Source organism: Vicia villosa, unplaced genomic scaffold (assembly GCF_029867415.1).
Source record: "Vicia villosa cultivar HV-30 ecotype Madison, WI unplaced genomic scaffold, Vvil1.0 ctg.002149F_1_1, whole genome shotgun sequence".
In the NCBI taxonomy this organism is placed as follows: domain Eukaryota; kingdom Viridiplantae; phylum Streptophyta; class Magnoliopsida; order Fabales; family Fabaceae; genus Vicia; species Vicia villosa.
This window is the reverse complement of record NW_026705853.1, coordinates 301,893-373,981: the sequence shown is the minus strand read 5'-3', so window position 1 is coordinate 373,981 and position 72,089 is coordinate 301,893. Positions and strand designations below refer to the sequence as shown.

The 72,089-nt window shown below is 32.5% G+C and overlaps 4 protein-coding genes across 4 annotated transcripts; 2 read left to right on the top strand and 2 right to left on the bottom strand.

Annotated features, from left to right (window-relative positions):
* Positions 1-32,299: 32,299 nt before the first annotated feature.
* Positions 32,300-34,901, bottom strand: LOC131638029 (uncharacterized). Its single transcript, XM_058908589.1, has 2 exons — positions 34,589-34,901; positions 32,300-34,005 (listed from the first exon to the last, which is right to left on the bottom strand). The coding sequence occupies exon 2, from the start codon at positions 33,929-33,931 to the stop codon at positions 32,495-32,497; it is 1,437 nt and encodes a 478-aa protein (XP_058764572.1). The 5' UTR covers positions 33,932-34,005; positions 34,589-34,901; the 3' UTR covers positions 32,300-32,494.
* Positions 34,902-41,028: 6,127 nt separating this feature from the next.
* Positions 41,029-41,538, top strand: LOC131638037 (uncharacterized mitochondrial protein AtMg00810-like). The gene has a single exon (XM_058908597.1). It carries the CDS (start codon positions 41,029-41,031, stop codon positions 41,536-41,538), a length of 510 nt encoding a protein of 169 aa, XP_058764580.1.
* Positions 41,539-42,852: 1,314 nt separating this feature from the next.
* On the bottom strand, positions 42,853-48,876 carry LOC131638046 (alpha-soluble NSF attachment protein 2-like). The gene is made up of 9 exons (XM_058908607.1): positions 48,548-48,876; positions 48,231-48,280; positions 48,068-48,140; positions 46,723-46,802; positions 46,381-46,532; positions 45,765-45,924; positions 45,628-45,675; positions 45,417-45,497; positions 42,853-43,149 (listed from the first exon to the last, which is right to left on the bottom strand). The coding sequence occupies exons 1-9, from the start codon at positions 48,690-48,692 to the stop codon at positions 43,069-43,071; spliced, it is 870 nt and encodes a 289-aa protein (XP_058764590.1). The 5' UTR covers positions 48,693-48,876; the 3' UTR covers positions 42,853-43,068.
* A 16,638-nt stretch (positions 48,877-65,514) lies between these two features.
* LOC131638038 (amino acid transporter AVT6C-like) lies at positions 65,515-68,283 on the top strand. Its single transcript, XM_058908598.1, has 5 exons — positions 65,515-65,928; positions 66,831-66,983; positions 67,087-67,290; positions 67,389-67,854; positions 67,945-68,283. Exons 1-5 carry the CDS (start codon positions 65,568-65,570, stop codon positions 68,057-68,059), a joined length of 1,299 nt encoding a protein of 432 aa, XP_058764581.1. The 5' UTR covers positions 65,515-65,567; the 3' UTR covers positions 68,060-68,283.
* Positions 68,284-72,089: the final 3,806 nt, after the last annotated feature.

Here is a 72,089-nt window from a genome sequence, read left to right as displayed (position 1 = left end):
AAACAAATGAACACACTAAAATGACAAAATCAAAAAAAAAAAAAAAAAACACATTAGATATATGTTAAAATCACTTATTTAACTATTAGAGAAACAATAATGATTTGGAGGAATAATTTTGGATCAAAATCGATTTTAAATTACCCCTCTCTATGAAATAAAATAAAAAGAAAATTATAAATTAAAAAATATATGAATACACTTATTTAAATAATTAAAAAGAGGATCAAAGAAAAAGTAAAAATAACTTAAAAACCAGTCACCTTCGATTAATAATAAAGAAATAGAAAGTTGACCTAAATAGTGGACCGGCTATAAAAGTAGAAGATGACAAGTTCGCTTTCCAGTCGGTGCCATTTCTGAAAAACACACGTAAGCCAGGCATGCACGAGCTAATATTTTTCCACCTCCCCTTTGAGAAATGGATTCTGACATTGAAACAACCTGCGTTTTGATGACTTTACGTTTTTTATGAGACAAGAGTGAGAGAAATTGGAAATAAGAGAGAGAGAGCCAATGCAAGATTGCAGCAGGTCTTCTGGCCCAAATTGAGAACATCCCTGCCACTCTCACTTGGCTTTCTTTGCATATGTAAATCCAACTTGCTACTCATTTCTTATAATTGATTTTCTTTATCTATATTACAACAACACTGCTCTTCATTTTTTACTATTAATTTTCTTAATCTATATATCATACTAAAACCGTCTTAAATCATAGTACTTATTGTTCTATTATAAATGAAAAAATTTATTTTTTAATTTATTGAATAATCATTGTATCTGATCTATAAAGAGTTTAAATATATTAATTATTTAATAAATTTAAAAATTACTTTTTTTTATAAATAAAATGAGAGGGAGTAAATCAGTTAAGAATAATTATCTTAAAATATAAGTATTTTACAAGATTAATAAAGTTTTATATACATTTTAATATAATTTGTTGTTCATAGTTTTTGGATGCTTCTGATGCATATACATAGGAATAAGAGAAGGTGAGATAACAAAGTATATTTATTAATTTGGAAATTAAAAAATATAATCGTGGAGAGTTTATTGGTGTGAAATTTAAAAATATTAAACTTTACTAAATAATCAATTTTAAATGTTAATATGATAATTAAAACAATTTTATTATTTTGATGTTGTATTCATAAAAATAATAAATCTTATTTTTAATTTTAATATAACAAATTTCATTTCAAAAGGATATCTATAACTCAATATATTACTACAAAAAATAATTAATTTGACTAACAAATTGCACACCTAACAATTGATATACTTTATTATTACAAAGGCAACTGAGAGGTTTGGTTTGGAGGAAACTGAGGAAAAAATATTAATTTTAATATTTTTTAGAAGAACGATTTTATATAAAATAATAAATGAACATTTAATATATTATTAATATTTAAATAATTATAGCAAAATAGATTGAATTTGAATAATTTATCAAAAATTTATAAAATCGTCCACCAATTCAAGAGATTTTGAATATTGTATAGAAAAAGAATTTTGGATGGTTTGAAAAGATTTAATAAATTTAAAGGTTATTTTTATAATACTCTTAAAATAAAAAATTTATTTTGAGTTTCTCCTTAATATTTCTATTTCTCCAAACTCACAAACAAAATTTTAAACAATAGAGTTGTAGATATTTTTTAACTTCTTTCAAATGATAAATATAACATTTTACAATACAACTCAAAATATAATATTTTATTTCAGAAATTATTTAACATAATGTGATATTTCGCATAAAATTTAGAAAAAATTTTAGATATAATTTTTACTATTTTTCAATAAAAATATAAGTGTATAATTTATGAAATTTTCTTTTATTTTTACTACTTAAATAATATTTATCATATTTTCATTGAAAAATATAGTAAAAATCATATTTAAAAAATTGTATATAAGTTTTTCCTAAAACTTATCTAATTGATTTTTACTTTCAATATTATTAGAATTATATTTTTGATATCTTCATGATACTTTTAGCTATGACTATTGTTTTTTAAATGGTGATTGTTTTATTTTTAAAAAAAACTTGTAACTCAAAATATAATCGAATCTTTACTCTATTTTCAAAAGCATCTAGAATATCTTTATTCTTATTTCTCAGTCAATTTTATTTTATATAAAATAAAAAGAGAAAAGGGGTGATGCACTGACAGTGTAAAATATTTTTACACTGTCAACCAATCACCACCTATGTATCCAATTAAACCATTTTTTTATTAAAAAAAAACTTAATGACATGGCACATTTAAGATTTTCTATTGGATGACAGTGTAAAATTATTTTACACTGTCAGTGCACTACCTTTTAACTCAAATAAAAAATAGTAATTAATTAAAACGAGTGGAACTATTATGTGTAATACCCTTCTTTATATTTTGCCTATTTGTTAATTACTAAGTAGTTAAATTTTTCTCAGTTAAATAGCAGATAAACTTCTATGAATCTATTTGATTTATGTAGCTCGTGAATCTTAATTTATGCAACTGAATTATTATTATTATTATTATTATTATTATTATTATTATTATTATTATTATTATTATTATTATTATTATTATTATTCAGCTATCTTTGGGTGTAATATTTTTCATCTTTTTAAGAAATTATGAAATAATTTAGACTTTGTTTGAAAGTTTTGTAGGAAAAAAGAGAGGAGAATTTTGTAAAAAAGAAATGAATTGAATGAAAAGAATAAAAGAATAAAAGAATTGAAGATTTTTCAAATACTTATTTTTATTCATAATTTTTTTTTTTAATTTGAGAAAACTTAAAAATTGTATTGCAGAAAGAATTTGAAGGTTTTTGAAGGCTTACACAATTTGTTCAAATATAATATATGTTGTTATACTATTTCCAAAATTAAAAATATGTTAATGATAAAATATTATTTTATCATTTTATACAAAATCTTTTTTTTAAATGTTCTCTATATTTTTTTAAAATTCTTTTTTCGAAGCCCTCATTTCATCTCTCCTCCAAACTCCCAAACAAAACATTAGAGTATAAATCACTTCTGAAAAAAAGCTTTTGTATTCCTTACACGTGATAATTATATATTAGATGATTGCTTAGGAATATCGAATCATCGACTCGATATAAAAAATCACCGCTGAAAAAAAGCTTTTGTATCCTTGTACAAGAAGAAGAAGAAGAAGAAGAAGTAAGCTCTATTATAGGCTTAGGAAAAGTAAGCTCATTAGCCACATTGTCCATCTACATCAAATTTATTCCTTGTTAAGAAACTCTAACTCTAATTCAACTTGCCCTACATTCCCTATCTCGCTAGGCACACCACCCATATTCGACTACGGCATAAACCCTTCCTTCACCATGAAGTAACTTAGTTTTTCAGTCATGAATCGCCTTGTGCTAGGCCCACTTTTGCATTAGGATTAAAGAGAATGATTGCTTAACTTTGAAGTTACTTAGCCATGAGTCTTTTTGACTGCATGTGCTCACTAAACACGGCTATGATCTTTGCTTAGCGAGCCTTGCTTGTAAACATGTGTCTTGGCATGGTCTTTGTGGGTTGCTTGATGGTTTTTCAGTCTCTTTCACATATTTTTGGTTAATCTGCTATTAAAAAGTCCAAATAGGTGTTTTTATCACTTTCCGTTGATAAATTAGGATTTTTATATTGATTACTTGTAAAATAAGTTAATAAGTGCCTATATATTTTATATTATTTTCGCACTTATTTAATATGCTCACTTGAAAATCCCACCGATAAGTCTTTATAAGGATGGAGAATTTCAAGATCCAATTGCATCCTTTCAATTGCTTCCCAATACACAACATCGACCGAGCTCCCTGGATCGATGAGAACTCTTTTGAAATCTCATTCATGTAATATCACACTAATGACTATTGGGCCATATTCATGAGCTAATTTTCTGGCAACATCTCGGTGTGAAAAAACAATCTCAAGCAGAGAGGTAACCTTCAATTCCTATAATGACTCAGGTATATGCATAACTTGGTGATTATATATCCTCCGAGAAGAAATTGATTCTCCTCCTCCTACAAACCCTCTAGAGGTGGTATTTAGCGTGTGGCGATTCTGCTCGATATCTTCTAAGTCTATATTCCTTCTTGCTTAGGGAATTCTATGTTGACTTCTCTTGAGTTAGGGCAACCTTTCCCCTACATTAAGTGGAACTCCTTACATGTATCTCCTTAACTTGCCTTTTTGAATTAGACGCCCAATATCTCTCTTCAACTAGTGGCAATCATTTGTATGATGCCTTTTAACTTTATGATACTTGCACCATATGTCACTGTCATTATTTATCACCTCTTTTCTTGGCATTTGAATTAGTGGAATGGCTCTAGTATGATATACTTCTTGTAGTATTTGACCTCTCTGAGTGTTTAGAGGTGTGAAGTTATCTATCGACCTCTATTATGGTTTGAGTGTGTTCTTATCTCATACAAGCAAGACGATCGGATTCTTTCAAGCTTTTGATGACTTGGGTCTCCCAGTATTCCACTCATTTGCATTTCTTGCTCTTTCCTTAGTGTTACTCTTATTTTTTTACATGACATTCTTCTCTTTCAATGACCTCCTCTGTTGATTCTATTAGTTTATGTGCAAGTGATATATTAAATTGTCCGCCTTGAGGCCATTCTGCAAAGCCTCAACGAATATTTCTTGATTAGCGTAAAATACCTTAATAGTTTCTTCTATAAACCTATCCAATTATTCTCTTAAGGATTCACCATTTTCTTGGTGAACAAATAAACTATTTATCGAGACCCTTAGATGCTCGCCCGCCGAAAACTAATGAATCAGTTTCCTGATGAGATCTGATAGCAAGTTCATGCCAAGAGTTTGCATTTGAGAGAATCTGCTCCATCAATTATGATCATCCTGGTATTGAGGGTCGTGATATGTTCCTCGGGATCAATTTTACCATCAGAAGGTGATAATAGAGGCGGGTCAAAACCTTCAATGGCAGAAGCATTCCAAACTTCATCCGGAAGAGGCTAAGGATCATGAAATCCTTCCTTTTCCTTTACTACAACTAGTGGTTGTTGTATAGCCGTAAATTTCACACATCGTCGTGCAAAACCTCATTTTGTTATAGTAATTCTTCCATTGCATCCAATATTTCTTGTGTGGCACGTCAATCATCGTTTTTAGTGCATGTAGTATTTCTCACCATTGAAGAATAATGAGCTTGTTACGGAATTTTATAGGGTGTGGTCCAATAAAATTTTATCGGGCCCTACAGTGAGCATCAAATGTACTAGAAAAGTATACACCTTTGTAACTTAATTGATCGTATAGCTAGCTACACCTCTAAAATTCAAAGTACAAATGACAATATAATAATAATAAATTTATTCATATTTATTTAAATACGTTGGCTAGATAAGTTTAAAAGATTTTTTCATGGCACGAAATCCAACATTTTTAATTAAATAGGCTTTTGAAAAAACCTAGATATTTTCAATTTCAAAAAAATATGAGCTGATTTAAATCTATGTAGGCTAAGCCTGGTCCAGTCCCATTCTTAGTCACTACTAATTAACATCTTTTATTATGCTTAAAAAAAAAAGTTAGATTGAAATATAAGTTCATTATTTTAGTAATTCAATTTTTCACTTATATGTATATTTTTAATATATTCTATAATAAAAGTTGATCCAAACAAAATATTTAATCTAATCTCTTTAGCGGATCTTGGATATGTTTAGTTTGATAGAACATAACGAAGCAGAGTAGAATAAGATATAAGTATAATAGAGATGAATATAGGGGTGGTAAAATAGATCCGGCTAGTTGAATATGTCCATTTTAACTATATTTTTTTACGAGACAGACTAAGATTTTAGGCCTGCAACCTCAAATAAGCCTGTTTTGTCTCGTCATATTTTTTTACGTGCTTTTACAGGCATGAACATTTACATAAATTTTACATTTTTTTGAGGCTTTTACGGGATAAAATAGAGCGGAATAAAATACTGATATCACTCCATTGTTTAATTATTTTATTAAAAATGTCTCATTCCATCGCATACACACGAAATTGAATGAAAAAAAATCAAGAATTAAATGGAATAGAATAAAATGGATTTCTATCATGTTTCTTTTCATTTCACCCATTATTTACAAATTCAAAAATCTCATTATTTATCATTCCATTTCTTTTCATTCTATTCTATTCCATTCCATTTCATTTCATTCCATACCACAATGCAACGATACCCTTAACTTTTTATTCTTGTTGACTTGATAATTTACTCTAAATTATTAGATGATAAGTAATTTTATAATCTTGATGATTTATTTTAAATTGAAAAAAATAGGCCTAGCTACTAGCTAGTCACCCCATTATTGACACCTGTCTCTATCTGATATTGGACTACAATCTCCATAGCACTACTCCAATTATTAATAATTGAATAATGTACATGCGTGTGTGGTCATATGTTGGGTTGTGATGGATGTTTAAGCACCAAATAAGCACTACCCTAGATGAAACACTCCACTCTCCCATACCAAAAATAAAATTGTTGTTTTCATCTATGCAAATTGATCATAGCAATTCCATATACCATACTGGACACAGCTCATTAATTATATGATATTGCTATCTATGTCAGTACTATTGTCTCTATTTTGTCACATACTATATGTTTGGGAATGATTGGCTTCAGTGGAATCCTCTCTGTTTTTTTAATCTTCCTTAAAACTCAATCTTCTTTTTTACTTTATGTCCTTAGATATTTGATGGTATTAGCTATTTATTAATACTCATGTTTGAATATAATCTTTTCTGATGCAAATGTTAAGATATAACAGATATATCGATTCCATTAGGATTTCTAAACAAATAAAAATAATTTATTTTAAAAAGTTTAAAAAGGTTACTTTTTATCAAACATATATTTTATACTATTAAAATAGATACATACTACAATGAAAAAACAATAAATAAATCCATATACTACCTCACCCTTTAACCTAGTTGAGATGGGATTCAAACACATTTGATAGTATTCAATCAAATTCCAACATGCATTTTTATTTTATTATACAACTTGAGAGTTGAGACTATTAGGTTGAGGTATGTGGGGCTGGACCTTTTGTACCCAATGTTTCTTCTCAACAGTAAAAGACTAAAATCAAATAACAAGACAAGAATTTGTTAATGATGAGGTGCAACAAGTTGTCTACAGACTTCAGTCTTTGGAGCACTGCAGCCACTACTTTGTGATATCTAATTGAATTAGGTTATAACCTGCATTGCACGGGTTCGAATGCGTACCCAGTATCCGATACGAGTATGAATACGGAATATGATATTTTTAGAAAAATTAAAGTACGCCACTATATATTTATTAAAATATAATTATAAAAACAAAATAAAATAATTGCATTGTTAAAAAATAGGGTTAAATATGTCTTTAGTCCCTATAAATATGTGACCCTGCATTTTTAGTCCCTATAAAATTTTCTTTCAATAAACGATCTTTCTAAAATTTTTATGCATGCAATTTCAGTCCCTGCTATTTTCTAAAATTTTAAAAACTGTTTAATTACCCTTTAATTTTTAAATTTTTGAATAATTTTTTTATATATGTATAGAATATTGTAAAATATTTATTTACCAAGTTTTAGAATTTTTTAAAAAGAGAAAAATTAAATATGAATTTTTTAAATTTCAAAAAATAATGATAAAAGTAATGAAAATCTCAATTTCGAAATTAAATTTTGAGTTTTTTTTTTTCAGAAACTTTTTAAAACATTATGAACATGTCTGCAAAATAATCATTCTAAAATACACATTGATTTGACAGTAGGGACTGAAATTATGTGCATAATAATTTTATAAGGACCATTCATTGAAGGAAAATTTTATAGGGACTAAAAATGCAGGGTCGCATATTTATAGGGACTAAAAACGTATTTAACCCTAAAAAATAATATGGAGATATATTATTGAAATGATAACAAAATATTAAAACTAAAAATAATTTGTTCGAAAAGGTCAAGATCAATATCATATAATAAATCACGTTATTAATAATTCATAAAATTAAAGGCTAAATTTTGAAAGTTGATAACAGCGGCACATTTAGACAAAAGTGTAAGAATATATATATATTTCATTTTTTACCTCTCATTTTATGAATAAAATTAAATTTTAAATTTGACTCACTAAATTAATTTGAAATTATATGTACAAAAAAAATTATGTTTTTTGTGGAAATTTTTTTTTAATAACCAAGTTAAAAAAAATACCAAACTAACTAATATTTCAAAACAATTATCCCACTAGGCATGTTTGAAGGTGTTTTTCACCTAAGGGCCGCCCCACATGACGTCTCCTTTTTTAAAAAAAAAAAAATCAATTACATATAGATTTATTTGCGAAAAATTCTAATGTTTAGTCTCCAAGTAAATTCGTAAGTAAATCTGCAACTGATTTAATTAAAAAAAAAATTTAAAAACTAGGAGGCATCATGTGCTGTCCCAAACATTATCATTTGGGTAATTCTTTTGAAATACTATTTTCTTTTTTTGTATTTTCTTTTAAATTTGGTTATTAAATTTTTTTTGGGTACATATACCTGTCATGTACCAACACGTGTATCAAACACGAAATAAAAAAAATACGGTTTTGGTACGCATCATAGGTGTACCGTACATGTAGTGGTACTCGGTGTTGAAATTTTGCCTAAAACAATTTACCCGTGCTTCACCAGGTTATAACTCATGATACCACGTCTATATACAATATATTCTAATTCAATAATACAAATATCAATTCAACTTATCTACTATAACATAAAATAAAAAATTATTTAGATTTAAACCATTAACAATTTTATTGTTAGGTGAATAGAATTGATGAATTTATAATTAGAATGTATTAGATCCATCATGGATATTGGATAAGTATAACCAATTTTGTTGTAGATCACATTAGAGGACTTATTCCTTCAATTCCCATGCATAGGAAACTTTTAAGAGGTGCATATCCAATCTTGAACTATGCAGAATATCGCATGGACGCCTAAAGCTGCTAACATTTGGCTTTGAGTGTAACACGTACGTGCATACTACTTCCACAATGCTTTTAAGATGCTGAGAAAGCATGCATACAGCATACGTACGTGATTCACACTTGTCGTTCATTGAGGTTCTCTGCAAATTCCACCTTTAATAATTTAATTTTTCTTTGCTTTGGTGTTTTTTAGTTAGGAGTCATATCCTTCAGCTTTGGATTGATCACATAATGTGTCGGTATTAAAACAATATCGCACTAAGACCATCTCCAGCGGTGGGTTTGTCACCTTGTTCGCCAGCATGGCATATGGATTTAACATTGAAAAAGGGAAAAAATCCTGCCAACTGGTGAACCGTTGCTTAATGAAGCAACGTTGCATTGAACCATTTGTCTTTAAAATATGTATATATTGTGGGATCGAGTATGAAATAAAACTGAATATTGTGTGAAATATATATCTAAATATGATATAATATTAATATGTAAAATAAAATTGTAGGGCCCAATATGAGTTATTTAGAGTTGTACATAAAAAATTGAATGAATTACTTTAATATGATGTGGCTTAATGGGTCCCAGAAAGAACCAAAAAATGAGTATCACCATTGGAGATGCTCTAAGTGTGCTAATAAAAATTATAATATGACAAATAAAATTATCGTAACCGATGGTGTGTAGAGTTGAATATCTCTATATGTGTTTTATTTTAGAGAATATTTCAATCTATCTCTGAATAATCTTAGGTACCTAGCAAAATTTCATGTATACTCTTTGATTATAAAGATACACACTAGAAATTACTTCTTCTTTTTTTTTGTAAAACTTTGATTTCCGAAGCTACATATACGGAAGCATTTTAAAGTAAATGTTGGGACAAACTTCAAATTAATTCAATTCAGGGGCTTTTCCGTAGCTCTATCTACGGAACGTTTTAGCGCTAGAATATTTCGTTGGTGTAGCTCCGGAACTATCTTATATACTTTGAACCAGCATGAGTACTCCCCCATTATTGGTTTTCTTCTTCAACACTCACCTCCACCAACCTAAAAATCCTACATCATCAATATCATTTTTCACTCCAAAACTCCAACTTTTTGGTACAACAAATCAAAGGGAGCAAGAGAATACTGAATTTTAGACAAAGATTCAACTTTGTCCATTATGTTGCTCACATTATGCATCAAATTTCTGTAAAAAAATGTAACATTGTTTTCGTAGGTACAACTCTGGACGTGTTGTTATTGTTTGCAAATAGGTATGGTACACCCCAATAATATCTCAAAAGAATTAGTTTCTAAAACGATGTTTCTCCGAATGTTAAAGGGGTTGTCGTAAAGGCGGTAGATGTCGGTGGTGACTTTAATAACAAGGAAGAGTTTGATGATTGTGATAGCATGCTCACATGGCTTCGTAGGAGTGCAACTAACATTGGTTTTGGTGTGGTAAAAGGAAGATCGAATAATGGTTCGGAAAGAAGAAACGCTTTCATAATAGTGTTGTGCGAAAGAAGCGGGAAATACCATACTCCTCTACAGAAGTTTAAAAGAGACGACATGGGTAGTAGAAAATGTGAGTGTCCATTTAAAATTCGTGGTTATATGTTGGCTAGAAAGAAGTGGAAATTTAGTGTTATTTCTGGTTTGCATAACCATGAATTGTGCTCAAAGTTTCAAGGTCATCCTAGTGTATGTCAGCTCAAACCGGAAGAGAAGACACGTATTAGTGACATGTCCTTGAATATTGTCCAACCTAAATATATACTTGCCACATTGAAACGGAAGGAACTCAAAAACGTATCAACTATAATGCAAGTGTATAACATCCGGTACCGCAATAATAATGCGATTAGGGGAGATAGAAGTGAGATGCAATAATTGTTGGATGATAACAATTACGTGTCGCGGTACATAACTTGCAAAGATAGAGTTATGATCCGAGATAGTTATTGGACTCATCTGGATTCGATAAAATTGGTCAACACGTTATCCACAATGCTCATTCTCGATTCTACCTACAAGACCAACTGTTGAAACAAATTCTGAGTTTTGAGGACAACATACTATTATTCTAACTTCTCTAACAAGTGTCCTTGCAAGTCCTCATGATGTTAGATATTATATATTTTGTTTTAGCGTTAACATGATCTTATCAATACATTGGCAAAAGCACTCAGTACAAATGATAGCAGATTACATCATTTCAAAATAAACCAACGTACATATATTCAAATGATAATGTTCATCTACTCAAAGTACTAGTCTCTGATCTCCTCAAAGTACACTGCCAGCTAAGACAGATTATTCATCTACTCAAAGGAGTAATCTCTGGTCTCCTCAAAGTACACATCCAGCAAAGAATGATATTTTATTCTCATGCAAGTACAAACGGTCATATGCTCCAAAGCATCTATATAACCAGTACCTCTTGCCAAGAATAAATAACTTTGACATTGAAGCTTAATCTCATATTGAATCAAAGTCCAAAATCTCATACACTAGAAGAGAAAGTAAACTCATCACTGCCAAATAGTGAATCATCTTTAAATCATCCATTCAATACTTTTGTATATCCTCAAGAGATATAAAATCTTGTTTGTAACAAGTGTGAAAGAAAGGTCTAGAGTAATACCTTAAGTGTGTGTAAGAGCCTTTTGAGGTTGTGTAAAGTGTAACATTTTTATCCCTTGTTTAAAGGATAAAAGTGTAAGATATAAGAAATTCTCACTGTGTGTGAGGACTGGACTAACCCTTTTGGTGAACCAGTATAAACTTCTGTGTGTTCTTTATTACCAGTCATTTATTTCTTTATATCCTCTTTAACACACTTAAACTAAAATTTTAAAGAGGTCACTATTCAAAACCCCCTTTCTAGTGACATTTATTTGCAACAATTGGTATCAGAGCTCGGGCTCTGAAAAATTACACTTAACCGTGTTAGAGTAAAACGATCACAACATTCTAAAGAATGGCAGAACAAACAAAATTCATTGCTGAAGGAGGTTCATCCCACCGACCTCCACTATTCAACGGAAATGACTACTACTATTGGAAAGGTAAAATGAGACTCTTTCTCTTATCTCAAGATATAAATATGTGGTCCATCATTGAAACAGGAAACTTCACTCCAATGACTGTCGCCACTGACGCTGCTCCTGCTGCTCCAAAACCTCAAGCGTTGTGGACTCCTGAAGAAAAAAATCAGGTACTCTTAAACTCAAAAGCTCAATTTATTTTATCATGTGCTCTTAGCAGAGAAGAATACGATAGAATTGAAGAATGTAACACTGCCAAAGAAATCTGGGACAAACTTGAAATTCATCATGAAGGAACAAGCCATGTCAAAGAAGAAAGAATAGATATGGGAGTAAAAAAATTTGAAACTTTTGAAATGAAAGAAGATGAAACCATAGATGAAATGTTCTCCATATTTACTATTATTATTAATGAATTGAGATCTCTTGGAAAAACTTACTCTCCTCACGAGAGGATAAGAAAATTACTCAGATGTCTTCCTAAAGTATGGAGACCAATGGTCACTGCCATTACTCAAGCTAAGGATCTAACAAGTCTACCAGTTGAGGAACTTGTTGGTTCTCTTCGTGCACATAAATGTCTCATTCTAGAAGATAAACCACTTAAGAAAGGAAAATCAATTGCTCTCAAGGCCGTTCAAAACTCAAAAGAAAAAATTGAGGAGTCAAATGAATCACCTTCTGAAGATGAGAATGATTTAGCACTCATATCCAAACGCATTCAGCAAATGGTATTTCGAAGAGGACAACACAAACGACCATTTCGAAGAGATCCTCCTAAGGTTGAGATAGACAAAAGCAGAATCACATGTTATGGATGTAACAAAGTTGGACACTTCAAAACCAAATGTCCTCAAAGGTTCGTCAAAGGAACACTCTTCAAAAAGAAGTCAATGATGGCTTCATGGGATGGCTCTGAAAACTCAAACTCAGACACTGATGAAGAAGAAGCAAATTTATGCCTTATGACTACATCTGAAACCGAAGTAAGTTCTCTTATCTCCTGTGATACTTGTCATGAAATGAATATTATGTTTGACAATCTGCTTGAGGATTCAAACCTCTTAACTCAAAAATGTTTTTTCCAAAAAGAACAAATTTCAAACTTAATCAAAGAAAAGGAAGAGTTAAAGAAAACCATTGATAAACAATCTGTCACAATTACAAATTTATACAATGCTCACTCTTCTCTCTCCTCTAAACAAAAATTACTAATTGATAATACAAATCTTCCAAAAATAAAGACTTTAGAAAATAAGATAGAAAATCTAACTCAGGATATCACAAAATTTATTAAGTCTACTGAAACATTTCAAAACATAATGGGATCTCAATCAGGCATTTTTGACAAAGCAGGAATAGGGTTCAAATCCTCAAAAAATAAAAAAATGTATGAAACGTTTTTTACACCTCATATTAAAAATACAAACTCAGGTAACATCACTTTAGTACAAAAAAATGCTGCTACTGCAAAAAAACAAATCACGAGGAGTCAAAATGTTTTTTTAAAAAACCATTTAAACAAAACCATGTCAAAAATCAACACAATATATTTCCTACTTGGAAAGAGAAATCTCTCTCCAAACCCATAAAATTTGTACCAGCTTCCAAACTTATATTATCTAAAGATAAACCTAACCCTAAAGGACCCACTCAAATTTAGGTACCTAAGAAAATGCTAACATCTTCTACAGGAATGTCTTCTCTCAATAAAGAAAAAAGTTTGGTACCTGGACAGCGGTTGCTCTCGTCACATGACTGGAGATAAAGACTGCTTCATATCTCTAGAAGATAAGGATGGAGGATCAGTCACATTTGGCAACAATGAAAAAGCCAAAATAAAAGGTATATGAACCATTGGTAAGAATGGTTCCGCTGTAATTAAAGATGTTCAATTTGTAGATGGATTAAAACATAATTTGTTAAGTATAAGTCACCTATGTGATAATGGTTATGAAGTTGTATTCAAACAAAATACTTGCATCGTAAAACATCCTCTCACAAACGAAACTCTTTTTTGTGGAACCAGACACAAAAACTTATATACTCTTTTCTTAGATGAAATCTCATCTGAAACATGCTTTGCATCTCATGAAAATGAAAAATGGATTTGGCACAAACGTTGTGGCCACACCAACATGAGAACTATCTCAAACCTAATGAAACTTGAACTAGTAAGAGGGATTCCCAAAATAAAATTCAATAAAGACGTTGTATGTGAAGCTTGCATCAAAGGTAAACATGCAAAAAGTAGCTTCAAATCAAAAAATATTGTGTCCTCAAATAAACCTTTAGAACTCATTCATGTGGACTTGTTTGGTCCTATCAAAACTGCAAGTCTTAGTGGAAAAAGATACGGATTTGTAATTTTAGATGATTACTCTAGATTCACTTGGGTTCTATTCCTCAAACACAAAGATGACTCTTTTGAGGCTTTCAAAAATTTCTGCACAAAAGTTCAAAATGAAAAAAGTTCTAAAATTATTTCAGTAAGAAGTGATCACGGAGTAGAATTTGAAAACTCTTTCTTTAAACAATTCTTTGAAGAAAATGGCATTTCTCACAACTTTTCATGTCCTAGGACTCCTCAACAAAATGGTGTGGTTGAAAGAAAAAATAGAAGCCTTCAAGAAATGGCTAGAACTATGATAAATGAATCAAATGTAGAAAAATATTTTTGGGCTGAAGCAGTTAATACATCCTGTTACATTCTAAACAGAGTCACCATTAGAAAATTATTAAACAAAACTCCTTATGAGTTATGGAAAAATAGAACTCCAAACATTTCGTACTTTCGTGTTTTTGGATGTTATTGTTACATCTTAAATAACAAAGATAATCTAGGAAAATTTGACTCTAAATCTGACAAAGGAATATTTGTTGGATACTCTCAAACTTCAAAGCATATAGAATTTACAATCTCAAAAATCAATGTGTAGAAGAAAGCATGCATGTTATTTTTAATGAAACTAATACCATTGAAAGTCTTGATGATGAATTAGATGAACAGATGGAAATCCTCAACAAAGAAATCCATGTAGACGCTATGGAAGAATTCCTTCCACCTCCCCCAAAAGGATGGAAAACCGTACCACATCATCCTCATGATGTAATTATTGGTGAAACCTCTGACCAAGTACGTACAAGACAATTCTTCAAAGACAAAAACAACAACCTAGCAATGATATCCCAAATTGAACCTAAACACATAAACGATGTAATACAAGATGTTTCATGGATCCAAGCCATGACTGAAGAACTTGCACAATTTGAAAAGAATCAGGTATGGAAACTCGTTCCAAATCCTCTTGATAAAACTATTATTGGAACCAGATGGATTTTCAGAAATAAACTAGATGAAGATGGAAACATTATAAGAAATAAAGCTAGACTGGTTGCTCAAGGGTATAATCAACAAGAAGGAATTGATTATGATGAAACTTACGCTCCAGTAGCTAGACTTGAGGCTATACTTGGACTTTGTGCCAGATTCCAAACAGATCCCAAGGAATCACATCTTACTGCTGTAAAGCGTATTCTCAGATATCTTATAGGTACAACTAACATTGGTCTTTGGTACCAAAGAAATTCAGAATTTGACTTAAAAGCGTATTGTGATGCTGACTATGCTGGAGACAAAGTAGAAAGAAAAAGTACTAGTGGCGCATGTCAAATCCTAGGAGATGCTCTTACAACTTGGTCATGTAAAAAACAAAGTACCATTGCACTATCCACAACTGAAGCTGAATATGTGTCAGCAGCTAATTGTTGCTCACAGATCATTTGGATAAAAAATCAATTGGAAGACTATTCTCTAAACTACTCCAAGGTACCAATTTATTGTGATAACACTAGTGCTATAAATTTATCAAAAAATCCTATACAACATTCCAGGTCTAAACACATTGAAATAAAACATCATTTTATCAGAGACCATGTTCAAAAAGAAGAAGTAGAATTAATTTTTGTACAGACTCAAAATCAACTAGCTGATATCTTTACCAAACCATTGATAGAAGATAGATTCAATTTTTTGAAACAAAAGTTAAAAATTATTTCTTATCCCATTAAATCCTCAAACTAAAAGGGCGTAAAAAATATTATATATTCTTTATTTATTTTAGAGCCTCGTTTTTGTTGGGAGGGGGGAATAAAAGAAAAAGTATAAGTTCTGTCTGAATTATCAAAAGTGACACATATGCAAAAATATCCCATTTTTTTTATTCCCATATGTATTACATTTATGTCTAATCATTTTTTCAAAAAAGGGGGAAAAAGGATATCCTTGCATTTAATGGGTGAAATCTTTTTTCCATTTTTGTACATCTCCATGTAAGCTACCTCTACCTACTTCACGATCTCCCATCCCTTTTTGCACTGCTTCCAACACTCAAATAGTAACCATGCATCATTACCTGTACCTTTCATCTTCCACCACGCCGACCACTTCCCTTTATCATCCACAAATTTTCATTCATCACTTCATCCTTTTCGTTTTCCAACAACCATCATCTTCAATACTTCTGCGTTTATCAAAAATGTCTTCTTCAAACACAAACCCTAAACCAGTCATCAACCCTAAACCACAACCATCCATGTCTTCTTCTGAAATCCACCAAGACACCCTCAACAAAAAACCACTCTCCTTCATCCTTCCAGAAAACCCCAAATCACATGCAAACACCGCTAAGACTTCTGGAATCCGCAAGTCTTCTCGCCTTCAAAAAACAAAACCAGTGAAATCCACCATTGAAATCTCCGATGACTCGGATGAAGAAACTTGCCTAGATGACGCTGAACTTGACTCACATCAAGACGTCATTTTTTCTTCCAAACGTGTTCTGGACCTTTTCAACTCAAAATGGAGGAACCGAAGTGTAATCTATGGCAAACCCATGGATTTTGAGAGCTTCACTGTCCGTGGATACAACATCGAAGAACTTGTAATCGTTCAAGGCTGGCAAAAGATGCTAACCCTAGAAATTGAAACCTACCCAAAACTAGTTCGTAGTTTCTATGCTGCAATCCACCCAGAAACCAACGATGTGTCTCTCAAATCCATTATCAAAGGTATTACCATAACCCTAACTCCATCTCTAATCTGTGAAATCCTTAACATCTCTGATTCTGGCATCCATCTCTTTTCACAAGAATGGGTTAGGTCGTACAACACCACCATGGAAAATGTTTATCGTGAACTTCTGGTTGATACCACAAAACCCCTAGTGTCTTCAAATCTGAATCCCGTCCCTCGCATTCTACACAAAATGTCCATCCATAATGTCATCCCTAGAGCAGGCAGTCTAGAGAAACTTTCCAAGTATGACATTCTAGTGATCTTTCATCTTCTAAAGCGTCATCCCCTCCACTTAGGATACCTTATCCTAAACTTCATGAAACATACTTGCAGAAAAGGAAGAAGTGCTCCTTATGGAAGGTTCTTATCACTCGTGTTTAAACACTTCAAAATCCCCACTGATGATGCCACATCCTTCATGGGTGCTGGAGCCATTCATGGTTGTCGCCTCTCAAAGATGAACCTCCCTGTACTTCAAATACCTGTGCTTCAAAAACGAAAGCGGTTGGTCAAAACTGCTGATGTTAAGAAAAAGGTGAAAACTTTCACCACAAAAGACCAAGCTAAACCAGAAATAGGTGATTTCATGTCCAAACCAACCAGTGCTGAAGCCTCCAAAGCTCACTCTCCACAAATTGAAAAAACTGAATCCCCCAAGGAACCGATCTCGCCCTCACATCAAACCACTGAACCAAATATCACTGAAGAGATCCATTCACCAATTCCCTCCGTCACAACTCCACCTGATCAATCTTTGTCCTCTGAAAACATTGTGTTTGCCTCACCTCCAAAAACTGCTGCTGAAGATACTGTTGTCCAAACTTCTGAGTCTCTAGCCTCTCCAATCATCCAAACCCCAGTCTTTGATCACTCTCCCATTCACTCACCGGTAATTGACCTCAACATTGCCTCCAACATCACTTCTCCCATCAATGATGATCTTGATGCCTTGCTTTTTCAGCATCAAATTCTCAATCAATCTCAGGACTTAACTTTCTCTGGTGGCTTTGATCCAATTGCTGAAACTCTCTATTCTATCATTCCACCTATTCCTCAAAGCACCATCTCAACCATCCCTACTGCTGTGCCCAACAATGTGTCTGATTTCACTGAAAATCCGTTTGCTCCTGCCTCATCCCCGCAACCTAACAATCCACCCTCAGAAAGCAACCTCAATGACTTTTTTAGCCAAGCTCCAATTTATGATTCTTATGATTCTCCACCTCAGTTTGCTCAACAAGAAACAACTGCTCAAGAACACTTTGGCTCTCTAAACCTATCGTGGTTTAATACCACCTCTGCTGATCCTGCTCCAAATTCTTTCAAAGCTTTCAAAGAGGATCACCTTGCTAACTCAAGCTCATCTCAGGATGACTTGTCTGCTCTTCAAAAAGCAGTGGTTAGTCTTGGCAGACAGAATCAAGCCTTCTTTGAATGGAATTCCAAAGTGTTTCTTCCAAAAGCATTCCCACACATTCCTCCTCCAGTCATTCCTGACTTTGATTTCCCGTTCCTTCAGGCTCCTCCTCCCGGTCCTACTGATAATATGTAACTGCTAGCTTCATGACTATTTTGGCATTCCAAGGTGCAACCCCCTTCTTTTTGTGGCTGTCCAAAGGGGGGGAATATTTATGTAGTTTATTTTGTTTACCTTGGATATTTTATGTTTTGAATTTATGTTTTGAATTATGTCTGCCTATGCATTATCAAACATCTGGAAAATTAGTAGCAGCAAAAGTTTAGCTCTACTAATTTTAAAGTTGTATGCTTCATGCTTTTATTAGGGCTTTTATTAAAGATCCACTTTTGGTAAAAATTTATGAACTTGTCTGGATCTCTCTTATATCTTTAAGTATGTTTGATAAATATCCCATGCATGATCCCTTAAAGAAAAATGATAAAACTTATGTTTTAGATTATGCTAAAAAGATATATGTTATTACTATGATCTGGTCCAAAATGTTACAAAATATGTGCCACAAATATTTCAACCAGACTTTTACAAAAAATAGTCAACATATATTCAGGGGGAGCAATAATCTAAAGACATCATTCTCTAAAACAAAAATAAGCTAATATGTTCGCAGGGGGAGCTCAAACTAAAACAAAATCTATAGCAAGTTGGTCATCCTCAAAAAGGGGGAGAATGTTGAAACAAATTCTGAGTTTTGAGGACAACATACTATTATTCTAACTTCTCTAACAAGTGTCCTTGCAGGTCCTCATGATGTTAGATATTATATATTTTGTTTTAGCGTTAACATGATCTTATCAATACATTGACAAAAACACTCAGTACAAATGATAGCAAATTACATCATTTCAAAATAAACCAACGTACATATATTCAAATGATAATGCTCATCTACTCAAAGTACTAGTCTCTGATCTCCTCAAAGTACACTGCCAGCTAAGACAGATTATTCATCTACTCAAAGGACTAATCTCTGGTCTCCTCAAAGTACACATCCAGCAAAGAATGATATTTTATTCTCATGCAAGTACAAACGGTCATATGCTCCAAAGCATCTATATAACCAGTACCTCTTGCCAAGAATAAATAACTTTGACATTGAAGCTTAATCTCATATTGAATCAAAGTCCAAAATCTCATACACTAGAAGAGAAAGTAAACTCATCACTGCCAAATAGTGAATCATCTTTAAATCATCCATTCAATACTTTTGTATATCCTCAAGAGATATAAAATCTTGTTTGTAACAAGTGTGAAAGAAAGGTCTAGAGTAATACCTTAAGTGTGTGTAAGAGCCTTTTGAGGTTGTGTAAAGTGTAACATTTTTATCCCTCGTTTAAAGGATAAAAGTGTAAGATATAAGAAATTCTCACTGTGTGTGAGGACTGGACTAACCCTTTTGGTGAACCAGTATAAACTTCTCTGTGTTCTTTATTACCAGTCATTTATTTCTTTATATCCTCTTTAACACACTTAAACTAAAATTTTAAAGAGGTCACTATTCAAACCCCCCTTTCTAGTGACATTTATTTGCAACACCAACAAGTATAGACTTCTATTATTTGATATGGTTGGTGTTACATATATCGAGAAGACACACGTTGTTGGTTTTGCTTTATTGGAGTGTGAAAAAAAGGACAATTTTAGAAGGGCATTAGAGGTGTGTCGGTCAATTTTGAAGGAACAAGTTGAGATTCCTAAGGAAATAGTTACGAATATTGCATTGATGAATGCGGTGGCAAGGGTATTTCCTTCTTCTAATGCATTACTTTGTCGATATCACATAACATGTAACGTGAGAAGTAAGGTTAAACCCGCGGTAAGGACGAAACAAGTAGAGACCGAAGGTGGAAAATTGGTGAAGCCCGATGTGACTGTTGAACAAATAATAGATGCATGGAATTGTATTATAAATTCTTCGACAAAAGAATTATATGTCGATTTCGTCATTCAATTTCCGAAAGTGTGTGAAAAGTATCATGATTTATTGAAATATGTTGAAAGCACCATTCTTGATAAGGTGAAGGAGAAGTTTTTCTTTGCATGGAATGATAATGTCAGACATCTTGGGAATACAACCACCAATAGAGTAGAGTCTCACATGTTAGTTTGAAAATTTGGTTGGTTAATAACAAGGGCGACTTGTGTCGAGATTGGGACACCGTAAATCTCATGATTAAAAACCAACATAAAGAGATACAAACCACATTTGGTCAAAGCATTACGGTGTTGGAACATCGATTTAAGGACAACATTCTTTATTCCCAATTGATAGGCAATATGTCTCGGCCCGAGTTAAACTATATTTTTCACGAGGTGAAACTGTAGGTTCCGATAGCACAAAATAAGGTTGCACTATTACTAAAACATATGGTCTCCTGTGTGCTTGTGTTATTGCTAAAAAATATAAAACTAGGTGAGCCAATACGAAAGGACGAAGTTATCCGTCATTGGAAAAGACTTAGTTTTGATGATGATGGTTGCATTAAAGGAGAAAGATCGAATATCTCTATTTCTACCGAATTGGAAGCGATACGAGAGAGGTTTTCGAAGGCCGATGACAAAATAAAACTCCACATCAAAGAACAATTGCGGAAGATTGGGTATCCCAAAACAACCACATGAAACCACCTTCTCAACCAGTAAAGACAAAGGGTGCTTCAAAGAAATTGAAGTCTACATCGATTAAAAACTCGTCTACACGAGCTCCTTCTTATTGTGAGCATATTGATAAACTTTTTCCCGACTCACCGACTCCTATATCTCAAAAATCTCAAAAAATTTCAATCAAAGATGCTCGCATAAGCTAACCGCCTCCGACACCTATTCCACCGAAAATTCCATTCATCGAAGAGATGTCAGTTTTTATGCACAAATACATTGAGCGGATCGTCAATGTTGAGGGGGGCGGTAATTGCGGTTATCGAGTCGTCTCGACTTTTCTTGGTAATGAAGAGGATAGCCATACGCTTGTTTGTCATCAACTTATTCAAGAGTTGAAGACACATAAAGACTCGTACATGTGTTTATATGGAGAGCAAGATAAATTTGAAGCGGTTTACGAAGCTCTTGTTCCATGGTTGAATGATTGCGCCCTGGTGTCAAAATGGATGAAATTCCCGAAAATAGGACATCTTATTGCATGTGCATATGATAGGGTGTGCATTGACTTGATGCAATACAGGTTTTCAGAAACCTTTTTCCCGCTCCGCACTGCACCACCTATAAATCTAAATGATCGCATCATGTGTATTGGATGACTTGCAAAATCGAGTCATTTTGTACAAGTTTACTTGAAACCGGGATGCCTCATCCCACTTACGTCACTGAAATGGACGCTTCATTCTACCGCAAAAGTTGATACGTGGCCGAATCTTTTTGGTGATAGGATGCATGAATTCGAAAGATTGAACAACATCAGTATTTGGTGACAGTTCTTTTTATTTGTTTGCATTTTGAAAATGTAATATAAGCATTATTTAACATTGCAATATAATCATTTTTTGTCAATAATAAATTCTAATGGAAGGTTAAGTAGCTTAAAAACTATTTTGTTCTGCAATATTAGCATATTCTACTAAAAAAACTAACACTGAAAGTTCTGTAGCATTATTTAACTCTGGGTTTTTTCCGTAGATATACCTACGGAGACAAAATATCTAAGTTTTTTTGTGGATATACCTACGGAAAGTTTTGTGAAAGAAAATGAGTGATCCATATTCACCTAGGTTTTCAATAAATATGGGGTTTCTTATGTTGTATTTCACACAAACACAAAAATGTCTCAATATGATATTAACATTTGTTGGTATGTCGCAAGTGTCTCCTACTCCGACAGCAGAACACCCGGGAGGACGTTCAAACTCAACGGTTACAACTCGCTCGACGATATCATTGACGAAATCCACTATCGCCTACCTTACGGTGACAAACGAGAGGTTGTGAATCTCGATTATCGTTCACCTTCAGTTGACAACAAGGGGAACTTCGTTTACAGCAACTTTGAGCTCAAGAACCGAGAAGATATTTTGGCGATGTGGCGATCGTATTACAATTTCAAAGAGAAAATTCCACTCGAGTTCATAGCAACGGTACAAAGAACGATAGAGAAAATCTTTGAGATTTGCAAGCGTCCATCGGGCTATTGAAATGTAATATTTAAGTTTCTATTGAAATCATCAACGTAATTCCGATTTTAATCGATGAATGTTGTTTTTATTGTTGCAGTGTTGATTTTTGGTTTTCTGTATCTGGTTTATTCCGTAGATAGATATATTTCGTAGATGCTTATACGGAACGTTTTCACGCTCAGCAAAAAAGTGTGTCCGGAGATACACCTCCAGAAGCAAAGGGGTAATTTTGGAAGCATACATGATGCCTAAGAACCCCAGGGAATGTAATAAGAGTTTCTCTTATTTTACGACATAATTTTATAACCACTATGTTTTAATTATGATATATTACAAACTTGCAACCTCTTAGATATTTGGAGTATCCAATTAAAAAGTAACTTGCATTGTTTGAAGCAACCTCCCAAATATTTGGAATCTTCAATCCAACAGACAAAGGTTTTATAACGCATAAATAAGAAGATTATTTTACAAAACAAAGTTTTACAATTTTGCAACCTCCTAGATACTTAAAGTATCCAAACACAAAGCAATCTGCTTCGTAAGAAGCAACCTCCCATATATTAGGAGTTTCCAATTGCAATTGACGAATGTTGTATAGCACGTAAAAGTAGACTAATGGTTGAGACTATTACTTCTGTAATGTAAACAATCATTACAACCTATATTTTTTAAATCGGATATGCAAATCTTCGTGGTAGGTCTCAATTTCAATATAAATATATTCTCTCAATTTCATATATGGAAGAAAACATTAAACTCAAATAAAATTATAAAATTATCAAACAAAGATCATGAAGATTTACATATATTACATGTTTAGGGTAGAATCATCTAAATAAAACTTAATCTTAGATAACTAGTCACTCATCCTTAAGGAATTTGTGGTTTTAACTAAGGGTGGAAAAAGGGGTCAAGTCCGTTGAACATGTCTGTTTTTCCAGCACTTAAGTGCGGAAAGGGCCAAGGGTTTAGGCTCATACTCTCTAATATGTCTGCTATGTCCCGTCTCATTTTTTGCGGGCTTTTGCGGATACGGACATTAACATAATTTTTTATTTTTAGGCTTAAAAGGTGCAATGCATGCAGGCCCGCCATCACTTTTTGTAGAGTTGACCTAATTTTAAGGTCCTCATATTCAACTATGTTTGTTCCGCCCTGCCCCATTTTTTCAATAATTTTTACGGGACATGCCTAAATAGGGTGGGGCATGTCTGTTTTCCACTCCTAATTTTAACATTAAAAAGACAAAAATAAAGCCTTACAATAATTAGGAATGATCTCTTACCGCCTTTTTTGTTTTTCCCTCTCCTTGATAGAGATATGTGTCTTAAACTCTCAAAAAATTAGAACACAATTAACTAAACACATTTTTCAATTTATTGAAAAAATTCTAAAATCGTAGGGTTACATCTCTCACCTATACTTAATCGCGCCGCGATTTGACGTTTATTTTGTTTTAAAATTCTAGAAGATTGTTTGGGTTACGTAGTTTATCTTGTGAACATGCCTTCTTGGTCGTTTTGAAGCTAATATCGCCATTATGCTTGAAGGTGTGTCTTTATTAGTTCTTCATTTTGTCTTGGTTTGATCTTTTCTACGGATCTTCAAAATCTTCCTAATATTTAAATTAGAGGAAAATTCTTAGGTGGACATGGATGTAAGAAATAGTTTTACACACAACCAATCACATAATTTTAATTAATTAAAAAACAAATACAAAATTTTCTTTCTCCTTGATAATCTCAACCACCCTATGAATTCAATTAAAAACAAAATTAAAATTAAAATAAATTAAAAAAATTACCCTCTTCTTATTGGTTGTTCCAAAGAATATATATTTAGGATCGTGTCCTTGCAAGAATTTCTCTAATTCAAATTACTTTAAACATGAGAGTGAAATGTTAAAGGGGTAAAAGCTTTAATTTAATTTTTAAATAATATTGAAACTCATTTAATAGTTTAATACTGAATCAAAGTCCAACATACATTTTTATTTTAGGATAAAACTAACATGTGTCCCAAGGGCACGTGTTAAAAAATTTAAAAGTAGAAAATTTATATTAAAAAACATAATAAACATATTAATTATCAACTTTTAATTAAAATAATGCACAAACTTCAAAAAAAAAATCCATATTTAACTCTTAACATGTGCCCTAAGGGCACATGTTAGCATTACCCTTTATTTTGTTATACAACTTGAGAGTTGAGACTACTAGGTTGAGGTATGTGGGGACCTTTTGTACCCAATGTTTCTTCTCAACAGTAAAAGACTATAATCAAATAAGGGTTAATACTACTTTACCCCCCTGCCATATAAGCGAGATTCGGTTTACCCCCCTCTAAAAAAAAACTTATTGGACAAACCTTGCAAAATAAAGATTCCATCAAATTTGACCCTGATCAGTTTTTTTGGCCAAGATTCTTAGAATCTTGCCTACGTGGCATTTTTGGTAGTGCTGACTGTACAGCACATTGCTTATGTGGCACAGTCAGCACTGCCACGTGGAATTTATTTATTTTTAAAATTTTTTTTTTGAAAAATTTTTTTATTATTTTTTTTTTAATAAAAATTTAATATTTTTTAAATTTTTTTTATTAATTTTGTTGATTTTTTTAATTTTCTTTTTTTTTAAAAAAATTAATATTTTTTTACGTTTTTATTATATATAAATTATAAAAAAATTGAAAAAGAATTATAAAAAATTGGAAAAATTAAAAAAAATTTACGTTTTTACGTTTTTATTAATTTTTTTTAAAATTTTTTTCCAAAATTGTTTTACTGTTTTTTTTATTATTTTTAAAATTTATTTTTATTATATATAAATTCGCAGGTATTTTCAAATCCGTAGGTAAATCCACAGGTATTGTCAAATTCGCAGGTAAATCCGCATGTATTTTTAAAGGTAAATCCGCAGGTAATTTTAAATTCGTAGTTAAATCCGCAGGTATTGTCAAATCCGTAGGTAAATCCGCAGGTATTTTTAAATCCGTAGGTAAATCCGCAGGTATTGTCAAATTCGTAGGTAAATCCGCAGGTAAATTCGCAGGTAAATCCGCAGGTAAATTCGCATGTAAATTCGCAGGTAAATCCCCAGGTATTGTCAAATTCGTAGGTAAATCCGCAGGTATTGTCAAATCCGTTGGTGAATCCGCAGGTATTTTTAAATCCATACGTAAATCCGCAGGTACTGTCAAATATTTTTTAAAAACGTAAAAAAATATTAAATTTTTTTTTAAAAAAAATATTAATTTTTTTAAAAAAAATAATATTAATTTTAAAAAAAAATTAATTTTTTAAAAAAAAAATTATTTTTTTTAAAAAAAAATATTAATTTTAAAAAAAAAATTAAAAAATAAATAAATTCCACGTGGCAGTGCTGACTGTGCCACATTGCTTATGTGTTGTACAGTCAACACTACCAAAAATGCCACGTAGGCAAGATTCCAAGAATCTTGGCCAAAAAAACTGATCAGGGTCAATATTGATGGAATCTTTATTTTGCAAGGTTTGTCCAATAAATTTTTTTTTTAGAGGGGGGTAAACCGAATCTCGCTTATATGGCAGGAGGGTAAAGTAGTATTAACCCATCAAATAACAAGACAAGGAATTGTCAATGATGAGGGGCAACAACTTGTCTACAGACTTCAGTCATACGAGCACTACAGCCACTACTTTCTGATTTCTAATTGAATTAGGGTTACAACTCAATTATACCATGTTTATATACAAAATAAATTCTAATTCAATAATACAAATATTCAATTCAATTTATCCACTATAGCATAACATCAAAAATGATTTATATTTAAACTATTAACAATTTTATAATCGATGGATTTATAATTGTAGTATATTTAGACTATGTATAATGGTTTATGGATTCAACACTATAATAATGATTTTTGTTTAATAAAATTCAACACTCTACCTTACCACTTTTATTTCATATTCATATTTTCTTTTATATTCTTTATTGTGATTATATATTAATAATAATTATCACTTGGAATTAAATTAAAATAATTAATAGTTAAATAATATTTTTTCTAATTTAATAACTTAATTGAATTTTATTTTTCTAATTTTATATTTTAGTAGAATTTTGGGTGTTAATAGGTTATTATTGGAATCTATTTTACTAAAAAGATTGTTAGTGCTACAAACAAGATTTTACTTAAGGCTAAATAGAAAAATTAAAAAGAAAAATCTCAATTTTTTTCCGTGTTCAAATCTAATAAACCAAGTCTCTATTTATAGAAAAAACATAATAAATTTTGATGAAAATAAAAAAAAAAATTGACTTAAAATAAAAAAATTAATTTCAAACAATTAAAGTGAGATAAAAATCTAAACAATTACAACAACCAATAAGATTTTGCAAAGTATATAGTGACCTCCACTTCCTCTCCATTTAACACGTTGAACAAAGATTAATCCACATCATTTTCAATACTTGCAACTATTCAACTATTGAATAATTTTTTCAACACCTCCATTATACCTAGTCTTAGATTTAGATCCATCATGGGATGCTTTGAGTTTTACATGTGCATACTACTTCCACGATCTCTTAAGATGCTGAGACAGCATGCATTAATGGTTAGCACTTGTCCATTGAGGTTCTCTGGAAATTCCACTTGAATAATTTAATATTCTTCTTTGTTTTGGTGTTTTTAATGAGGAGTCCTATGTCCTTCAGCTTTGGAATGATCACGGTATATGTCGGTGTTAAATCAATGTTGCATTAATTATATAAATAAGAATTATAATGTGTCAAATAAAATAACAATAACTTATCTATAAAATATTGTGTTAATTCATCCAAAGACATAATGATTGTAGTTGTGATTTTAGCACGATGAGTTTGTAATTGGAATGGAGGGTGCTTAGAGCGCAATTTTTTTGGGTGCGCCAATATTAGCTGGAAATTTCAATGATTGAAAAGTGTTAAAATTGAAATAAAGAGTGTTGAAATAAAGCTATTTTAAAAAGAAGTTCAAGCTTAACTAAAGAAGGATGTGTGAATACCAAGTTCATGATTGATTTTATCGTGCTAACTATTGACGAAAGAATTTATTCTCGAAAAGTGGATGAAACTTAGAATATTTTTGGAAGTTTCGAAGGAGATTGCCTTGACGGTCTCGTTGGTTGGTTTGACGCCTCGAAAGGAAGAAGATTCAAATTCAAACGATCGATCTTATCTATAAAAGGATGCGTGGAAGCATCAGAATTCGAGAAACATGCAAACAGCGACCGTGACATTCCGTTAGGAAAATACCGTTATGGTCGAATTAGTATAAATTAGAATCTTGGCATTAGATTTTAGTGTGTTCAATTATGTACAAACACTCAATAATACTCAAAGTACCAATATATATCGAGAAACGAGTTTTCTGAGAATGTACGTATGATTCACAACATTTTACTTCAATTACCAGTTTTTATCTTTATCAAAGTCTTTTTTAGATTTCTTTTACCTTCGAGTCAAAGTCTTTTACTTTCCTGCCTTTATTTCGTTTTAAACATTGTCTTTACTTATAAATTAGTCATAACAATCATAAAAATGCATATCAGAAAGACATCAAAACACCAAAACTAAACACATGTCCTAGGACCAATCTAGTTGATCATGTAAGTAACCAAAACATAGTTGTTTTTGGAAGACTAGCGTTTGTTTACCGAATTTCTAGGTAAATAAATTTATACGCCCACTGGGATCGTGTCTAGTTTTGTGTCACAAATTTGTTTTGTGTTTTTTTTAACATTATTGCATGAGACTAAGGAGTGGGAAATTAGCCAATACCAACGAACCAATACCAAAAAGGAAATACAATAGAAAGATGGCAAACCCCAATAACAATGTAGAACAAATCCCTCCTCCAACAAAAAAAGGCAAGGTCGCTACGAATACGACTGAAGCCATACCATCAATTCAAGGTACAACGGTCATTCCTTCATCAACAGTTTTGATGGCCATACCTTCGAATTTGCAGAGTGGACTAAATGTCCCCATATACACCTGGATTTTGGATCCCAATGTGAGATCCTCCATATGGCATGCCAACATCTTTTATGGAAGATTTACATGATAGTACATCCACATACACGAATCCATTAACATCCACATTCTCACCATTACAAGGATTGGGCTCTAGCATTAATAATATGAGCCAGAATATCCGTCCAACAGGATTCGTTACCCAATTGCCCGCACTTACGACAGATTCCTCAATGGTTTTGAGACAACAAATAGGTAAGAGAAATCACGAAATGGTGGGGGTACTCGCTCAACAAATGAGTGCAATCTTCAACCCATTCATCTAGAATGCAACCCAGACAAACTTGCAAAATGCCTAGGCGAACCAGCAAATCGCAGCGCAGATGGGACGAATTGCAGATTTCTTCGGGGCTCCTAGGGAACCAATTAAGCCATTTCGTCGTGATTGGATAAGAGAAAATCACGGTACAACATTCGAAGAGGATCCAACAATTAATCAAGTATAGCCAGGCATACACAATACCGACAAAAATAATCAGGGAATAGGAGTCGAACTACCTAGAAATCAACAGTCTATACCCAGGGAAGAAGAACCATGAAGAGTTGTGTTAGTTGATCGAAACTAGAACGCTGACGAAGTTGTCTAACGCGTTCGACAAAATGAGATGTTAGGAGAAAATTACCTGGATGCCATGATCGAAAGAATTATGGCACAAAATGGGGTAAATGTTGGCCTTCGAAGGCCAAATTATATTTCCCCTATATCAGAGTATATCTTGCAAATCGAATTACCCAGGGACTGAAAAGTCCCAAAATTCATAAAATTCTCTTGTGACACCAGTGAATCCACCTTCGAACACATAGCCAGGTATCTTACTGAGGCTGGAGACATAGCGAATAACGAAAATCTAAGGATAAAATATTTCCCTATTTCGCTAACCAAAAATGCGCTCACTTGGTTCATCACCCTCTCGGCGAATTCCATCAAGGATTGGCCTCTTTTAGAAAGGTTGTTCCATGAGCAGTTCTATATAGGCCAATCGAAGATAATTATGAGCGAATTGGCCAACGTAAAATGCAATTTTAGTGAACCCATAGATGAGTATCTCAACATGTTCTGCATATTAAAGGCAAGGTGCTTCACACAAGTGCCCGATCATGAATTGGTTGAGATGACTGCGAGAGGGTTAGATTTCTCTATAAGAAAGAAGTTAGATCCCAATTATCTGAGGGATATGATCTAATTGGCGGACAGAGTTCGACAAGTAGAATGCTTGAAGGCTGAAAAGGCTAGAGCAAATAGAAGTAATAAAAAGGAGAGGGTTGCATATGTCGAGGCCGAGGAAGGCGAAAAAGAAATTTATGATGACCTTTCAGCCTTCGAAGAAGTAAAAGTGGACTTAGCTGAGTTAAAGCAAGGGCCACCCTATCCTTATAAAATATTAGCCCCCTTAAATGGAAAGAACTCTGTCGATGTGACAAAGTGTGATGAAATTTTCAATTTATTAGTAAAGGATGGCCAAATGATAGTGCCACCCAGTGTCAAAATTCCTCCGTTAGAGCAACGGAAGAAAAGAGGTTTCTGCAGATATCACAATTTTTAGGGCACAAAACCTCGTAGTATTTTCTTTTCAGGGATCTCATTCAAAATGCTATCAAGGAGGGACGCCTAAAGTTTGGCGAAAAGAGAAAAAACCAGATGAAGGTGGATGTTGACCTTTTGCCAATAATTGATACCAACTATGTTGAACCTGCAGACATCAACATGGTGGAGGTTATTGATTACCTCATCAACCAAGATCTTGAAGACAAAGTCATTGAAGATTTTTCTACAGGTGTCGAATCGAAGGAGGCTACTAAAGGCCTAATTGTCAAAGATATCAAGGGTAAGACTACTGAAGGTTTTGCTGCAAGAGTTGAATGGCAAAGGCTACTAAAGGCCTTAGAATCAAATTCCAAGAAGTCAATATCACTGATGGTCCAAACTTGGAAGTGAACATGGGGGATTTCGACTAGCCCCCTGAGATGAACAAGGTCGAAAGGGTGGCCAAAAAGAGGAAAGTCAAATGGAGACGGTGTACCGAAAGGTTGGGGAGAGACTACTCGATTTCCTTGTTCGTAGTCATAAGAAGAATTTGGAGGCTTTAATGTGTCCAGATGCAGTGCAGTGTATGATAGGAAGGCGTCAGAGAACTTTGAAAAAGTTCAATATGCCTGAAGCAATGGCAATTGGAGAGACGTTAGGAGCAGTTTTGTGTTCGACAAACGAAGAGTCCCTAGGAGGCCAGTCGGTTCCTACCCAAAGGAGAAACGAAGAGTGAGTCCTTACCCTAAGGAAAATCGAAGGGTAACATTCAAACTTCCAACTAATGCTCCAACTGATAGGTGGGTAAGGCCAAATGAGAATAGGGGACAACGACAAGAAAAATGGAAAAAATTTCGAATTGAGAAGAGATTTATCTATAGACTATAGAAAAGAGTTCTAAGTGTTAAAACAACAAGTCTTTATATTTGAAAACTAAAAAGGAAAGAATCCAATGACAAAGTCTCAATGGCGAAGACATCAGAAGATCAAGAAGACACAGAGAGAGATGACTTTGAAGGATGTGGGAGACTCTTGTAATTACGTATTTCACATCACAATAAATGATTGGATCAACTTGCAAAAATGAAAGTCCATTAGTCAAACCATAAGAAATAACTGGATGAAGCAACGAAAGTAAAAGTTCAAAAATATGCCTGATTGAAGTTCATTTTGACGACTGTGTAGTTACATAATTTTAAAATCATTGTATGAAGTAAAAAAAGTGAAGGTCCGATTATTTTACGGACCAGTATTATCTCCTGCTTTTTCCATTCAACCATCATTATGCCTTAAATCTAATGGCCGAAAAAAATTAGTCATTACCATTAATTAGATGAGAGAGAAATAAAATAAAAATCAAATGGTTAGAATCAGTGCCACACACAACAGGAGGGGAAAAACGGGAGAGGATCTGGTCCTTATTTTACCTATAAGGCTAGACAAAATGTCTTTGTGTGTTTCCTTTTGAAACAAAAGAGAACACTTGTGTTTGACAGACCTTGGGCTATACATGAAAGTGACACTAGTCATAGTTAAAGACACCAAACGAAATGTATAGTACCGATCTTTAACATATTTTTATCTATAATAATAAAAACACAATAGTAATATATAATCTATTATTGTGAAAACCATTGTTCCAAGATTTTATATTGTTATTACAATTTACTAACCAAAGAAATCAATCGATTTTATGCATACTATAAGGTCTGAAAGAGGAGTCTTTCCTTAATTTGTCTTCGAGATTACTGTGATTCCATAAATCTTTTAATGTTCCCTCGGAAAATTATACTATTATAAATATGAGTTTTGTTAACTGCAGAATGTTGATAATTTTTATATATTCTTGAGACATAAGTAAGTAGTTTCACAGTTAACTCTCCTTATTTTAAGGTTAAATCATTTACTTGAGGTCTCTTCCAAAGTGATGAGATCAGCAGTAACTTATGAGTAGTTTGAAATTTAAACTTAATATTCTGATATAAACAAACACTTGTGCAAGTGTTACAGAAAAATAAAAATCCTTATCCTAACAGAAATGGTAAACATAGAAGTTCAAGGGATCATCTCAAACAAAACAATGATGTTATACATACAAAACAATCAAGAAGAATCATTTCCCTCTTTTCCTTTCATAGATTAACTAACAATCTTCTTTTTGTATTAATGATGGAGTTGGTGGAGTCATTGTTCCTTCTTTACCTCTTTCAAGAGTAAAACTTGTGCCAGATTTGGTTGATACTACTACATCTTCTCTATCCAAATTTGAAATTGAAACTTGATCGCAAGTATCAATTGATTTCAAACATAACTTACCTTCCAAGATATCATAACTATTCCCAGTCCTAACTTCTTGAGCAAGAGAACACCAACAACAGCATAACCAAAGCGTACAATCAGAAACCGATGGTTTTCCAAAACAGAAATCATATGCAGGCAAATTGAACCTCTTTCGCATTTGTATCCTCCAAAAGCCACCATAGAGTAAACCACAAAAACAAAGGATGATTCCAACAGCTATTAAAGCTATTCTAACATTATCATCATCAATGTTACCAGAAGCCAATACAAATACCCAAAAAGGAGCCATACATAACAGCATAAAAGTAGCTATATGCACATACATGTTCCCAAATCCAAGTCTCTCCATGTTCCAACCAAACTCACAGAAACTGCAGAAAAGTGAGAGAAATGATACAGATATATCATGCCATATTTCAAATATTCCTCCACTCCAATTCGGTCTATTTTCTAATTCTATAACTTCTCCCCGTCGATCTTTACATGCAAATGCATACTTTTTCTCAAACGGTTTCGTAATTTTCTCTTGTGATTCTTCATCCACCTCACAATCATAGTCCTTCCCAAGCGGACCAAGAATAATGTACAATCCAGCTATGGCCGGTGTCACAATTGCAACCGATATAGTAATTCCAACTCCAACTGCAGGTCGCTGAGACCTTGTGTATCCTAAATTTAGACAACAAAGTGCATATTGAGCGAAACAATTAACGTGCAGAAGAATAACCACTACCATCATATGTCTCCATTCATGTGGCTTACCAGTACCATTTTTGCAGTAAATCATTCTAAGTCTAGATATGTCATCTGTTCTCCATCTACACAAAAGAACAAGCTGGTGGAACCTCTTTGGATGTTGATACAAACACATAAGCGTAAATAGTGCATTTAGTATCTGATTATTTATCTCAAACCATGTATTCCTCTCCGACTTAGTTTTTAGCACATTATTCAACATTCCTGTCATGACTAAGAACAGAATCGCACCCGAAACAGCGACGCAAGCTATCCACGCGAAAAGTGCCATGTTCATCGGGTTTTTGATCCATTCCACGCACATTTTCTTGACTGAATTCCAATCAACTTTCTTAGAAAACATCGTACGGAGACGCGATTTTAGTCCATTGTTGGAATGAGGAGAAGGTACAGGCTGTGAAATAAGGTCTTTCTCATTAGGGGTTGAAATATGTAGAGAAGCAAACTCCTTCACTTGACTCCCATTAGATTCTTCAATTTCATTTCGGGGACTTGTAATAATACCATTATCAACTGGAATCATTCTGATATTGAACTTTGAGATTTTACAACCAGAATCAGAACCACATCACCAATGTTATAGGTATAGAATGATTACTGCAAAAGACATAACAAGATGATCTGTTGTAAGATTTAAATCCATAATAACCTCTATAACAATGACACCTCTAAAAATATGTGGGGACAACTTCTCTACCCATCACAAAAAGTTGGGTAGTGTACCTTCAACCAATCATAAGATTCCATACATTTAACGCATTTAATTATTTATTAAAATACTACAAATATTTGTTATTTTCAAAGCATTTTATAAAGGAGGTAACTTTACCCAACTTTTTAAATTAGGCAGATAAGAATTCACCAAAATATGTATTTGTGTCAGGTGTGTGAAACCGACATACACTTGTGATTACGTTTAGTTTATATTTTTTTTCAAATTATTACCGGTGTCCACGTGTCAGTGTTGCCGGTGTCTGTGTCATGCAGAGCAAGTTTCTAAGTTCCAAGCAAATTAACTACAAATCAAGCAATAACACATACAACCTAAAGTAATCCAGGAAATAAAACTGTGGCCATAAGAGAATGATCAATTTAAGAGCAATAACATACAAAAATTCAAAAACATTGAATAAAATAATTGAGTTTGAGTATAGTAAAGTGAGTGAGACATGCGTCATACCTATGATGAAGGGGTTTTTGGTTTTGGATGGAAGTGATTCCATTTCAGTAACAAGAATAATAGTATTTGGTAAAGTTGAATCGATTCCAAAAACAAGAAATGCGAAGAATGGATCGTCGTAGGCGTAGCAGGTAACAACGATGAGAGATGGATTCAAATATACGGTTGACATCTTCCAGAAAAAGAAAAAAGTGAAAGGAGTATTCAAGATTGGGATTGTGGATGGAAAAAGGAATTTTCTCTTTTTAATTTTTGATTTTTTTTTCTCTCTTTTATTTTCATTTCCATGCACGAGCCTCTTGCCATATACCTCTTCGTGTAATTACTCTCAATTAACGAATCATTATTCATTGTTACCACACATTAATAGTAAGATTTTTTTAATTCACGCATACTTAACTTGTATTTAATTAAAGTAAAAGCTAAGATTTAAAATTTAAAAGAAAAACATATATGTAGACCAAGTTTATAAATGTTACTCAAATGCAGAAAGAAACACGTAAACTCATTAAAATATTAATTAATTTATTTATGCAATACAGTATCAATGAAATATTTTGGGAATCAATCACTTTCAATGAAATGAATGTTTGTCAAATAGATTATGTGAAGACTTAAGATAAATTAAAATATATATTTTTAAAATAATTATATAAATTTAATATTTTTTTAATATTATGATTAATTTTTTAAAAAACTATGCATCCGGCTAAATTTTCCTGGAGTGAGTAAAAGAAATTGAACGGCAATGTAATTAAGTTAATACTCATATTGTATACCTACACCCAACTCACTTTTCACCGTAAACAATGACATGAAGAGTGAATAATGACATAAATAATAACGTAAGTAGTGGTGAATAGTGGTTGTGAATAATAATATGAACAGTGCATGAATAATAGTAACACAAAATTGATTAATTGAGTGTAAAAAATTGGTTAATATAGTTTATTGTGTAGTTAATAACGACTCAGATATTAAAAATAATTTTTAATAGTAAAATAAAATTGATTAATAATGTATAAAATATTAGTTAATAAATGGATGAAGTTGATTAATAAGCATCCAGATATTAAAAATAATTTAGTAGTAAAATAAAGTTGGTTAATGAAGTGTAAAATATTGATTAATATAGTCATGAAGTTGGTTAATAAGTACTTAAATATTAAAAATAATTTTTAATAATAAAATAAAATTAGTTAATAAAGTGGAAAATATTGATTAATAAAGTGATGAAGTTGGTTAATCACATCATTTTTATATTGGTATTCTTTAGTCTATAAAAATATTTAAAAAGTTAATATTTTTTTAATAAAAACATTATTTACCATATAGATGAACATGTTCACCGTATTAGTGAATAGTAAATACAGTGTGTAGTGTAGATTTTAAGTGTAATAGCATTTTTCTTAAGCTAATGGCTAAAACTTTATTGATAAAAAGTACTGCTGCACTTGATGTGGCTTAGGCTTCGCTATTTTGATTTCACATCTTTTGTTTTGATAGAATCTCACAAAACCAAGTTGAAAAGAAAACCCACCACAAGTTGTCGGAAAATGGAAATAAAAATTGATAAGAATGTGCTTTTTTTTACTTTATTTTTAATGATATGTCTCAATCTTTTCACTTTCTTTCCTTGTCAATAATTTTTTATAAAATGGTTATACTCATATTTATTAAAAGTTTGAAAAAAAATTATTCAAAAGCATAAAGATTTTAAGGAATAAAATAATTTTTAATAATTTTATTTTTACGTAGAAATGTTTGTTCCCATTAAATTTTACATAATTTTTATTAATAAAATATATAATTAAATAAGTTTTTAGTCCCTATAAATATAGTACCCTTCAATTTTAGTTTCTATAAAAAAAAAATTCAAATCGTCCTCGCAATATTTTTTGTCTCCACAATTGATCTCTCCCGTTATATTCTAATAATAGAGGCTTACGTGGCATGTCACGTGGAAGAGTTTTGATGACTGGAAAATGATTTTACCTACGGACAACAAATAACTATCACTAAAAGTTCAACCATACCTTTGCATCTTCTCAAACACAATCAATGCTTCTTTATTAAACATGCATCGCGTAGCTCCGCAAATTATCATTGTCCAACACATAACATCTCTTTCCTCCATCAATTCAAAAACCATCGCTTCAACTTGTAAATGTTTCATTTCATATCATATACCTCATATATTTGGGACATATACTTCGATTCAAAATCTCAACAAACATACATTCACTCTATATGCAGAACATTTAATCTCTAAAAAAATTCCTACGTTTACTCTATATGTCATGTAGGAATTTAATACAATCACGATAAAATTATGTACTCTATGTCATTTTATGATTAAAACTTTACAAATTCTTCAAAAAAATATGATGATATCATTCTTTGTGTTGATTTATTCGTCTGCATTTGCATTTGGGGAAGGAGAATATGCATCTAGAATATAGTGACGGTTTCTAGGCTATGGTGATGGATTCTGGGTTTTGGACATGAATCTTCATCTTCTTAAATACTTTTAGTGACGGTTACTAAGCTATTGTGACAGTTTTGGGTTTTGGAAATGAATCTTCATCTTCTTAAATATTTTTAGTGACAGTTTTAGGGCTTTTAGTGACTGATTTTGGGTTTGATATGAATCTATTGGATGTGCATAATAATTCAAACGCATTGTATAAGCTTATGGATGTGAATTGGTGTGAATAGCTTATCAAATATGCACTTTTGGATGCTGGTTTTTGGTTATGTCGAGGCCGTAACCGGTTATGGAAAATAGTGTAACCAGTTGCAGCATGTGGTTCCAGCTTCTGGATTTCTGGGTGTATAGGCGTAACCGGTTACGGGCCCGAGTCTGGGTAGTTTAGCTTATTTTTAAAGTTGTTTGTGTTCCACTTATTTTGATAGCTTGTATAAATATCCCTAAACTATAACGTGTATTGAAAATACCATTTTTTTTCTCCTCATCTCAATTCACTCTCTCTCTCTCTATTATTCTCTCATTTTCATTTTCTCAAATTAATCACTTTTCTCCATTGATTCACCAAAATATATTGTGTATGTTCCAACATTTGGCATCAAGAGTCTAGTTCATGATCCTTAATTCGTTACAAAGATGACTACCGTCTCCAATGATCGAGTTCCCACCAATCTTCCAACCCTTGATTCAAAGAATTATGATAAATGGTACAAATAAATGAATGTGTTGTTTGGCTATTAAGATGTTCTTGAAGTGGTTAACAATGGATTTACTCCACTTCGGGCAAAAGCTACAGATGCTCAGAAGGCTACACACAAAGAAGAAAAGAAGAAAGATTACAAGGCACTCTTCTTTATTCATTGCGATTCGGCGAAGCAAGCTAGGGAGACCTTGAAAAAAGCTTGTGAAAGGGTTGATAAAGCAAAGGTAGTAAGGTTACAAACTCACAAGCAACAATTCGAATTGGTTCAAATGGAAGAGAAGGAGACAATAGACGAATACGTGACGCGCATTGCGCATTTGGTTAATCAAATCAAGTCGTGCAGAGAGACTGTTTTGGAGCAGAATGTTGAGTCGAAGATCTTGCGTTCTTTAACATTAAGATTCGACAATATTGTAATGGAAATCGAAGAATCAAATAACCTTTCAACATTTAGAAAAGAGTAGCTTCAAAGCTCTCTTGAGACTCACGAACAAATGACGGATGAAAAGGGAAATGAAAAAGCTAAAGCGGAGATTGCGCACGGTTCAATGAGAAGAGTAAAATATCGAAAGGAAAATGGGCATCGAGAGGAAGTCAAATTTCCAGAATTTTGCTGGAAAAGATTCACAAAATTCAAAGGTTTAGATGGGAGAAAGAGGTGAAAGCAGCTCCAAAGGTATTGGTCAAGGAAACAATACCAAGAGACTTAACAAGAGTAATGTGAAATGTTACAATTGTCATAGACATGGTCATTTCGCAAGAGATTGTAACGCGAAAGCAAAGGAAAATCAAAGCGATGAGGCTAAGGTTGCTCGACAGGAGGTGGATGATGATAACACATTTATGGTGATGATCACGTAGGAGAATTATGGCAGTAGAGAGCTGGTTGACAACAACAGTAGCAGCTGTAGTGGTTTGAAAAATGTTGCAGAAACGTGTTCGGAGCAAAATGTTATGGTAACGGTTCAAGATAGAGTCCAATGCAGTGATGAGTGGTACTTGGATTATGTTTGTTCAACACATATGACAGGTAGAAAGGATTGGTTTACCCAATTCAATCAAGCCACGAAGAATAAGGTGAAATTCGCAGAAGATACCACTTTAGCGGCCGACAAGGTCGGTGATGTTTTGATCATGAGAAGGGATGGTGGTCATTCCTTGATCAAATATGTGTTGTGAATTCATGGAATTAAATGTAATCTCTAGAGTATTCTCCAATTGTTTGAGAAGGATTACATGATTCACATGGAAAATAAAATTTTACGCGTTTTGGACCGAAACGGGGGTTTTAGTCCTTAAAGCTCCTATGGCTACCAATAGGACTTTCAAGATAGAATTGAAGGAAATTGAGCATAAGTGTCTTGCTACAGAGGCAATTCGAGAAGAGTGGTTGTGGCACTATCGTCTTGGACATCTCAATTTTTTAGACCACGAAGCTTTACAAAGGGTTGGTATGGTAATTGGGTTGTCAAAGATCAATATTCCAGCTGAGATGTGTGAAGAGTGTGTACAAGGGAAGTTTCACAAGAGTAGTTTCAGCAAGGATGCAGGTCTCAGGACCAAGCATCACCTTGAGGAGGTGTACTCCGATGTGTGTGGTCCAATATAAGTCAACTCAAATGGTGGTAATAGGTACTTTGTCACTTTTATCGAAGATTTTGGTAGGAAACTATGGATATACCTAATCAAGAAAAAGGATGAGGTATTTGACGTGTTCGTGAGATTTAAGTCAATGGTTGAGCGGCAAAGCGGTCACAAGCTTAAAATTCTCAAAACAAATGGTGGAGGTGAATATACCTCGAATGAGTTTGGGAAGTATTGTGATGATGAGGGGATAATGCGTGAAGTTGTGCCACCCTACACACCACAACATAATGGTGTTGTCGAGAGGAAGAATCGTTCGATAATGAACATGGTTCGAAGCATGTTAAAGGGAAAAAACTTGTCGCATGAGTTATGGGGTGAATTCGTTTCTACAGCCGCCTATTTGTTGAATAGTTGCCCTACAAATAAGCTTGATAAGGTGACTCCAAAAGATGTATGGTATGGATTTAAACCAAGCTTGATTCATTTGATAGTTTTCAGTTTGATAGCATTTCGACACGTTCCGGTCCAGCTTCTAAAGAAGTTGGATGACAAGGGGGAGATGATGTTGCTCGTAGGTTATCACCCCACCGGAGGTTATAAATTATTTGATGTTGCAAACAAGAATATTGTGATCATTCGAGAAGTCGAGGTTGAAAAATTGAAGTAGTTTAGCATGCTTGGGACTGGTTTGACATATTCTGTAATTGATTGCCAGAATGGCGTAACTGGTTACAGGCGCGAATTCTTGCTACCATAAGTTGTTGGGATTGGTGTAGCAGAAGGCGTAACCGGTTACGAGAATCTTGTAACCGGTTACGGCAGTGAATATTTGAATTCTCAAAATTGCAGGTGGTACAGAATAGCAACCTGTCGAAGCCGAAATCGGGGAATGCAGTAGACGACCAACTAGGCCAAGAGGTTTGCCTCAGAGACTCCGATATTGTGAAGTATTTTAGGATAAAGAAATCAATGAAAATAGCAATTTCATTCACTTTGCGCTTATGGCCAAATCCAAGCCTGTTAGCACGGAAGAGGCATTAAGTGATCCAAAGTGGGTGTGTGCGATGAAAGAGGAACTGGAATCGATCGAGAAGAATATTACTTAGAAGTTGGTTGATCTACCAGAACGAAAGAAGCCAATCGATGTGAGATGGGTCTATAAAGTGAGGGAGAATCCTAAATGTGAAATTATCAAGCACAAGGCCCGACTAGTTGCGAAGGGATTTTAGCAAAGAGAGTGTATAGACTTTGATGAGGTATTTGCACATATTTCTAGGCTAGAAACCATAAGGCTAATTGTTGGCATTGCGAATTGCAACAATTGGTCGATGTATCAAATGGATGTGAAATCTGTGTTTTTGAATGGTCCACTTGAGGAGGAAGTTTATGTAGGACGGCCCCTTGGTTATGTTGTGACAAATCAAGAGGTAAGGGTTTACAAATTTAAGAAAGCACTTTATGGTTTGAAATAAGGTCCAAGAGCTTGGAACAAAAGCATAGATGGTTTCCTAGTCAACGTTGACTTCAAGAAATGTGTGTCTGAGTATGGTGTTGATGTGAAGACGCATGCAAGCAAATATGTGATTATAATTTGCTTGTATGTGGATAATTTGTTGATCACGGGAAGCAATGAGTTGAGTATTTAAGTTCAAGAGTGAACTTATGGAAGAGTTTGAAATGAGTGATCTTGGGGTCATGACTTACTTTCTTGGCATAGAGTTCCACAAGTCAAAATTGAGACTACTCATGCACCAAAGGAAGTATGCACTTGAGATATTGAAGAGGTGTGATATGGAGCATTGTAATGCTGCCAATACACCAGCTGAAGCAAGGTTGCAAGTGTCCAAAAGTGATGATGAGCAGAATGTGGATCCAACACAATATAGAAGAATGATTGGATCATTATGTTACTTGTGCAATACGCGGCCAGATTTGGCGTTTAGTGTCGGTATTGCGAGTAGATTTATGGAGAGACCAAAGGTGTCTCACTTGACAACAGTTAAGAGGATCATACGATACATCAAAGGTACTCTTGATAACGTTCCAGCCATTAACCTTGCTAAGAATCCCATTGCACATGGGAGGAGCAAGCATATTGAGATGAGGTTTTATTACTTGAGGGATTTGGTGTGTGAAGGTAAGCTGAGATTGGGAGACTGTCGAAGAGAATAACAACTTGCAAATTTGTTGACGAAAGGGGTCACAAATGTTGTGTTCAAGAAGTTGGTGATGAGCTTGGGCATGAAGAATTTGGAGTATTTAAATTAAGGTGGTGTATTGGATGTGCGTAATAATTCAAAAGTGTTGTATAAGCTTTTGGATGCGAAGTGGTGTGAACAGCTTATCAAATAAGCTCTTCTGAAAGCTAGTTTTAAGTTTTGTCGACGTCGTAACCGATTACGGGAAATAGCGTAACCAGTTACAGCATGTGGTTCCAGCTTCTAGATTTCTGGATGTGTGGACGTAACTTGTTATAGGATTTTGCGTAACCGATTACGAGCCCGAGTCTGGGCAGTTTAGCTTATTTTTTAAGTTGTTTTGTGTTCCACTTGTTTTTGATAGCTTGTATAAATATCCCTCACTATAACATGTGTTCAAATGCCATTTTTTTCTCCTCATCTCAATTCACTCCCTCTATTATTCTCTCCTTTTAATCTTCTAAAATTAATCACTTTTCTCCATTGATTCACCAAAATACATTGTGTATGTTCCAACAGAATCTTTATCTTCCAATATAATTTTAGTGATAGTTTTTAAGCTTTTAGTGACGAATTATGGGTTTGATATGAATCTTCATCTTCCACTATAACTTTAGTGACAGTTTTTAGAAAGATTTTGGGTTTGATATGAATTTTCATCTTCTAAGATAGTTTTGGTGACGGTTTCTAGGCTTTAGTGGCGGATTTTTGGTTTGTCATGAATCTTCATCTTCTAAGATAGTTTTAATGACGGTTTCTAACTTTTAGTGACGGACAGTCTTCCACGTGACGCGTAAAATTGGACAAAAAATTTGTAGAGAATAAAATTTTATAGACCCTAAACATATTTAACCCAAAAATATATACTAGTTTTCTTAAGAGTATCAAATAATATGTCAAACACATTTTTTTAAAAATACCCTAAAATCAAACTTCCTTATTTTTATTCCCGAGTAACTTATTCTCTTTCTAATCCTTGAACCAAACACACCCATTATGACACAATAACAATTTAGTCCTTAATCTAGATTGAAAAGCCTTGTTCTCAAAACTTTCACTCTACAATATGGCTTGACTTATAGAAATATGATAATTAGTCTATAAATTATCTTAAATCAGTCTTCTTAAATCCTGAAATATTGTTCTATTTTTAAGAAGAATGAAATATTGTTCTTTTTGTTAAATTCTGTTTTTATATACTGTACTATTATATGGGGCATATATCTATGGCTTAAGAAAACATGAGTATATAACATTACAACCTGGTCCAGGTAAACTGAGTGTAAAGTGTTAACAAGATATATCATAGTAGTTTCATTCAAACTCAAGCCCAAGCAACCTCGATAAAATCATTTTTTGAATTCAGTCCGGCCAATTCAATTGAGAAAGCAAAGCAAGTACACTCTATAAAATACAAGTGTAGGATGGAACAACAGGACAGCCAAGCATAGAACAAAGAAAATCATCAATATTATGTCCAACCAACAGAATGCTGGATTACAGTTTATGTAAGATCATCCTCTTCAAGTTCTTTGGCTTTCAGCTTTTCCTTCACCCTCAAAAGAAGTGTCGTCTTCCAAGAATCCTGCACACGCAAGCAAATAATGTCGATGAACTGCAGACACTAAAGCTACTAATGGTATGCAAAAATAAGGAAACATATCGGCACCGTCATGACGTTTAAGTCAACAACACCAAACTCTTCAACAGATAAGTAGGCTTTGCACACTAGAATGACAGGCACACGGTATTTCAGAGGCAATAATTTATTTGTATTTTAAAATTTTCATACAAAACTTGTTTTGACAGAAAATACACAGCTATCATTACAGGAAACGAACCAGTTGCATGTGTCAAGACCAGGCAACATCCTGTCCATGAACCATAACGCTGAACACTCTTAAATACACAAGGATAACATCATAACAAAGCAGTTTATCATCAAATTCAAAGCATAATGTATTATGTAACTTCGATAAAAGAAAACATATGTATGGAAAACTGGTGCTACAAAGCTCCCACCTAGCAAACCCAGGGAAGGATTGGCTCCACTGAGTTAACTATAGGTAGTCAGTCCTACCTTGAATTTAAAAGAAATTGATTCTACTCCTTGAACCCCTGACCATCTAGCCACAGCATTTGTAACACCGATAAAAGAGAGAAATTCTATGCTTCATTGATTTTATTTTCACGTGTTAAAGAGAAAACACGTGAAAAGATAAGACGGGACGGGATAAAATTAAAAATGACAATATTAGAGAGTATTGTGGTAGCACCTATAGTATAAGATGATGGAAAATAGGCCTAGGTGGTTTGGGTATGTGAAGGGAATATTTGTAAATTAAGCTATGAAGAGAGTAGATCAAATGGGGAGTAGTCAAACAACTAGAGGTGGAGGAAGACCCAAAGAAACTATTAAAAAAGATCTTGAGATTAACAAATTGGATAGAAACATGAACTTAGATAGAACATTATGGCGGAATTTGTTTTATGTAACCGACCCCATTAGTGAGATAAGGTTTGTTTTTTTTTTTGGTCTATTAGTCTAGTGGCCGGAATCTCACATTGCTTAACTTCCAGGACTATTGAACATAAATATGTGAGAGCCGACCTCACCCTTTGAGATTTTCTCTGACTTCTTTTTCATAAGTTATTAGTCAAACATTTCCCGGATAGCCAATTAATTTTCGTTTTCTTCCCAACTTTGCTTCTTATTGCCTCTGTTCCCTTTCGCTCAACAATGAGCAACGACAACAAGCAAGTTTTCAACCTTGCAGATCTCTCTTTTTGCTCTGAATGATGATGGTCGTGGAGAACTAACTAACACTCTCAAAGGTTTGACTGGGCAGCCCGGGAAATTAACTGGCTACCCGGAAAGCGTTTGACCGAGAAGATTCTGTCTGAAAAAGAAGTCAAAGAAAAGCTCAAAGGGTGAGGTTACGCTTTCACATAGTTATATGTTCAATAGCCCATGAACCTAAGCAATGTGAGACTTCAAACTCCAACCACACATACATATTCAAAACTCATCGTCACGTTGGGTTAAATGTTCACATTGCAGTCCTTAAGCCAACTCTGATACCACTTGGTGGGGAGACTAGGGAAGTCGGGAGCACCAACAGGCGCCCAATGCTTTTGGGCCACGAGAGAGGGAGACGTCACGTCTCCACCCAAAACCTTAAGGAATCAGGTTTATGGATCCTCTCTCTTATAAATCTAACATTCCACTCATTCACCCCCACAAGTGTGAGTTCCCACATTTTATAATATGATCGAACACCAAATCCAGCTCCTCCTCCCCCGTCAAGATGAATCGTGGCTCTGATACCACTTGCTATGAAGCACGGGGAAGTCGAGAGCAACAACGAGCGTCCAATGCTCTAGGATTGGACATCTAGAACGTGGAAATAAATTGTTGGTGGCCCAATAGCGGAAACCTGATAACAGGTGGCTCAACGGATCTAAAACGAAGCTCTGACACCATGTTAAGAAATGTAGTTTGTCCTAACTCAACCATACAAAACCGGCTTGTTGGGTGAGGATTGCCCCCACTTGCACATGTTTAAGCCATATATTGTGAGACTCTTAACAATATTGATTAAACAACACAACATACAAGTTTTACAGGAGGTAGGTCAATTAGAACTTAAATTTCAGCATAAAATTCCAAACAGGTGTAAGTTAATGAAAATATTTCCATTTAATTGCAGTAATATGGGGTGATTTGGTTGTGAAATGTTGTGTTTATTCAGTAACAATTAAATATGAACAGAAACTACACTTGAGAAATTTTCTGCTTAATATAAACTATATGGGAATGTTGATTCCAAATTTACATTTTTTGAAGCTTACCAGAGGGGTCATGCTATCAAATTCCTTGACAACATCAGTAAACTTTCCAACATCCTCTTCATCAACTGCTGCAGCAACATCCTATCCACCCAAAAATATGTCATTATTTCATATGCAAAATATACAAGTAAACTGTGAATAAAATAATCCCAATTCTTTTAGTCGTGAAAAAATTAATAATGAAATTCAATATCCAATAACGGTGACCTACCGCCAATAACCTATATTCACGCGTTCCTGAAAATGTTGGATCTAATTCCTGCAAAACAAATACATACCCAACCAAAGAATTCAGCAGCTAGTAAGATGTTTAATGTCTCAAGACGTATACTGTTAAAATTTATAAACCTGATATTTCTCTAGTGCATTATTTATGGCAACAACATCCCCTTTGCAGAGTTGGCAAAGGCCAGCATTAAGAAGATGGCCTTTAACTCCATATTTCAGCAAATTATTGTTTAGAGATTGGCGAGCTATCTCTTCATAAATCTCAATGGACTTTTGATATCTGAAGAGTTAAGATAAAAAGAAAAGGAACAGTAAATATTCAAATTAACATAAAGTAGACGCAGTTATAAAGTCTCTTCCCTTCAAAACAAAAAAAAAAAACTGCATTACTCTAATAGTTCCTGCACTTACTAGAGCAAATCACACACCCTAAGACATGTCAGAGACCAAAGGAAGAAATGGACACACTTCTGCTAACGTGTATACAAGTGAATGAACACAATATGAGTTGTAGAAAGAGACATACTAGGCTTTTTTTTAAATAATAGACATTACTACTAAATTCCTGAAATCAAACAATCTGCAATGCACTGAAAGAATGTTAATCATAGATGGAGTGAGGTGGAGAAATGTGCTGAGAAAAAAGAAAGCCAGAAAAGAAATTCTAAGAACAAATTACTAACCAAAGGACGAAGAAATAATTGAGATAAAATATGCAGAAAGTATAGAATCTTACTGTTCCAGCTGAGCAGCGAATTGGGCCACTTTCTGCTTGCACTGGTTTGCAGAAGTGGTCACCTCTTCACTTTGATAAAAATCAGCTGACTTTTCATAGTAAACAACAGCCTGCTCAATATTTTGTTCGGATTCATACAACTCTGCAATTTCCTGTGTATAATAGTAAAACCCAGTTATCACATGTTCATGAAGATTCCAGTTCAGTCACACATTCAATGCCCAGAAGCTGGGATCTGGGCGAAAGTGCACAAAAAAATGTCAACCCTCGAAAGGGGATAATATAAGCATTTAATATAAAAGTATTGTACTATATCAAAATCTAATAAAGATGCAGATATACCTTCAAATATCTAGCAGCCATAGAGAGCCGGCCAATATCACACAAAAGATTCACAGCATGGTCTAAGCATGATACAGCCTCTGTACCAGAAAAGAGAGAAAAAATAATAAATGATATCATTTTCTACACTATGCAAGTGGTAAAAATGTTAACATGAGCTAGACTGATATATATCTCATTCAAGTTAAGCTACATAATCACAAATTCCAACTAACCAATATCCAGAAAATAACAAATCAAAATATGGAATAAAGACATCTATAAAAGAATCATATGAGACGGAATTCAAAAGTCAGCAACTTGGGCAAATTATTTTCAATAACTAACTAAAACAAGCCTAGATGTATGATATTAATCCCTAGTTAAAGCTTGTTCAAAGCATATATGTAGTTTGAGTTATAGATATGGATGGCTTAATCATCAAGATAGCATAAGGACTTTTTTATATTACATGATTATGCAAAGAGGATACCATTGCTTTATCTGATTTGTATTGCTTTATCTGATTTGCTTTAAGAAATTGATAAATAGAAATACTAGTGCTAAACAGAATTGGCCTTAATGATGGAGGCAAGAGCAGCATTTGGAGCAGAAATTATAAATGAGAAAGCATATAACAGACAACAATGAAAAACAAGAATGGGAGGACAAGAATTCGCAGCACACAATATGTAGTATTATCTTGAAGTGCATGACAGATAATCAAAGCCAATATTACTAATTATTTTTAGATTCAACATTGATTTTGATCACAATAATATACTCTATCAGTTCCAAAATAACTATCGTCCTAGGTCTTTTCACACCGAGTAAGAAAAATATAGATAAATTAAAGAATGTTGCAATTTCAAGAAACATCCTTATTCACTATTGGTTGTTAATCGTTGTCATAAATGTATAATGGAAAAGACTTGAAAGTAATGCCGACAATTTTTTGGAAAAGCAAAACAAGTCACAACACTCATTTTTAAACATTGTTTTTATGCTAAAACGACAATTATTTTGAAATGGAGGGAGTTGTATACACTCATTGTTTTTATGCTAAAACGACAATTATTTTGAAATGGAGGGAGTTGTATACACTCAATTGAGCTTTGGGCCCTCTAATTCTTTTTTTCTAGTATAGATCCCTATAGTTTCATAGCATTAAGTTGTTGGTCCACCGTGAAGCAATACTTGACTGAGTTAAACGACAAGAACCAATCCTTTATGCAAAATAGGAAAATATGAATATAAACCCAAAATTTCAATATTGTAGCAGATCCCAAATAAATTAACAGCGTTACCAACCATAAAAGAATTCAGTTCAAATACCGACAACTACTTACATAACATGCATACATACCACTTATATTAGTCTTTTTATAGCAATGTGCAGCATCAACATAAGCCTGTGAAGCCTCGTGCTTGCTTTCCAACTAGAAACAGAAGAATACAATGTCATAGCAGTCCTAAATGAAATATAGCAGGAAAAACCACATGCCAAAAACCTAATTCATATTTGTTACCTTCAAATGACAATTCGCCAACTTAACATAAGTCGATCCCGCTTTGTCCCCTAAAATGACAAATAGATGAATCAAAACAACATACAGAACTATTCCATCCTAAATCCTCACTACCAAAAAAAATCATGCAACAAAAATCAACAAAAAGCAATGATAATTCCATCATATCTCACAAAACTCCAAAAATTACATTCTATCGCAACTAATTAATCAGATCAATAACAATTTCAAATCAGGAATTGGAAACCTAAAAATAACGATAACAATTTCAGTAACTAGTTTAACACCGAGAAAATAAGGAGAGAAAGGGAAAATACATGATTTAGCGAGTTTGAACGAATTGGCGGCTTTATCGAATAGATCGGCGGCATCTTCGAATTTTGAACTGAATATGGCCCAACCGTTGAGCTTCTTCTCAGCTTTCTTCTCGAAATCCTCTGCCCTTGCTAACTGATCGGCCATTTTACTCCGATCGGAAGCAAATGATGGATCGATTTACTGTGTTGCGGAAATTTTGAGGTGAAGAAGAATCATAAGAGAAAGGAGGAGAATAGAGAGATATTAGAGATAGACTCTGAAGACCCAAAAACTGCAAATGAAAAAGTGGAACGAGACGAAACGAAAAGGTCTAAGCCAGCGAAAATTGTCAACTTTTTTCTTTTTTTTCTTAAAATTAGCAAAGGACCCGTGCGTTTGCACGGGGTCATCGATATAAATATTAAATAAATATTATATAGTTATGGTATGGTTAAAAAATGTATACTAATTTATACGAATTAATATAAAAAAATTTTAATGTTATTCTCTTAAAAAGATTAGTTTATATATATATATATATATATATATATATATATATATATATATATATATATATATATATATATATATATATATATTTTTTGTAATTGTTATTAAACCAAATATATAGCGGAAAAACAGGACTGACTCGTCGGACATGCCTATAATTTTTATAATTGTTTATAATTTTAATTTTATAATTTCTATTAAAAATTATTATAAAATAAACGTATTATACACCAAAAAAATATATTGGTTTAATAATTTGCTTAGATTTAATGATTTGAATAATATTATGTTTGTTAACTTTAAGTAGTAATTTAGAAGTTATATGCTATAGTAATTCAGAAGTACATATGATCTCTAATATCTGTTCAATTTAAGTCATTGGCGGTTCTATGGCCCAGCCAGCCCGGGCATGCGCCCGGGCTCAACCCCTATGTTTTTTGTACTCTTCCCAATTTAGTGATCAATTTTTAGATAAAATGAGGGGCAAAATTAATAAAAATAGAGTGTGAAAATTAAAACAGATGAATAACCAATGGTCCAGACTCAACCCAATTAATTATTTAAGAATCAAAACAAAAATTAAAAAAAAAAAAACTCCCTTAAAACTAAACAATGATTACAACAAATGTTCTTGCTAACGAGTGTCCTCAGGGCACTCGTTAAGATACTCAATAATTTTTTTTTATTATAAAAGTCAATATTTTAATTTCTAATACTTTTTTAATAGATTAAATACACACATTTTTAAAAAAAAACTTACCATTTTAATTACTTAAAGAGTGCTCTTGAAGCACTGGTTAACATTCCCCTAATATATAGTACTTGTCTTATATATTCCTACGTCAGTATTATTTTTTATTATTAGTCATGACTATCATAAAAATAAATATATATATGATAATTCTATAACATGAATATATTGCTTTGTTAAAACATATATAAAAAAAAAACCCAAAATATATTTAATGCATATACTTAAATCAAAATAAATAAAAGGAAAAACAAGTTCCTTTTAGTTTATTAGAATTAATTTATTTAATCTTTTGTCTAATTTACTTAATTTATTCTAGTGTTAAAAAATATTTTAAAAAACACAAAAAATGTTTTCTTTTATTATTATTAGATTATTTATTTTATTAAAAAAATAGAAAACATGTAATTTTATTTGATTAGGTTTTTATTATTCAATAAATTTTTTATTTAATTTTGTTTTGCTACTGTTTGTTTCTTTTTTTTAATTACTTAATTTCTAATAGTTTTATATCCCCTATATAAATTAATTGATAACACAGTCTACTAAGGATATGAGGTTTGTAAGCTCCTCCTAAGTTAAACAGTCCATTAAGATAAGGTTTGTAAGCTCTCCTCAAGTTCTTTCTTAGTTAAGTTTATTATTAAATTTAAGACAATTAAATTCATTCATAAATTAAATAACTCAGAATCTTCTAAGAGTTCAGGTTCACATGCATTCCAACTGCATCAGTCTCTCCTTAAGTAATATATTAGTCTACAAATTTATTGAGTTGACTTTGATATTACCGGTGTCGACAACATCCGTTGAAAGAGTTTTTTCAGCAATGAGGATTATCAAGTCTAATTTGCTCAACAAAATCAACAATTTGTGGTTCAATGACTTGATGATATGTTACACCGAGCGGGAGATATTCAAGTCAATTAAAGATGTTGATATTATTCGAACATTCAGCACAAAGAGGTCTTAGAGAGGGCACTTGCCTCCTAATTTTATTTAGCACAATATTCGCATGTTAGGTTTCATCTCTCTTATGTAGCACACTTTATGACTATTTATATATTATGTCACATGTAATTTGCAGTTAAATTTTTTGCCCAGGCTATCTAAAATTCCTGGCTCCGCCACTATTTTAAGTAAATATTTTGTCGGCCCGTCAGAAAAATAGGTTCAGATCGTTGGGCATGCTTATAATTTTTAAATGGCTCGGATCGTTGGGCATGCCCGTCAAACATGCCTATAATTTTTAAATTCTTCTGTATTGTATTATTGACTCTGTTGTAAATTTGGGATTGGATTTATATACTCATGACTTATAACTTTATATATGTCATTTTCTTCATAGCCTTCGTAATGTCGAATCTTAGTATACATTATAATTATTTGATTTGAGAAACAATTAAATATGTATATTAATTTATACGAATTAACAGGAAAAAAATTAAATGTTGATTGTCATACAAATATAATTTAATTTATGAAATTGTAGTAGTTGTCAGGATATACATAGATTTCATAATTGCTATTAAATCAAATATATGATGGAAAAATTGTCTATAATTTTGATAATTGTTTGTAATTTTAATTTTACAATTTCTATTAACAAATATTATAAAATAAAATATATTATACACCAAAAAAATATATATTGCTTTAATAATTTGATTAGATTTAATGAATTGAATAATATTATGTTTGTTAAATTTGTGTAGTAATTTAGAAATTATATGCTATAGTATATGATCTTTAAGAAATGTGATAAGAAAATTGTAAAAAGTATCATATGAATATAAAATTCATATATTATGAATTTACATATGCAAAAATATAGTATGAATTTATCTTTCTTTTTTATAAATATTAAATAATAATAATATAAATTAAATTAAAAAATGACAAATTTGAGTTTTTCATAAGAAAATTGTATTTTCCATACATCATAATTTTCCAACATGCATGGAAAACACAGTTTTCTCGAGAATATTATGGATTTTTTAATTTAATAACCATTTTTTTAAACTATAGTATTCATTCCTAATGGGCACATGTAATCGGTACGTGTTATAATTGATATGAATGAATAATTGGTAAAAAAACCAAATATTTATATCATTAATTAAATCATAATTGACATTAATTTTCATTATTCACTCGAAATCAAATTTATTCATAATATCAATAATCAAATAATTTGTATTAATTTTTAAAAAATATGGATTATAAGCATTACATTTTCATTATATTGACTAATCTAATTTAATAATTATATAATTTAATGATTCAAACTTATTAATTATTTTGCATCCTTTAATATAAGTTTTTACTAATATTGATCATATAAATTTAACGGAATTTTTATGCCAGAATATATTTAATGTGATGAGTAGTAATAAATTGAATCATTGTAAAGACCGTACACCTTTTTAGGCAAATGATAATGAGAAGGAAACATGGGAAGTAATGAAGTGACAAAATATTTTGATTCTTAATGTCGATTAAATAAATTTAATAGAGTTTTTATGATAGAATAAGTTTAATGTGATGAGTAGTATAATAAATTGAATTGTAGAGACCTTACATTTTCCTAGGCAAATGATAATGAGAAGGAAGCATTGGAACTAATGAAGTTACAAAATTTTTTGATTCATGCTTGAATCATTGTAGGAAAAAACCAATGGTTCAATTATAATTAAATAAAATCTGAAAAAATTATGAGTATTATTTGCATTGGAGAAGTCAACAGCCATGACTTTAGGAAAATCTAGAAAATTGTGTTTTTTATAAATGATAATTTTCCAATGCTTCTTTCGTTACATTCCTTATGCTTAATTCCACGTACTTATTTTATCTGCACCAAATCAAAACAAAAACTATTTTAACATTTTTCATTATAATTCAAATTTCCAAATCTAACAATTATTTTATCTGCACCAAATCAAAACAAAAACTATTTTAACATTTTTCACTATAATTCAAATTTCCAAATCTAACAATTAATACATGTAGATCATGAATTGCCAAATTACCTGCAAAAGCAAAATTGAGCATCCCAAAATTTATATTCTCTTAAACATTACTGCTGCCAGAATGAATCTTCTGAGAACATTCATCATCTTCAAGTTGTAAGCATGTCAAACACATTGAAAACAAAAAAAAAATATTAGATCCATCTAATAATTGTGACAAACAGAAATATAAATTATATCCTATATTGGAAAATAATATTTCATTTACCACAACCTTCATACTCCTCATTGTCTTCTTTATTTTGACACCAAAGCTCATAAGCAACCCATATAATTTTAAGAGTAACTTCTTACATCAATGAACTTTTTACTGTAAAATCACACCAATGAACCTGCCATAACAGTTAACTCTGAAATCTTAAAAGCAATGAGTTTGGATTATGGAAGTCATATTTTCTTGAATTCTTGATTTCCACTTATCTGTATGATCAGCCCGAATCAAAACTTGAATTCGATCACCCTAACAACAAAAGTAAAACATGGTTAATACCCAATAAATTATTTTTAATAATGAAAAATCAAAGATTAAAGAAAAATGAAAAATATATATCGCAGCATCCATGATAACCATCTCCAGATGTTCAACACCCTTACTGTTAACAACGCTCCATGAATCAATAATTCGAACAGCCAATCTCCATGTTTCCTTCTTGTCGCTAATGTCTTTTATGCACTCAAATTTTCGAGTCATATTCTGCAGAAGATGAAAAAAAGAAAACTTAAAACAGCAGTCAGTCGTTTAAAAGAAAATACAGTGAAACATGGAGGTGGGATCGCAGAAGTAGCTTGAAAAAAAACCTAAAATCTATGGGGGTAATAGAAGAGGAAGATGAGTCAAATGTAATGGTTTGAAATTTAGGGTTTGCTGGTTGAAATCAAAAGCCATAATATATATAGATTAATGAGAGAAAATTGAAGGGTTTTTCAGAAACCAAAGAGAAGAAGCGTGGTTTAGGGTTTTGCTGTATTCCAAGAAGATTTGCACATTCCAATACAAAGGACTCACGTTAGTATTAATGATGGAAAATAAAATGGACAATTGAAAGGTTATGCAATGATTAAGGAATATATATTTTTAATTAAAATATTAAAGGATATGCAATTACCGTTATGTCCCCGATTATCACCCTCAAATTGGTGATTAGAGGGATAATGATAGGATTTCATATGTATTCTACTTTATTATATTAAAAGTAGATGTATATAACAATAATCTATTGTCTTATCTAACAGATTCGATTTAATTAACAAAATAAGATTGCAATAAAATAAAATAAAAACTATTTAATATTTTATTAAATATATTAGTCATTTTGTTAATAAATAAATAATATTAAAAATATTTATTTCATCAATATACTTCAAATAAAAAATTAAACATAAAAACTAAAATAATAAAATAATAAAATAATTATATTGTTAATTTATACTATATCTAACTCAATATATAAGATAAAAAAACCACTCATTAAGAAATCAAAACATTAATATTAGCATTAAAATTGAGTTTTTCATGAAAAACAAATAAAGTAAATTTAATGCATTTTATAATTATTTGTGTGTAGTTAGTTTTTTTTAGAGTGAAGACCCATTTTGGTCCCTCACAAAAACTACAGAACCCAAATTAGTCCTCCATAAAAAATAGGACCCGATTTAATCCCTTACAAAATATAACCGGGTCATATTAGTCCTTCTGGGGATATTTTTTTCAAACCGGTTTTTTCTTCTACTTTTAAACCGTGATTGGACCGCCAAGTCGTATTTTATTTTTCATTTTTATTTTTTAAATACTAAATAGATTTTTATTTTTAATTTTGATTTTATTTTTAAACAATTCAGATTTTAAAATATAAAAAAAAGATAAGATTTGTTTTGAGAAGGAATAGAACTCAAGACATTTAGGTCACATCCTATGCCTTTACCACTATGTCAACACACATTGATGACAAATAATTGACATGATTTATAGTAATATTAAACAATTCTGAATTTAAAACAAAAAATATAAATTTTGATACCTACGGTGTCTCAAACCCAAGTCCCTTCAAATTAAATGGTAGTCACTTTATTGTAAATATGAAAAGTAATCTAAGAGGGGTTGCATGAATTAGATTAATTGATATTAGTGAAATTTTCTCGATAATGAATGTTAACAATGTTTTGATTTTTCTGAAACTATTATAACAATTTTTAAAAAATTAGAACAATATTGCTAACATTCATAATAGAGAAAAATTCACTAATACCGATTAATCTAACTGATTCACCCGCTCTTAAATCACTTTTCATATTTACAGTACAGTGAAGTGACTATCATTAAATTTGAAGGAACTTGAGTTTGAGACCTCATGGGTACAAATTTTATATTTTATATTTTAAATTTAGAATTTTTAATATTACTATAAGTCATGCGAATTATTTGTCACAAGTGTACGTTGGCATAGTGGTAAAGGCATAGGATGTGACCTAAATGTCTTAAGTTCGATTCCAAAACCGGTTTGAAAAAAATATCCCCAGAAGGACTAATATGACCCGGTTATATTTTGTAAGGGATTAAACCGGGCCCTATTTTTTGTGGAGGACTAATTTGGGTTCTGTAGTTTTTGTGAGGGACCAAAATGGGTCTTCACTCTTTTTTTTATTTAGATTGAAATAAATGAATTGAAGAATCATATATAATTTATGGAAAAAATAAAATCCTAATATTTTAAAACTCTCCCGTAAGAATCATATATTTAGTTTATTGGAATGTCAGATGGTCTACGTGAGAAAATCTTAATCAAACTCTCCCGTGAAGTTCATATATAATGAAATCTTATCCTTCTTTTTTTAATTAAATATAATAAATCTATTATTTAAATATAAAAATATAATAAATTTGTTATAAAAAAAATATAGTAAAATAAGATTTGATATGAAGCATGCTTGAAATACTTTTACGGTAAAAGAGGTGATTGGTGTAAATGACGGTTGATAAAAAGAATATATAGTAAAATAGGATTTGTAAATAGGATTTGTAATTAATATTAGGTTATCAAATTCAAAAGCGAAAGATTGTATGGAGAAAACCACGAGTCAATGAAAATTAAATAATTTTTTAAATAATTAAATAAAATCTACTAAATGCAGTTATTTAGAATTAATAATGATTAGGGTTGGAAAAAATAAATGTTCAAATGCAATGAGTGACATAGAACGTAGTGCATATTTTTCATATTCCAATAAAAAAAGATTTGAATTAAATGAGTTGTTGGAATTAATTATGATTAGTTGTGTAATTACTCTTAGGGGTATGTAAAACCATCTTAAATTAACTGTGATTAGGGTAATTTCGGAATTTTGGTGGTAATCAACTTTTATATATTAAAGTAGATAAATTATTTAATACGACTTTGGTCGATTTTATGAAAATGTAATTCATTTAAAATTAAATTAAAATTATATATATATATATATATATATATATATATATATATATATATATATATTCATTTAAAATTTTATACAATCACAACTCTTAATTTATTAAAAAAATTACATAAACCACAACTATTAATTATTGAAAGTATTTGACTTTTATTTTAGTTATTATTTAAATAATATAATTGAATAGATGTCATGTAAATACATTGATAATGTAAAAAAAATTAAACTCATATACATATATATACATTACACTTTATCATTCTAAAGAGATATTTAAATATATTTAACTTTTATTATAATTAATAAAATATTGGTGCATAACATATTTAGTTTTTATTATAACTATAAAAAAGTACTTATGCGCACTTATAATAAAATATTTATTAAATATATGTAATTTATAAATTAATAAAATAAAATCACATTTAAAATTATTATAAAAAATAATAGAAATTATTAAAATTATTTCACTAATTTATTAAAAAAATGTGAGGATGAAATGACACTAATATGTCAAATTTTATATTATGACATCTCTCATAACTTTTTAACGCATATCTGTATAACAAAATTTACCGTTTGATTCAAAACTATTATTATATAGTTATGTTTATAAAATTTAACATCAATCATAAATTATTTTATAGGTTAAACAAAAATATCAAAATTAATAATTTTGGCGAAGTTTTATAAGACACTAATTTTTATGGATTTCATTAACATTTAAAATGATTTTTAATTGGTGTTAAATTTTATCCACATGATCTATATAATAATTTTCAATCCAACGATAAATTTTATTATATGTATATGCGATAAAGAGTTATCAAATGTATTATAATATAAAATTTAGCACTTTGATGTGATTTCATTTTGACCCGTTAAAAAATATTTACACATTACTCTAAAAAACCAATTTTAATATGTTTATAATTGACATATATTTTACTCGTATTTGTTTCAATGGTATAATTTTATTTTGTATTTAAATTAACGACAAATATACCTACAAATATTAGTTTAATTATATAAATTTTAATTATAGTGTAAATAATTTACCCAACTAAAATATAACATACACTTTTTTTCGATTGATTTTTATGTGTTGCATCAATTACTCTAAACTAAAAGTGTAATAATAATTGTATAATATAAATGATTCAAAAGAATATTTATATTTTAGTATAAATTAAAATCTTAATATCACTAATGATATTTAAATTGTAATTTATAGTGCCGAATAATGTATGTCGAATTAGATTTGATTTAGTTACTCACAAATTTGATTATATTTGATTTAGTTCAAAAATATGTATTTTGGGCTTTTATAGTTTTGAATTTTTTGCTTAAAGAGCAAGTTAACCTAAATCTATAAATAGAGGGAGTAACTCCTATTTTAGTAATCAAGTTGTATTCACAGAATTTGCAGTAGCAAGTGAATAAGAAGTTTTTCATTGTCTGTGGACAAAGAGAAACTCTGCAGAAAATCGCTTTCTTTCTTTCATAATTTTTTCATTGTCATTGTGTGGTAATAACAATCATGTTCATCAAAATTGATAGAAATTCATCATAGATATTGGTGGATTTCCAACATCTGGTATCAAGAGCTCCCGTTGATCGGTTCAAAGGAAGAAGAAGAAAATCACGATGGCGGTGAACTATGGGATTGGAAATTATCCAGCAAGTCTACCAATTCTGAAAGTAGATAACTATGAGAATTGGTGTAAACAAATGAAGGTCTCATTCAAGTGTCAAGGTCTTTGAGATCTTGTAACAGATGAAGTAGAACCGCTTGGAGAAGACGCTTTAGAAAAAGAAAAGAATGAACACATAGAATTGGAGAAGAATAGTTATAAAACATTCTTCATAATTTATCAATGTATGAGTCCAGATAACTTCGAAAAGGTTAGTGATTCTGAATCTACAAAAGAAGCTTGGGAGATTCTTGAAAAGTCTTTTGGAGGAGTTGAGAAGGTGAAAGAGGTAAGGTTACAAACTCACAAAAGAACGTATGAATTACTTCAGATGGAAGATAGCGAAAGCATAACTGATTTATTCACTAGGGTTATGAAACTAGTGAATCAAATCAAGATATGCGGTGAAGCGTTAACAAAAAGAGGTGTTGTTTCGAAGATCTTGAGGTCTTTAGCCCCTAAGTTCGACCACGTGGTGGTAGCCACAGAAGAGTCGAAGGATTTGTCAAAGATGGCAAAAGAAGAGCTTCAAGGGACGTTTGAATCTCATGAATAACGGATGGTTGAAAGAGCTGCAGGGAAGTCGAAGAGTCATGTGGCTTTGCATGGTCAGTCAGCAAACAAAAAGAAAGGCAAAGGAAGTTGGAATGGAAATAAAAGTAGAGGTGGCTACAACAATTCGACTGGTTGAAGTCAGCAAGAAGGAAGCTAGTTGGATCAAAGAAAACCCCCATACCAAAGCAACCAAAGAGGTGGTGGTGCAGGTAAAGGAAGAGGTGGTGGTCGAAAGCCTGACAAGAGTCATATTTAGTGTTTCAATTGTCAGAAGTATGGTCATTATTCTACAATTGTCCAGAAAAGCATAAGAATTAAGAAAGTGATGCAAAGTTTGCAAAAGAAGAAGAAGAAGAAGAAGAAGAGATGTTGTTGTTGGTCATAACAAAAGATGAAGATAAATTCGACCATACTTACTTTGTTGCGTAGGGGTATGGTAGGGGTTGTCATGATGGTATTGATGTTGATATGGTGGTTGGGACTGAGTTTGGAACGGGTTGAACTGATTGAATTGTTGTTGTGTTTGTTGTGTTTGTTGATGTTGTTGTTGTGTGTATTGGTGTTGTTGTTGTTGTTCTTGCAGGATGATATAATTTTGCTGGAGGGGGTCTATAAAGTAGAACGGGTCAGCCACAAATAAATCTGAGCTGGTAACAGTTCGGTACCAACTCATGTATTGCAGGGAGGGTTTTATTTCATGGTCACTTACGGGGAAGCTGAGGACATGTTGGGCACAGTTTTTCCATATGAGGCGCCATTCGGGAGCGAAATCCTTCCAATCTTGGTGGTCCCATTGCTGGTTTACACGTTTAAGGTGCCATTGTCCCAAATCAATTGGAGGATTAGGGATACCTTGATGCATCCCGAACTGGAGTTTCACCCGGTCAGATTGATGCATCTCCACGATGTTGTACCGAAAGATGGTTGTCTTTGCAGTCCAAATAGCGACATCTTCAACTCTGGGTTCATGATCGCAGTCCAAATATGGCCTCCATATAAAATGTATGTATAAAAGTTATAAATAATTTCGATCATATATTAAAAAAAGGATTGATAAAATAGGGAAAATTTAGAGATTATACGTCCTCTGGTCGTAAGTGATCCAGAAGCTGGCGGTACATCGTGATGTTTGATCGCAGATTATTTTTGTAGTTCATTCCCTTTACGCAAAATCTAAAATGCAGTATATATTTGTTAGTTGAAGTAAATACTAAAGATTTTATTTGAATTAAAATATGATTAGAATACTTACTTTGTTGCGTAGGGGAACGTCCACTGGCTTCTGTTTTCCGGGGCCATAATAGGCATTCTCCACCACCCCCAAACTTGAACCAAGAGAGCGCATCCGTAAAACGTGCAGGTATCATTCTTAGCATTCTTGCACAGAGATTGACACAACGTAGCCATGACAGCATACCCTTAACTATACTTATTCACTTTATTAATATCCATAAGTAAGCGCAAATACATAAAATTTACGGTGTTATCGGTATTGTCTGGAAATAACACGTTTCCAAAAAGCAACATGAGGTAACACCTTGTTTTCTTAAGTATTTCCTCTTCAGACGAATTTTCGTCCAAACAAAATTGACTATAATATAACTTTAGGGCCTTTAGGTTGACACCCTGGCCCCTAGCACCTACTTCACCTTCTATTAGATCGATGCCCAATGCTTGCTCGCAAAGGGAATTGACTTGTTGTACACACCCAATAACTGCCTTTCCTGCTATTAGAAGGCCCAACAACATGTACACATCTTCCAAGATTATTGTGCGTGTGTGTGGTCTAGCGGTGAATTGCTTGGGTCTTGAGAGTGTGCTCCTCTCAAGGTCTTAGGTTCGAAACCCGTTAGGTCCAAATTGCTTAAAAAAAAAAGATTATTGTGCATTCCCCGGTTGGAAGATGGAAGGTGTGAGTCTCTGGCCTCCAATGTTCTAACAAGGCCAGCACAAATTTAAGATCAATGTTATAGTTTGGGATCCTGATGATGTGTCTGAAACCAGCTCTGTGTAAAAATGGTTTTATAAATTCTTCAGCGGAAGCATGGAATGGCTACGTGTACGAAATCGCTCAACGTCCTGAAAAAATTAGCACAACATAAATATGCAGTTATAATAAAATGGAATGCTAAGAAAATAAAAAAAAAACTTACATATGCAACGATGTTTTCCTTAGTGCCTTGGTGCTTGTTTCCTATTGTTAAGAGAGACATGTTTGGTATTTGCAGAGAGGAAAAACTTAGGAAGCAAGATGAAACGAAATTTGGTGATTGGAAATTTGTGTTGGTGATGAGAAATATGTTGAGAGATTCCAAGTATATACGTCCCAAGATCATACGAAGCTTAGTTATGATCTTATCTGTCAGGGGACCTTGCTTCTTATCAACTGTGACCCATCTTTGAAGGTGAAGACCATTATCTCGCATATCGTTACATCCTACAACTATACTCCATCATACAGAAAGGCTTGGATAGCGAAAACAAAGGTGATTGAAATTGTGTACGGCAATTGGGAGGAGTCATACAAAACTCTTCCATGTTACCTAACTGCGCTTCAAACGTATACCCCCGACACTGTCGCTATTCTAGAGACCCTGCCAACGCATGCTCCGGATGGAACCCGTGTCCAAGGAAATGGTATATTTCATCGTCTTTTCTGAACTTTCCAACCTTGCATCGAGGGTTTGCATATTGTAAACCGGTACTGCAAATTGATGGAACTTGGTTATATGATAAAGACAAAGGAACCATGTTGATGGTGGTTGCATAAGACGGAAACAACAACATATTTCCAGTAGCGTTCGCAATAGTGGAAGGTGAAACTTCCGCGAGTTGGAGTTTCTTTTTAAGGAATCTCCGAGAACACGTTGCTCCTCAACCCGATCTTTGTTTAATCTATGATAGGCATGCTTCCATTGAAAGTGCTTACAATAATCCTGCAAACGGATGGCAACACCCACCATCAACACATGTCTACTGTATTCGCCATATTGGCCAAAATTTCATGCGGGAGATCAAGGATAGGCACCTCCAGTCCAGAAACACACTGGTCAATGCGGGATATGCACTAACTCAGCCTACATTCCAACATTATCGGAGTGAAATTGTTTTGTCAAATTCGGACGCGGGAAGTTGGATTGATAACATTTCCATAGAGAAATGGACCAGGGCTTCTGACAACGACGTGCGATGGGGCCACATGACAACAAATCTAGTAGAATCCATGAACGGTATTTTTAAGGGCATCTGAAACCTTCTGATCACTCCACTGGTGGAGGCAACCTACTTTAGGATGGCTTCGCTATTCTCAACAAGAGGTCAAAGGTGGAGTGCTGTTAGAGAATCGGGTCAACTGTTCAGCGAGAGTTGCATGAAATTTATGAAAGAACAATCTGCCAAGGACAACAATCATCATGTAATTGCTTTCGATCGATTCAACCGCACCTTCAGTGTTCGAGAAACAATTGACCACAATGAAGGATTGTCGATACAACAATATCGGGTTATACTAGATGATCATTGGTGCGACTGTGGTAGGTTTCAAGCATTTCGTATGCCTTGCTCGCATGTCATAGCAGCATGTGCATATGCGCACCGAGATGCATTGTTATTACTTTCTCCAATTTACAAGGCTGAGACATTGCTTCAAGTTTACAGTGTGGCATTTTCAATGGTGGCAAAGGAGGATTACTGGCCTGAGTATGATGGGGAGGTAGTATGACATAATGACACTGATCAGTGCATTTTAATGCACATTCTCCTATGTTTGTTCTTAAGCATTTCTTTGATTTTCTTTGTTTACTTTTATGTTTTATAATGTTTTTCTAATTTAGTTTATTTTTGGTTTAATTTGATTTTCGCACTTTATTTTCAGCATTAGTAGTCTGCACTAAAATGATCATAAGTGGAGCTCCGGGAATCCGATTGAGGCGTTCTAATAATCGCCGAAAAGCTAAGAGAAAGAGCTACAAGTTTTGTGTTGGAGTCAAAGTCAGATTCGGAGCACATATTTTCCAGAATTTCGTTTGAAGCTGCAGCATTAGTTTTATTTAGTTTTGGATCATTAGTTTTGGGCCTGGGTTATGTTTGTTTGACCCAGTTGGGTTATGACCCGAATTATTGTTTCTCCCATTTACCTAGGTCTGGCCGCTAATGTTCATGGTTACGTTTTTATTATTCAAGAAATTATGAGTCAAGCTTGTACGAATTCCATGGAGAACTAATTCCTTTGAGACAAATTGCTGTATTCAGGTTCCGACCTTGAGGTTATTATAATTATAATTCAGTTCTATTCCTTTCAATATTAATCTATGTCTCTTGTTTGCTTAATTCGATTTGCATAGACTATATTGATTTAATTCAATTGGTTGTATGATCCTAACTATAGTCACGTTATCGTTTGCTTAATTCGTTATCGTGTCCGTTTAATTCATGTTTGCTTAATTCATGAAACTTAATCCCGTTTGCTTAATTCGGATAATAGGAACATATAACTTATGCTATCAATTGCGCTTGTCAATGGATATTATGATCGAATAGGAATAGATAATCCGCTTAGGAGGTTGGAATTACAATAATCAATTATAGATAGGAACCGAATCAACAAATTATCGTTTTAACTTATTTTATAATTACTTATTTTAATCTCTTATTTGCTCTATTGTTCATAAATCGATCTAAAACCATAAACCCCAATTTTATTTATATTGGTTAATAACAAAACAAGAATCCTTGTGATACGACTCGAGTCATTGTCGCTATATTACGTTTTCAAAATACTCGTTTTTGATCCGCGCTCGACAGTGGATCAGACACGATGCGACGAAACAAAAAGGGTCGCCCCAACAGTACTCGCATTCGAACCGAGATTGACGTCCATGACAAAATGAAAAGAAATGCAGTATTTTTTGTCAACTAGGGCACAATAAAAAGAAATGTCCTAGTTGTGGAACAACCTCATCACATGTTTAATCAGCTTTGTAACATTTTTTTACGAGAATGTATCAACTTCGTGTATTGACTATGTAACATATTTTTTATCAATGAACTCTACTTTATTAATCGGCGGAATCGACTACACAAAAACATTAATTACGGTTAATAAAAATTTTACGAAATCGGCGTATCAGACATTTTTGCGAAAATCAAAGACCGGAATCGAAAACTTGGCGCTAAATGGTACAAAATGGGTTTTTTTTTATAAAAAATAACCCAAACACATAGGAGCCATTTCAAATGGCGCCTATGTGTCTCACCCATAACATATGCGCCAAATTATTTGGCTAACCCTAATGGCCACAATGTTTGCGCCAAATGAAATGGCTAGGTCACAATACATGCGCCAATTGGTTTGGCACATACCCTTAGGGGGTCTGCCAAACCTAGACATTTTGGTAATTTTTTTGAAAATATGGTTTTTTAAGTATTTATTTTAAAGTTGGTTATTTAAATTTTTTTCACTAAAATATAGTGATTATATATATATATATATATATATATATATATATATATATATATATATATATATATATATATATTAGCACTATATTTGAATATTATGCATAATATTTTATATTTATTTTAACTATTTCTCAAAGTAATAGATAAATTAAATTAAATTATTTGGTAAAATATAATATTAATATTTTAATAGAAATTTAACTTTAAAATCAAACTAAAATGAAAATCATATTATAAATTTAAGTGTAAAATCAAATTAAAATAATATTATTTAACATATAAATAATTGAGTATATAATTTATATATATATATATATATATATATATATATATATATATTCATATATTTATTTAAATTATAAATTAATTTATAAAATATAGTAATAATAAAATATAATAAAACAAAAATAAATTAATTAATTATAAGAGTGATCAAACGGATTAAAAAGAAATATTTGTAGTAAAAAATGAATTATAAGAGTGACAAAACAGGTTCACATTCTATAATATGTCCACTCCATTCCATTCTATTTTATTTGCGAGATTTTACGGACGTTCGAACATTAACATAAATTTTTATAACTTTTAGACAAAAAAGATACAATGTTCACGAATTCGCCTTGCAACACACTCATTATTGCGGGATATGTCAACATTTTAAAATCGCACTTAACTCAATATTTGCCTCATTCCAACTTATTATTATTTTTTCTTTTGCGATTTTTTATAGGACGAGTCAAAACGGAGTGTCTATTTGCCACTCATAATAAATTATTTAAAAATTATTATAAAAAAATTTAAATTAATTAAAAAAATACTTAACACAACAAAAATTATTTTACAAAACACTAAAAGACAGATAGATTACTAGTTTAGTAAGAAAAAATTATATTTTTGAAAAATATTTTGAATATTAAATCGTATCATTCAATTAATTGAACCATACTTTTTTAAATGAAGCCAAATATATATAAATAAATAAATAAAAGTACAAATCGAGTTGTTAAATAATCAACCATCAAAAAGTAATAAATCTAAGAAAAAAGGAATTCCATTTCCTATTTTGACAGTCCGCCACAGTTTTTGTACCGACTCAGTGCTTTTTACTTTTAAACATTTATTTTAGAATTAATAAAATATTTAGTTAATGATTAATAATGTATTTATTTAATACTAATAGTGGAAATTTTCTCATCTAGATGTAATATTCATGTGATTATTGAAAATATATTTATGGATCTAGACGCAATTCCCACCCAATTAACTTTGTACTATTATTTTCTACCAAATTTTTTTCTTATAAAAAAATTAGTATAATCATGTGTTTCATGAATGATACTAGCTCAATATTCATGTGTTTCTTGAAAATATATCTATGTATCTGGACGCAATTACATCCAAATGAACTTACATTTCTTTTAATTAAAAAATTAGTATAACTAAATCATGTGTTTCATGATAGAATTTTTTTTTTTTAATTATGCATTTAGACGCAAATCCAACCAAATGATTTTTGTATTTACTTAACAAAAAATTAATATATAAATGAACAGTAACATTCAATTACTCATTTAACAAACTCCACTTTTCTTTCCAACTCAAAAACTCCACCGCCGGAATGTCAGTGTCTGCCGGAGTTCACCTCCCCCTTCTGACGGGCTCAAAATCGGCGGTGGAGCATGGCACCGTACCTGGCGCGGTTTTCAATGTCGTTAATTCCATAATTGGATCTGGAATCATGTCATTACCGGCGATCCTAAAAGTTCTCGGAGTGTTTCCTGCTCTGGTCGTCATTCTGATCGTGGCGGTGCTGGCTGAAATCTCCGTCGACTTTCTCATGCGTTTTAGCGATGCCGGAATAAAGCCGACGTACGCGAGTGTGATGAAGGAGGCTTTTGGATCCGTTGGAGGATTGATCACTAAAGTTTGTATCATTATTAACAACTTTGGAGGTGCAATTCTGTTACTTATTATAATCGGTGAGAAGAGAACCATTTTTCTTTCTTTTTCTTCTTACATTAAATTCTATCATTAGTTAAGAGTGTTTATTTAATGCCATTGATTAGTGAAAAATAGTAGTATCATCTTTTTTGTTGCTTATTGTATTTACGAAAGTGACTTTTTTAAAAAACTATTATTTTATTATAACTTTGATAATAATTTTTTAATAAGTTATTACCATTTTACCCTTTGTTATATAGACACTTTCTTGATTTACCCATATAAAATATATTTTTTTTAAATTCAAATTTGCTATTTTAAAATACTAACAATTTAGTTTTTTAATTTAGTTTTTAAAGTCAAAATCCGAAAGAAAATCCGAAGAAAACCTACGGATTTTGACTTTAAAGACTAAATTGTTAGTATTTTGAAATAACAAGGTTGTTTTTTAAAAATAATATTTTATAAGGAGAAATAAAAAATGTCCTAAATAACAAGGGGTAAAAGGGTAATAATTCTTTTTTAATTTATATAAATTGATCAAAATAATATATAATTTGAGATCAACGGAGTATACAACAGTTTTACACTAATCATATGTCTATTAAACTAAAAAAAATCACACTTTTAATAACTTCAAAAAGATCTTATAAAATAATATAAATTATCTATTAAAAAATTCGTATAGTGTGCTTTAAAAATCAATCAGAACTTTAATACCAGACTTTATCATAAAAATGTGTAACAAATAAAGACTTTATCATAATTCAATTATTTTGACAGTTTGATAAGTAGAACTAGTTTTGTTCAAGTTCAGTGTTACATTAATCTGTTAAGATATTGATTTTAGGAAAAATCTAATTTGACCCAAAGAAGACATCTCATTATTGTTTGTATCATGTTTTAATTTTTTTCATGTTTGTGTATTATGGAACTACAGGGGATGTTCTATCTGGAAAGAAAAGTGGAGATGAAGTGCATTTGGGAATTTTGCAACAGTGGTTTGGAATTCACTGGTGGAATTCCAGAGAAGTTGCTCTTCTCATCACCTTGGTTGTTGTTATGCTTCCATTGGTCTTGTACAAACGAGTAGGTCAGTGTTTTTCAATTATTCCAAGCACGCGCTGGTTTCATTGTTCTGAATTGAAAAGATTTAATGGCATAGACTCATTTGTTATTGTTTTGAATTTTGTCAGAATCGTTGAAGTACAGTTCTGCAATATCAACTCTTCTTGCTGTGTCATTTGTTGCCATTTGTTCTGGGTTGGCTATTGTTGCTTTGGTGCAAGGAAAAACACAAACTCCTAAATTGGTTCCTACATTAGACAACCAGAAATCTTTCTTTGATTTGTTCACTGCAGTTCCTGTTGTAGTCACAGCATTTGCATTTCATTTCAATGGTACTAGTTAACTTAAATTTTGCATTATTTGATTGTGGATGAGGGTTTCCTCCTTTTCTTTCTGTTGCGCTGATGAGTCATTTTATTTTACTTTGCAGTGCATCCAATTGGATTTGAGCTCGCAAAGCCATCTGATATGAAAATAGCAGTTCGAATAGCATTAATGTTTTGCGCTGTTATCTACTTTACAATTGGTTTATTCGGCTATCTCTTATTTGGAGAATTAACACAATCAGACATTCTAGTCAATTTTGATCAGAGTGCTGATTCTGCTGTTGGTTCATTCTTCAATAGTTTAATCCGTGTAAGCTATGCGCTCCACATTATGCTAGTATTCCCTGTCCTGAATTTCTCTTTGAGAGCCAACGTTGATGAACTATTCTTTCCCAAGAAGCCTCTACTAGCCACAGACAACAAGAGATTTGTGATTCTCACTCTTGTGCTCTTAGTAATCTCCTATCTTGCTGCTATAGCAATACCAGATATTTGGTACTTCTTTCAGTTTCTAGGATCAACAACTGCACTGTCGCTTGCCTTTATTTTCCCTGGCACTATAGTTTTAAGGTAACCTATTTTCATAATCTTCCTGTTGAATATATCAAATTGAGAAGGAATATAAATCATGATTCTAATGTTCTTTGTTTGTTATGACAGGGATGCTCTTAGAATATCTACAAGAAAGGACAAAATAATAGCACTGGTTATGATAATACTAGCTGTAGTGTCAAGTGCAATTGCAATTTCCACCAACATATACAATGCTTTTTAAGTAGCAAGTTATAAAGTTGGTGTTCTCTTTTCCCTTTCTTTTGTTGTTGCTTTCAACTACAGAAAGTTTTTTGGGAGAGATAGGGTATGGTAGGGGTAAAAACATTCTAGGTGCATTTTCTGAGTTTGGGATGCCTTGCTGTAAAAATCATATATGTTGAAAGGAAGTGTTGTGCATAATATCAAACATCAAAGCAATGAAACATCATGGCAAAATTTGAGTTACCATTTCTGCAACAATATGTTAGTGTCTTTTTTGTGAACCTAATTTTTGTTTGAATGACTTATCTATTGGGCAAATTATTATTTGCCACATGTCATGATGAAATGAAGAGTCCCCATAAATTCTCAAGCTTCTTTGTTGAATACATATTCAACAAATAGAAAGCTGTGGATACCGCTTCTCCCCGTACCTCTTTCGACAAGTTCTTTCTTTTCAACATGCTTCTCACCATGTTCATAATCGATCGATTCTTCCTTTCGACAACACTGTTTTGCTCCGGTGTATAGGATGGTACTATCTCATGTACTATCCCGTCTTGATAACAAAACTTTATAATGTCATTTGAGACATATTCGCCTCCACCATCAGTTTTGAGAGCTTTGAGCTTATGACTTCTTTACCACTCAATCATAGACTTGCACTTCTTAAACGCTTTGAATACCTTATCCTTTTTCTTGATTAGGTATGTCCATAGCTTTCTACAATAATCATCGATGAATGTGACAAATATCTATTGCCATCAATCGAATCAACTCGCATCGGCCCACACGCATTGGAATACACCATCTCAAAGTGATGCTTGGTTCTACAACCTGCATCCTTGATGAATTTACCCTTGTGTTGCTTCACTTGCACACAATCTTCATAAATTTCAGCCGGCATGTTGATGAGTGGTAATCCCGTTATCATTTTCCTTCTTTTGCAATGCATTGAGATCTCTAAAATTGAGATGTCTAAGACGGTAATGTCGTATCCACTCTTCTCGACTAGCCGGTGTAGCAAGACACTTATGCTCTATAACCTTCAACTTAATCTTGAAAGTTCTATTGGAAGCCATTTAGGACCAAAATCTCGTTTGCATCCATAACATGTAACACCTTGTTCTCCATGTGAATCTTGTAACCCTTCTCAAGTAGTTGGCCAATACTTAAAAAGTTACACTTGATTTCTAGAATGTACAATACATCTTTGATCAAGGAATGCCCATCATCCATTCTTATGATCAAAACATCAGTGATTTCATTGGCCGCTAGAGTGATGTCATCCGCAAACTTCACTTTTTTCTTGATGCCTTGATTGATTATGACAAACCAATCCTTCCTCCTCATAATATACGTAGAACAAATGGAGTACAAATACCATTCATCGCTACTCTGAACTCCCTCTTTTGCACTCATCCTAACGTTTTCTATTGCTTGTAATCGGTTGCACATTTTACGTAACCGGTTACAACATGTTTTTGTACCATTCCCGGAACGGCTGCTGCTGCTGTCCCGCAACCTGTTGCTTATATAGTTCCCTTCTGTGATCATGACTAAGAATGTGTTATCATAGTCAAACTCTTGTCTTGCAACCTTGACTTCATCTGCTTGAGGTTCCTTCTTGTTTGTGTTACACTCTCTTGCATAATGAACAAGCTTTTGACAATTAAAGAATTACACATTGCTCTTGTCAAACTATCCCTTTTCACCTCTAAAGTTGCCTTGACTGCCATTTTTGTTGCAGTTACTTTCACCCTTTTGACTAGTCGAATTCTTTGAATTTTGAAACTCTCTTCCACCAAAATTTTAAAAATTCCCTTTACTCTTCATGGGTCATTTTTCTTTAGACTTCTAATTTTTCTCATTGAATCAAGTTTGCAAAGCAATCTCCATATTTGCCTTGTTGACATTTCTCTCATCCATCCTTTGCTCATAAGCCTCAAGAGAGCTCTGAAGCTCCTATTTTCTCATCGTCGCAAGATCCTTCTATTCCCCAATTGCCATCACAATGTTATCAAATCTTGCCGTCAAAGAACGCAATATTTTTCATACAACATTCTGCTCAGTAACAGTTTCTCCACATGCTTTATTTGGTTCACCAATCGAGTAATTCTCATCGCATAATTGGTGGTTACCTCCTTTTCTTATATTTTAATTAATTAGAGTTGACGTTTGTGAGTTTTTAACCTCACCACATTCCCCTTGTCAGCCCCTGCATATGCGATTTCCAAGATCTCCCACAACATTAACTTTACAAAAATGGTAGCTCAACCCAAAATCGTAATCCTTTAGAAATTCAATCCATCTACTCAACTTCATATTTAGCTCATTCTAATCAAACAGGTATTTCAAATTCTTATGATCGTTGAACACTTCAAATCTAGAGCCATACAAATAGTGTCTCCAAACTATAAGCACAAACACCACAATCTCCAACTCTAAATCATGGGTAGGGTAATTCCTCTCATGAATTTTCAGTTGTCTCGAAGAATAAGCTATAACCTGACCGTTCTTCATAAGCAGACAACCTAAACACATCTTAGATGCATCACAATACACCACAAATGATTCACTTGAACTCGACAAAGTTAAAACAAGCGTCGACGTCAAATTTTCTTGAGCTCTTGAAAACTCTTTTCACACTGAGCATCCCAAACACAAGGTTGACCCTTTCGAGTTAAATGAGTCAAAGGCAAAGCTAATTCAAAAATACTTCAAGAATCCTTTTGCAGTAACCAGCCAAGCCCAAAAAACATCTGATCTCTGTAATAAATTTCTAAATCTCCCACTGCAACACTACATTAACCTTCGATGGATCCAATGATATTCCCCCACTAGAAACCACATGACCAAGAAAAATCACTTTCTTCAACCAGAACTCACACTTGGACACCATGACACACAACTGCTTCTCTCGCAAAACCTCTAACATAAGTCGCAAATGTTCTGCATGCTCTATATCTATCTTAGAATACAAAAGAATATCATTGATGAAAACCTCAACAAACTTATCTAGGTACAGATGAAAAATTATGTTCATATACTCCATGAATACTCCTGGCACATTAGACACACCGAAGGACATCACAAAATACTCATAGTGACCATATCAGGTTCTAAAAGCAATATTCGGAATATCTTCAGCCTTCATTCAAATATGAAGATAACCTGATCTCAAGCCAATCTCGTTAAACACACTAGATCCAACCAAATGATCCATCAAGTCATCGATTCTCGGAAGAGAAGACTTATTCTTGATAGTAACCTTATTCAACTGCCGATAATCAACACACAACATCATGCTACCATCTTTCTTCGTAAACAACAACACTGGCGCTCCCCACAACGATACAGTTGTTCTGACAAACTTCTTCTCTGACAAGTATTCTAACATTTTCTTTAGAACACTTAACTCTGATGCATACATTCAGTATGGTGCCATTGATACATGACTAGTATCGGGTACTAAGTCTTTGGTGAACTCAGTTTCCCGTTCCGACGGTAAGTCACAAATATCTTTAGGAAAAACATAAGGAAAATCACACACCATATACATATCACTAGCCCTAACACCGCTCTCTACTCTTAACGAAGTGTACATCATGAGCATCTGATCGTTCTCCTTTAAAAGACATCTCAACCTGACGGTGGACATGATTCTCGAACCCGTTCTGTCTTCGAGTTTAGGAAATAAAACAACCTCGACAACACTTGCATTCTTGCAATCAGCGGCATGTTGACCCAACCTTCTACACCTGAAACATCTTAGAGAAGCAAAAGCTTTTCCTCCACTTGTTTCAATCCCGCTCCTGATGGCAAGTGGTTAGGAAATAAAAATGAGCATCGATAGTGTTCACATACATGTTGTATGTCAGGTAAATAAACAAATTCACATAAACTGGGACGAATAGACCAACTAGGCTTTGATACTATTATGTAACACCCTAAAACCTCGACTCTTAATTTAAAGGAATAAAATCATCATTTTAAGATGCTACTCAAACATACATGCACACTTTCCAAATAATTTCAAAACTTGCAGCAAA

What these genes read in the sequence shown, in the direction of transcription:
- LOC131638046 (XM_058908607.1), bottom strand. Translation starts at nt 48,692, where the DNA reads ATGGCCGATCAGTTAGCAAGGGCAGAGGATTTCGAGAAGAAAGCTGAG. An exon ending in TAAAAAGACTAATATAAGTG is followed by an intron (nt 46,803 to 48,067) that starts GTATGTATGCAT and finishes TTTCTGGTACAG; the next exon opens with AGGCTGTATCATGCTTAGAC. An exon ending in TTCGCTGCTCAGCTGGAACA is followed by an intron (nt 45,925 to 46,380) that starts GTAAGATTCTAT and finishes TTAACTCTTCAG; the next exon opens with ATATCAAAAGTCCATTGAGA.
- LOC131638029 (XM_058908589.1), bottom strand. Translation starts at nt 33,931, where the DNA reads ATGATTCCAGTTGATAATGGTATTATTACAAGTCCCCGAAATGAAATT.
- LOC131638038 (XM_058908598.1), top strand. Translation starts at nt 65,568, where the DNA reads ATGTCAGTGTCTGCCGGAGTTCACCTCCCCCTTCTGACGGGCTCAAAA. An exon ending in TCTGTTACTTATTATAATCG is followed by an intron (nt 65,929 to 66,830) that starts GTGAGAAGAGAA and finishes ATGGAACTACAG; the next exon opens with GGGATGTTCTATCTGGAAAG. An exon ending in CCTGGCACTATAGTTTTAAG is followed by an intron (nt 67,855 to 67,944) that starts GTAACCTATTTT and finishes TTGTTATGACAG; the next exon opens with GGATGCTCTTAGAATATCTA.
- LOC131638037 (XM_058908597.1), top strand. Translation starts at nt 41,029, where the DNA reads ATGGAAGAGTTTGAAATGAGTGATCTTGGGGTCATGACTTACTTTCTT.